The sequence below is a fragment of the Hakea prostrata genome, chromosome 2 (genome assembly GCF_041222555.1).
Source record: "Hakea prostrata isolate BN-2017 chromosome 2, UWA_Hpros_2, whole genome shotgun sequence".
NCBI lineage: Eukaryota > Viridiplantae > Streptophyta > Magnoliopsida > Proteales > Proteaceae > Hakea > Hakea prostrata.
In genome coordinates, this window is record NC_142601.1 from 17,210,814 (window position 1) to 17,282,902 (window position 72,089).

Consider the following 72,089-nt stretch of genomic DNA (forward strand, 5'->3'; position numbering starts at 1 on the left):
GAAACCGATGAAGAAATCTGAACAGATGCTTGAGGATCTTCCTTGGCTTCGAAGGAGAGGTTCTAGGGATCTTCCCACGTTCTCCAAGGCTTAGAAACAGATTGAGAGTGAAAAACATGGAGTTCCCCCTTTTAAATAGCACAAAGAGTTCAAGAATTACTAGGATTTCACCAAACTGACCAAACTGACCTTGTTGGTTGATTGGTCGCCAAAGAGGAAGTTCAAAGGTTGATCCCACGCCATCAAGAGGTTTAGAAACATAGTAGGATAGCTTACCGCAAAATTAAAAGAAATAAAACTTTTAAAAACCTTCAAAACAGAAAATTACCAAAATGCCACTGCCTGGACAACTTATTCAAAAATAGGGATTTAATGGGCTTAACTTCAATATTTTTGGATGGGCTTCTTTCAACACATCATACTACTTACCTAGTATGGAGGGATGTCTTCAAACCAGGTCCAACTAAGCTTTAGGTCCATCAACCAAGTTCTTCTTCACAAATGAGTAGTTCAACTCCAAATCAAAAAAGGTTTCCATAAAGAAACACCATCATCAATATCCATGGGTTTGGGGTCAAACACCATATCTTCTACTGAGATGGCCCACAAAGACATCTTCCTCATTTTGGAACATTGGATCAACTCTAAGGGAAAGGTCTGACATGGCTTCCTAAGATTTTAAAAGATAGTAAAACTGAAATCACGGTCAAACTTTAAAGTCAACATTAAAGAAACCCTACTTCACCCAAAACAAATCGGGTTTCCGGGCTAGATTTGGGCTGGGTGTCACACCTGCGGTTCGTGAGTCATTTGGACAGCACGACCCTTTGTTGGTATTTGAGTTTCAGAAAAGCCTTTGATGTAGGGCAGTCTGACAATGTGTTGCTTTCGATGCCAAAAGGCATCAGGAAATTCAGAACAGAGTTCCTTCTCAAAGATATTTTTGAAATGTTGGATTTGTTTTTGGATAAATGGTTCAAAAAAATGTTCTTCAGTACGTTTGTAGGTGATTTCATTTTGTAGAAATTGGAGCTGGTGTTCTTTGGCTTGGATATGATTAATTTGGCTTATTTCACGAGCTTGAGATTCTTGTAAGAAAGAAAAGAAAATTTGTTTTCCTTGGATTTTGGTTGAAATCCCCTTGTTAGACACAGTGAAGGGTTTGATCATTTCTAGGAATGGTTGTCCTAGGATAACATTGGTGATGATATCTTTGACAAGGATAAAGACTTGTCGAAGACATATTTGATTGGTGCAAATGTGGACATTTGAGAATTTATAATTGACTCCTAGACTTTGGCCATTGGCACCAGAACGTCTATGGGTGGTTTTCTCATAATATTGAGTAGGGACAATTCCCTCTTTGATACAATTGGAGGTTGCACCAGTATCCACTAAGGCAATGGTTCAAAGTTTAAATGATTTATTGATGATGAGATTAACCTCAACATGCCATTGTTGGGAATGGATGCTATTGATAAGTTGGTCCGGATAAGGGACACAAGGCAGGGGGTAATGGGTAGTATTGGTGGGATTGTTAGGAAGTTGATTTTTAAGGAGGACAAGCTCCCTTTTTAGCAGTTTAACTTCACTCTTGAGGTCATTAGTTGTTGTTTGCAAAGTTTGATCGTTTAAATCTTGGGTGTGTATAGTATGATGAGGATTATGAGTAGTAATGTCCTTATTTTTATCATATTGATGGTATTGTTTAATGGCTTGGTATGCTTATTGTTTAACGCCTTGGTATTGTTGTATCTATTGTAAGGTGTAAAGGGTTTGTGTCTTTTCCGATACTTATCTTTATACTTACAAAAGCTATTTGTTATTCGAGGGTAATGATGGGTATTGGTGTTATCAGTATTGATTTCATGGACGGACTCATTGATGGGCACACTTGAATCAGATCTAGAATCAAACTCATCTTGAATCGTTTTGATTCGATGAGTGGTATTGGAGGCAGATGCTTCTGCAGATTTTGCAGGAGTATCAAGAATAATGAGGTTGCTTAAACGGGATTCAATCTCATTAAGCATTTCAGATCTGCTTAATTGTCCAACATTTTTAGGACTTCCACCTTTAAGACCTTCGTTTTTAAAAGGGGCAGCTAAAACATCTATACCTTCAATTTTTAATTTGATTTGGTCCATTGGGGGATGGACAGAGGTTATTGTTTCTTTGGTTTCTTTGGTTTTGTTGACGAGCCATTTCTTGAAAGGGTAAATTGTTTGATTTATGGTTCCATTATTCCATGGATAATCTATCTGATGTTCCTCAGCATAAGAGGCAAACCAGACAAAGAATCTCATGTTAATTTTGTATTGTTCCATGTCATGATATCAAGCATCACGAATCTGAATTTTTTCAGGAAGATTAAATTTATTGTTAAACAAATTTTTCCTAAGGGCATTGTCAGGGCTGCTAAAGTCTTGCCGGAGCAATTCTTTATCGATCAAGAAAGGTCGATCGGACATAATCATCATTAATGAAGAATTCCTAGGGGGAACTTCCATAGCCGAAGGAGTCGGTGACCCTGGGTCAGCTTGGCTGTCCTCAGATTGTTCATATTGGTTCCTTTGGTGTAAACACCATGGGCAATTTGGTTGTTGGTGACTAGGTTGTTGAGCCTAATAGTAGGTTCAGACATTAGACTACTAGAGTCTGAGGGAATGCTTGAGCAAGAAGCTCTAGATGGTTGATGGTATTTGATAGACTGTGAGGACTCACCTCATAGCCTGCCGGAGAGGTTCATCCAGTCAAAGGACATTGTTACCAGACCAGATTGGTCCTGGGTTATTGATGCAATGGTAGAGGCAGGGTCGACCTGAGGCTGCACAGCCTGAAAGGTCCATTGTGCGGGAAAACTAACCTCTTCCCAACGAAAGTACTTGGGTTGAATCATTCTTGATTGGCAATCAAAGCCTTCAAAGAACTCCGTTCGTCCTTTGGTGGATTTCTTAAGAGCCTTAGGGGCTACAGATTTCATAACCTTGTATTGAATTCTGTAAACTAAGGAAATTGGTATGGATCCAGGCTTCATGTCGTAACCACTGGTTTGGAGGTTAACAACTAATGAATCCAAAATGTTTTTATCATCAAGGGATATTGTTAAATTTGGGAAATGGTTAAAGAAGATTGTCCTCGACAAAGACTTGTCTCGACCACTTCTAACAGGGAATCCTGAAATTGGGTAAATCTTTGGTCTCTAAGGGCCAAAATGAGGGAAGTGTTTAATCCTTCACTGTGGAGGGGCTTAATTGCTATTTGGACACACCCAAAATGGATGTAATTATACTGTTGTTTAAGGTTGAGAATTGTTTGCTTCTGTAGAAGAGGGATTTCTTCCAATTCAAAAGAAACACGAATTGTTTGTTCAACGGTCTTAATGGTTTCCCTAAACCGAAGATTGATTGTTGGTAAATTTCTTTTTTGGGTACTCTGGGCATACTCCATTCTACCAAGGATTGGTCAAAGTCATTGTTCAATTCTTCTTGGTTAAGGATATTAGTAGCCAAATTGGTCTCCTGTTGGCTCACAGTTGTTGAAGACATGCTTCGGGAAAACACACTCATATTTTCAAACTCTCTCTTTCCGTCCTAAAAGAAAGGGGTCCACTTGGAGAAGTCTTCACCCGTCACTAAGACCTAGCACAAAAGAGGACTTACACACCTTCTGCCTCACCTCTAGGAATCATACCATGACGGTCTTTTTTACTTCTCGGATACCCTAGACAAACTATTAGGAAGAAAATTAAAAGAAAGAAAATAAAAGTATGGATTTCAAAAGCATATAAACAAAACAGTAAGTTAACAGACGGTAAATCCAGCCATCAATATACCAAAACTAAAAAGAAATAAACAAAGTATGAACAATATTTTGCAGAAAGAAAAATATGCATAAAGAAAATTATAGGACAAAAGGTAAAGAATTTAAAGAAGTGATAAGAAGGAAATGCATAACAGAAATTAAAGAAAATCTTAGGTGGTATAACCGACCATAAGAAAATAATACAAGAAAAATAAAGAATTTAAAGCATTAATGAAATTAAATGCATAACAGAAAGAAATTTAGGCGATAATTTGACCATATGCAAATGATGCAAGAAAAATAAAAGAAAGGTCGGCAGAGCCATCCCTTTCATGCGTAGATGATAATGATAATGCATTGATGAAAAGATAAGGTTACAAGGAGAAGGGTAACCGGAGCATTGGTGAGGGTAACCGGACTTACACGGAGAAAGCTTGGGTTACACCGGAGTTGTTCTAATCATACACCACGCCTTCATGGCTCTAATACCAGGGATAGATTAGGATCTTTCATGGTGAACGACATTGTTACAAAGCATCGGAGATGCAAGACAGCATTGTTACAAGATGATACAGAGAGGGGAAGGGATGAAATCACCTAATCCTAGAGGAGCATTGCAAGACGTTGTTGTTGTTGTTGTTGTTGTTATTAGTAGAATATTCATCCAGAACAAAAATGCATTTTTCCCAATTTAAACCTAACTGAGTTAGGTTCATGGTCCTTAACTTTGTAATCAATTAAGTTCCAGGGGATTAAAGTATGCTATGTACAACAAATATGGAATACTTAATAAAATATGCTTATTTTCTGCACTTCACATAAACCAAATTCCATATACTCAAGAACACCCAAAAGAATTTAGGCTAACATTCCATATATTCACAGAAAAACATGTGGAAGGATAAGGTAAATCTTACCTATTAACTGAACAAAATATTCTGAACAACTGAGACAGAGAAGAAGCAAGAAGTAAGAACTGTAAGGAAAGATGGAAGAACCGAAGCTGGAAACTGTGTAGAGTGTTTATTCTTCTTCATAACCTTAACACCAGATACCTGGAACGTTTGGTCTCAAACTAGGGCTTCTTTCTCCTGATTCATCATTCTTCTTCTCCTTCGATATGGTAACTGGGAATATTTGAACTCCTTAACCTACTAGTTGCTGCTTCTAGGGCAGTAAGAATTCTGCAATTTTGGTGAGAGTTAGGCTACGATTCAAGTTGTAATTGAAATGGAGAAGGAAACATGAAATGAGCTTTTTATTTGTTGTAAATATGGGCTGGGCCCAGGCCCATCTGAATTCTGATTCAAGTTCAATAAGTCTCAACCCAGTGTGAACTCTATTGAGCCCAAATTTAGTCCAGGCCCGCTCTCATTTACCCTCATCAGACTGGGCTGGCCCAAGGTGATTCGATCCATTTGTTTTGGCTTTCACTAACCATGATTTATCTTGCATAAACCACTAATACAATGTTGTGAACCAAAAAATGGCGCGAAACTGGGGAGAGAAAACTTTTCACCTCTAAAGCATCACCTCTAAAGTAGAACCTGCAACTTTTGTCCTCATTTTCTAGGAATGAAATTTTCGTTCTCTCTCTGTATAAGCACATTAGTGATTTCTCTATCTCTCTTGAATCGATTTAAGCACTGGCTTTGGTTAGCTGACTAAATTTATCTTCGTTGAAGCAAAACAGTTCGTTGAAGCTATCTGGTTTTTCATGTCTCACTCTCAATTTGGAAGAAAGTTGTACCCAAAAAAATCTCTGAGAAATTGTCTGCTCTCACGTTTCTCCCTCACTATTCTTCAAGTACCCCTCAAATCGAATCTGAGTATTCCATTTCAGCTTCAGTTTCGAAGCAGCGCAAGACTGCAACAACTCTGTGCTGGCGTTTACCTCAACTGTTGTACTTGGTGAGTCCGATCATTTTGTTTTTGTTATTTCCTATAAGGAGTAGCTTCGTTGTGAAAACATTCATTATGGTTTGTTATTGCATAGATTTTATATATGTGTTGTCTATTTTCTTGATGTTGAAAACACATATACGTTTGCACCTACTTATACACTGTCCAGATTATCATTTTGTTATGTTATACTTCCCTGCGAATCTTGTTATGACCTACAATTTATATCTCTTCTGTGTGAACACATGAGATGTTTGGTTTTAGTTCTTTGTATGACTGTAAACACTATCAGTAGGAATGTTTAAACATCTATTCGACTAAGAATGTCCATTAGGACTTTATTTTATATTCCCAACTTGAAGAATGGTTATTCTCTTTTTCTTTTTATGTTATCAAATTCGTGGGAACGAGAATATTGTGTTCAACCTATTTGTACAATCTATTCTACTTGGTACATCTTAAAGACAGATTTTACTCTTTGTCCAACCCATTTTTGTCTACTACTACATCATGGTTGAATGGTTATATTGTAGCTGAGCTACCATTCTAAAGGAAATTTCTCATATTATATAATTTGATATTTTAAATTCTCATTCATTTCCATATGTATTGTAGACATTAGATATGAAAGCGAATGACTTATATAGTTTCCAGGTTTTGGGTCCATATGTACTGTGTAAGTTGTGGTTATTCAGTTTATTAAATCCATTTGTGATAGGATGTAATGTTGGGTCCGTTGTCTCATCGATTTGATTACTTATGAGTTTGATGCAACGGGAATTTTGTGTTCCCGGATGTTGTCATCTCATTTTGTACCTTAAGGCTTCATCTTTGTTGTTGATTAATCTTTAATCTTCGTGCCATTCCTAACTTTTATTAATGTGTCTTTGTGGTTAACTCTCAAAGTTTCATCAAACATGGATGACAATGTGACACCTCGATTAGGCATGGAATTTAAATCATTTGATGAAGCGTATGACTGTTATAATAAGTATGGGCATATGAGTGGGTTCAGCATTCGGAAGAGTTATTTACACAGGAGCACGACAGATAAGAGTGTCATCGTGCAACGGTGTTTCATGTGTAGTAAAGAAGGATACCGAATAGAAAGAGAGGTGGAAGTCAAACAACATCATCATGATACTAGAACAGGCTGTTTAGCAAGGATGATTGTAAAAACAGATCATGAAGCACGATTAGTAGTTGACCAATTTGTGGATGACCACAACCATGTTCTTCATATTGAAGAAGCTGCACATTTGTTGCGCTCCCAGCGTGCAATATTAACTAGCCAAGCCACGGAAATAGAAATGGCAGACAAAACTGGAATGGGAACAAGATTGACATATAATTTGATGGGTTTGCAAGCAGGGGGCAATGAAAATCTTGGCTTCATAAAGAAAGATTTGCAAAACTATTTGAATAACAAACGGAAACATGATTTGGCATATGGGGATGCCGGGAGCTTGATGTTTTATTTAGACAATCAACGAAATTTAAACCCTGCATTTGTGTATTCTGTACAGATGGACAGTGAGGATAAATTGACTAATATATTTTGGGCTGATCCACAGATGCAATGTGATTGTCAACTATTTGGTGATGTAGTTGTGTTTGATACTACGTTCTGCACAAACAAAGAAAATAGACCGTTGGGTGTGTTTGTGGGATTTAATCATCATAGGACTGTGGTCGTATTTGGAGCTGCCTTGCTCTATGATGAGACAACTGAGTCATTTGTATGGTTATTTCGAACTTTCTTTGGAGTTAATGGTGAAAAGAAGCCAATTACAATTTTCACTGACCAGGACGCTGCAATGGCGAGGGCACTAACTGAGGTTGCACCTAATACACGCCATGCATTGTGCACTTGGCATCTATTGCAAAATGCAAAGAAACACCATGGATATTTGATGAATGACAACTCACAGTTCTTCAAAATTTTGAACAAATGCATATACCATTATACAGAAGTTGACGAATTTGAATATGCATGGAGCAATTTAAGAGAAAATCATGGGGTTCTAAACACTGGTTGGCTAGATAGAACATATGAAATAAGGGAGAAATGGGCATGTTGTTACATGAAAAACTATTTCACACTAGGTGTGAGGAGCACATAGTTGGCTGAAAGTTTGAATGCTGATTTGAAACAATGTCTTGGACGCAAACTTGATCTTCTAAGGTTTATGAGACATTTCAAGGATGTTGTGGAGGCAAAACGTGCAAATGAATTGAAAATTTTATCTGTTAGTGACCAAACTTGTGAGAGTGAATTCTTGGACTTTGGAGAAAGGAACAAAGTAAAAGGTGAGGAATAACTAACTATGTTATACATAATTAATTGTCGCTATTTTAATTTCTATTGTTGATATAAATTGCTGTAAATTTCTATCTACCCATGATATGCATGTGTGTGAGTTTGCACTAATGGAATGTGAGATTTATTGCTTGAATATTTCTCTTTGCTGTTGAATCTTATGTTATTGATATGAATATGGTATGACTTTGTATGAGATGAAAGAGGAAGCACAATATTTTTATCCTTACCTTGTATTTTCTACTAGGGTTGTGGGTTCTCCTGTTGCCTTAGTAACCTTATGTGATTGCCTTGGTTATGAATGGGGAATGGGGAATGCCCTTTTGGCATTTCTGCCATAAGACACCAGAGGAGGCGGAATGGACGCATTCCTATGGTGCCCTTGGTACTTTCCCTGATTTCTGTTGACATACTTAGGGCATATCTAGAAGTGTTTGGCTAGGTAACCTCATAAGTACTACTACCCTTCCTGTAGGGGTATTGAAACCGGTTAACCCATGATGTTAGTGGTTAGGTCCTGTGAGCATCAAGCATGCCCACTGCCATCATGAGATTGTACGGTTGCATATGATAGATAAGGGCTCATGGGCTCTCAAGACTGGTAACCAACCCGTGAGAGGACATGGAGAGCATCCTATTGGTTTTTGCCATAGGATACGTTGATAGGTGGGAAAAGATATTGAACTGAGTTGGTTGGTGCCATAGGAGAAGTATCTGGACCATATGTAGTACGAGACCGTATGACTTTACATTGGTTTTAGAGTAATCCTTGACACACGCCAGATCTTATGCCAATGGTGATGTGAGAGAGTGGTGACTTATACCCCAGCCACGGATTGATGTGACTTGACCCAACAACCGCAGAGAACCCAACAGACGTGCTTTGGTGCCATGATGAAGAGTGATGAGACCACCCAAAGGAGACTGATGTATAACTTAATGCGTGTCTACTTTAGAGACTACATTATAGAGTTAGGAACCTTATATCATCACCATGCATCTGTTTGTTTACATTATTAATACATGATTGTCTTATGAATTATAACATGAAAATTGGATGAAAGTATTGATGTGAATGTTAGTTACCTCACTGAGTTCTATGAACTCATTCCTTTATTTTGTTTGTTCTTTAGACTGCTCTACAGGTTATGAGGACCCCTCCTTCATTGGGGATCCTTTGATGAATGACTACTAGGAGGGAGTAGTCAGGGAAGAAGTGGAAGCACATGACACTTCATGTTCATGCCAGGACTGCTCTTATAGAGCCGACTTTAGAGATAGAGACCTTGTTGTCCTTAAGAAATCTTTAGTTTCTTTCATGTTTCTTTCTACATATATACGTTGATTTCTTTTGGGAAAGGCGAGGGTATTTTCTATCTTGACTCTTGAGTTTTTTCGCTGCAGATATTCTCTCTTTTAGGACTCTGATGCTTCGTTTTTATTTGAAATAATGGATAATTGTAATCATTAGTTTAGATTTGACAATTTATTACTTGAACTTGATTTATTCTTGTCCATTTAATTATGCTATAACATGTTTTGTATCGATTTGTCACTGAACCTAGATCTTGCGGTGTATCACCCCCACGGGTATTCGAGTATGACCGGATCCGGTTGGGTGGGGTGTGATAGTACATCTGAGTCTATTGCTGATTACTTTAGTTGAGTTCAAACTATTAGTAATCAAATGGAGAGAAATGGAGAAATATTAGATGATGTCCGGATTATGGAAAAGATCCTTAGATCCCTTGTTCCTAAATTTGAACATATTGTAGTAGCGATTAAAGAATCTAAGGATCTATCCACACTATCTATCGATGAGCTTATGGGTTCTCTCCAAGTTCATGAGAAAAGGATAAATAGAAATAAAAATCCGGATGAAAGTTTGAATCAAGCTCTACAGAGTAAATTATCCATGAAAGATGAAAGACCAAGTAGCAGAAGTCGAGGACAAGGACGAGGAAATCGTGGACGAAGCAGTCATGGACAATAAACATTTAGAGGCAGCAACTATAGCAATTATGGTGGATGTGGAGGATGGAGAGAACAAAATAATTATGATCGAGAACGATCCAATATAAGAGGTCGAGGTTGGAGATGAAGAGGACGTGGTTCTTATTCTCAAAGAAATGAAAGATCCCAATATCAATGCTATAATTGCAAGAGGTATGGTCATCTCAGCTATGAGTGCCAAGAAAAGCTAGAACCAAAGATCGAAAAAAAGACTCACCTTGCTAAAGAAGAGGCGAGCGATCAATCCACAGTGTTGTTGACCTATAGAGGAGATGGCAAAGAACAAGAGCATACTTGGTTCCTTGACACCGGTGCATGTAATCACATACACGGCATCAAAGAATACTTTACATAATTGAACGAGACAATCCAAGGAGAAGTTCTGTTTGGTGATTCATCTAAGATTCCAGTCAAAGGAAAAGGTAAGATAATGATCTAGGCGAAGAATGGAGACCACAAGTTTATCACAGATGTCTATTATGTTCTAGGACTACAAAGCAACATAATAAGTCTTAGACAATTCCTAGAAAAAGGGTATGATATTCATCTCTAGAATTTCACACTCACTATTATGAAAAAGGTTGGAGATTTGATTGCAAAAGTAAATATGTCTAAGAATAGACTATTTACTTTGGACATCAAAGAAGAAAAGGTAAAGTGCCTAAACTCCATCATCAAGAATGACTCATGGTTATGGCATTTGTGGCTTGGGCATCTTGGCTTCAGCGGCTTAAAATTACTGTGGAAGTCAAACATGGTAAATGGTTTACCAAAGATTGATCATCCAGATCAAATTTGTGAAGGATGCATCCGAGGAAAGTTACACAGAAAAAGCTTTGAAGTTGGTAAGTCAAGAAGAGCAACAAAGTCATTGCAGCTGATTCACAGCGATATAATTGGACCACTTGAGGTTGCATCACTTGGAGGTCACAGGTACTTTATTACTTTTATTGATGATTTTAGCCATAGTATTTGGGTATATTTTATTAAAGAAAAATCAGATGCTTTACATAAATTTAAAGAGTTTAAAGCATTGATTGAGAAACAAAGTGGCTATCATATCAAGACTCACATGTCAGATAGAGGAGGCGAGTATACTTCAAGACTATTTGAAATTTTTTGCAAAGAGAATGGTATCTTGCACCCACCTACAGCTGCTTATACTTCACAACAAAACGGAACCGCAGAATGGAAGAATCGCACAATTCTCGACATGGTGAGAAGCATGTTGAAAGGTAAGAATCTACCAAAAGTTTTTTGGGCTAAAGCTGTAGCATGTGCTATTTATCTACTCAATAGATGTCCAGCTAAAAGTGTCAAGTTTTGAAGCATGGACTGGATACAAACCTAGTGTTAGTCATTTCAAAATCTTTGGATGCATTGCATGTGTACATATTCCAGAGCAAAAAAGGAGAAAGCTAGATGATAGAGGAGAAAAGCACATTTTCACAGGCTATGATGCAAGAACAAAAGCCTACAGACTCTACAACCCAATTAGAAATAAAGTTGTAATCTCAGAGATGTTGATTTCAATGAAGCAGATGATTGGAAGTGGACTGAAGAAGAAAAGAATGTCAAAGGAACATTTTTGGAAGATGAAGAAGATCTTCAAGAACAAGCACCGACACAGAATGAAGATCTAGGTCAAGCTTCTCCGCTAAGTCCAGTTCCAATAACTCCAGGCAATAACAACTCTTCAATAGAAGCTCCTACAAGAACACGAAGGCTTAGTGATATCTACGACCCTATTGAACCAATACAAATGGTAGATGATTTTACATTTATTTTTCCTTTAGCAGATGTGATCCAATCACATATGAAGAAGCTGCTCGTGAAAAGAAATGGAAAATTGCCATGGATGAAGAAATAGAAGCAATCAAGAAAAATGATAGGTGGAAGCTCACTAATTTGCCAAAAGGACACAAGACAACTGGAGTAAAGTGGGTGTATAGGATGAAGTTCAAATCAAGAAAGAAAAGTTAGAAATACAAGGCAAGACTTGTTGCAAAAGGCTACAAGCAACAACAAGGTATTGATTATGATGAAGTATTTGCACCAGTTGCTAGGATTGACACCATCAAACTTTTGATTGCTTTGGCAGCTCAGAACAAGTGGAGAATCTATCAGATGGATGTAAAGTCAATTTTTTCAATGGATACTTAGAAGAAGAAGTATACATTGAGCAACCCCAAGGATATGTGAAGAAAGGCCAAGAAGATAAGGTATAAAAGCTAAAGAAAGCTTTGTATGGCTTAAAGCAAGCACCAAGGGCTTGGAACATGAGGATTGATGCATATTTCCAGCAGAACGGCTTGATAAAGAGCTGATATGAACACACCTTATATCATGTTCATTTGTCTCTACATGGATGACATGATTTTCACAGGAAATAATCCAAGTATGATCGAAGACTTTAAGAAAGCCATGACACGAGAATTTCAGATGACAGATATTGGAAAGATGTCATATTTTCTTGGAATAGAGGTAACCCAAGCAGATGAAAGAATCTTCATTTCATAGAAGAAGTATGCAGAACAAGTACTCAAGAAGTTCAAGATGGATCGTTGCAAGGCAATAGAATCACTAGCATATACAAATGTGAAGCTGAGACGTGATTCAGAAGAAGAACTTGTCAATCTTACCTTTTATAGAAGCTTGATTGGAAGCCTAAGGTACATAACTTTCACAAGACCAGACATCATGTATATAGTAGGTGTCGTCAACGGATACATGGAAGAACCAAAGCAGTGTCACTTCATCGCAACAAAGAGGATTCTAAGGTACATAAGAGATACAACTTCTCAAGGTTTGCTCTATACTTAGTCAAATAATCCAAGACTAGTTGGCTACACTGACCGTGATTATGGGGGAGACCTAGATACAAGAAAAAGTACTTCAGGATATGTATTTCTTATTGGATCTGCAGTAGTTTCATGGTCATCAAAGAAGCAATCAACTATGGCGCTTTCATCATGTGAAGCAGAATATATTGCAGCAGCATCGTGTACGTGCCAAGCAATATGGTTAAGGAATCTTAGCAAGAGATGCATCATCCACAAGAGAATCCTACAACCATATACATTGACAATAAGTCAACGCTCTCTCTCGCAAAAAACCAGTGGCCCACAACAGAACCAAGCACATTGATACGAAGTACCACTTTATACGACAGCATGTGAAAGACAACAATGTGAAAGCTGACATATTGTCAAATTGAAGATCAAATTGCAGACATTTTTACAAAGCCACTTAAGATTGAAGTGTTCAAGAGATTAAAAGCACAACTCGGCATGACAAGTTGAGTTTGAGGGGGAGTGTCAAATTCAAACCCGACTTGGAAGGTCGGAAAATTCAAAGAAAGTATTAGAAACTTTATGAAGATATTAGAATAATATAGATTTTTCAAGAGAACTGTAGAAGCTTGAGGAAAATTCAGAAGCGGTTGAAGATAGAGTCAGTTAAGAATCTCTATAAATAGAGTAAGGCCTGGTATTATGAAATGTAATTAGAAGAAGAAAGAGAGTTAGTGGAAGGAGAGAAGGAAAGTAAGAGAAGAAAGCAGGTGTAGAAACACCTTGTTTGCTAATACACGTGAATAGAACGTGTATGATAGGAAGAGATTAAGAGAGAGAGTTAATGGAGAAAGAGAAGTGCTGTAACACTTCTTATATGTAAGCTTTTTTTTTTTTTTTTTCATCTTTATCATAAAGGTGTTTTCTGTAGTGTATTTAATCCTCCTTGTGAGAGTCATATATAATTGTTTTGTGAGTGGTTATACCATCACCTTGCTGCACCAACACTTTTATGTGAGTATTGTCTAGTCAGGGGCTAACGACACCCTGAGTTCTTGACTATTCCAACATAATAGTTTCATGACTCACTTGGAGGCTGATTTAGGGTAACCCTCTTCGCTCTCCCAGAGTTTCCTTGTACAGTCAAACTAGATGAATTCACACCTAAAACAACCCTAGCTGCTAGCTAGCACCCGAGAAGATAAAGAGGTTCTATGGGCTTGGGATTTCAATCAAAACAACTTAAACCCAAATCAGAAACAACAAGTTTATGCAGAAAAGCAACATGGATCCTCTTAATAGGTCAGAAAAAAGCAAGAAATTAAGTGGAACTAGATCTAGTTCATAATGAAATTGATATTTCAAGGAATGAGAGTCTAAGCAGAATGGTAAGAAAGAGATTGTAGGTTTCCAGGACAAGGACAAGATGAGTTCTCTTTTGGATCTTTCTATAATAGGAGAGGTTTACCTAGTGCTTGAAGGCTCTTTCGACGGAGCTATAATATGATTTCAGAGAAGAAGACAAGACCCGCAAGTATTGAGAAAACTAAAAACCGCATGTAACAGAGTCTGATTATCATTATTAGTCTAATGAATCATTTCAAAAAGATCAAAAGAAAGGAAAAAAAAAAGAGGGTCTAGATCCCCTTCTAGTAGGGGTGCAAGTTTGGCCTTTGTGGCCCTGATTCACCTCGAGTCCGAATAGGGCTTAGGCTCAAGACTTTGGCCTTGAGGGTGAGTCAAGGCCAAGGGGAGCTTGTAATTACTCTTTGGCCAGCTAGGCCCATCCCAACCCATCATTGATTTTTTACCCTTACCCTGACCCTAGCCCTAATTTTGGCCCTAATCCTGACCTTCATTTTAGCTTTATCCTGGCCCTAATTTCCCCCCTTAATTTTGGCGCTAATCCTCACGCTAATGTTGTCCTTAATATCAACCATAATCTTGTCCTTGATTTTTATCGTGATCTTCATATTAACCTTGATATAAGTCTTGATTTTGACTTTGAATCATTTTGATCATATTAGACTATGAGTTCACTTTTTGTATTATTTTTAGGGTAATTTTTATTTGGACCCCTTGAGGTTAGACCTAAGTCATTTTTAATTCTAAAAATACTGACATCTTTCATTTGCCTCCAATATGGCATCTCGAAGAAAAAAAAAACAAAAACAAAACCAAACCTGTCAAGAACTTGTTAACAAGGTTTTAAATAGGATTTTTTTTTTTTTTTTGAATAAAGATATTAATTTATTAAACAATTGTGAATGAAAACATACTTAAGTAACTTTGAAGATAAACTTTTCATTTTATCAAATCCTTTCTGATGTTTCTAACTCATGTGTGACCTTTACAATCAACTTGGATTTTCAAACCTGTCCAAATTTAATTTCAATTCTTCCCTCTATCTTCTCTTTTATGAATAAGCTCAATTGTTTTACACTGGGGAAAAACCATAGAAGGGAGAGAACATAAAAGAGAGAGGGAGGGATAAACTTGGGGAGAAAGACAAACCAGAGTGAAGTTTGACCACTGTCCTAGAACTTGAGAATCAAGCATGGAACAAAATTCCATCGAAAGTTGCGAAGTTTCTACCGCAATTTTCCATTTTGGAAAATGCGAAACGAAACTCATAAGGACCGGAAAAAAAATCCTCAGTTTTGATCGAAACTGTCGAAATTTCGTCAAAACTTGTCGAAACCTCGAAACTTTGTTCAACCCAGTTGGTTCATGAGGAAGAAAATTCTCAAATTTCTTAGAAAACTAAGGAAATTTCGTGGAAATTTGAGAAATTTCGTAGAAACTTGGGAAATTTCGTGGAAACTTGGAAATTTAGTGGAAACTTGGAAAATTTCGTAGAAACTTGGAAAATTTCGTAGAAACCTGGGAAATTTTCTGGAAACTTGGGACTTTTTCCTGTAAATTTTGTAGCATTCCCAAATTTTCAATTTTTTTGTTTATTTCATGTTTCCCCAAATACCCCCTCCATCAGGACTTCTCTATCCAAAGTGCATATTCTTTCAGGTTGGTTATCTTAATCATATTGATGATCAGACTCATAAAGTTACAGTTGTCGATTAACTTGACAACCATAGGCATAAAATGTTATGGGATGTCTATGTTCATTGGTTGGAGGAGAGGATGTTACAGGCATAGTAATACTCAGCTCACAGGATGAATCCATTCTTGGCACTCCTCTTAACACTAAGTTGTATTTTCCTTTTATTGTCAACTATTTTGAAGTTAGAAATTATATATTGAATGTTATAGGCTTAAGTAGTTAAGTTTATAATGTACTTTTTGGACAACTCTGCATTGATGTTATGTACATTGAATGACATATCTACATTGATTTTTTAGCAAAATACAACAAATGTATTCTTTATACTCTAATTAGCTTAAATACAAGATCTCACCCCAAAATACTCTCTAAAACCTGTCGAAACTTGTACAGAAAAGTTCTCGATTTCTTCGAAATTTTCCAAGTTTCCACCTAAGTTTCTCATTTTCACCCGATCGAAACTTGAGTTTCCCTCAAATTTTTTACCATGCGCACAATAACTTCAAACAGATTGAACAATGTGACTTCTTTTATATATATATATATATATATATATATATATATATATATATATATATATATATATATATATATATATATTATTTAACACCTTAATAACATATGGACAGCTTAGATTGAACACAAGATTCTAATAACATAAGATTATGTGTTGATTATGTACTAATGTAAGGTGATATATTTCATTGATACCTTAATACCATATAGACAACTCAGATTGAACCTAAGTCTCTAATAAACATAAGAGCACGTATTGTTGTAAAGTGATCCAACAATGTACACATCTACATGGGATCATCAAATTAACGGGTCAAGAAAAAAAAAATCCAAGAATTAAACATTTACGAAACAAAGATTGATTGGTAAGGGTCGATCAAGGCCAATCAGGGCAAGGGTTGATCAAGGCCTATCAGTGCCAGAGATAGAGCTAATTAGATTAGGGTCAGAGCCAAGGCCAACCAGAACCAATCAGAGCAGAATGGGCTTGGCTTTCGCCCTTTAGAGCTTAGGATTAGGGACAATAATCTTTGATCATAAATTAGGATAAGGGTAAGAATGAGCGTACTTTATAATATATAGGACTACTGGGCTTGGGATTGTGAGATTGCAAAAATCCAATCCTATTGTAGCCCCACCTTTTAGGGTTGGTTTAACAAAAAAAATTAATTTGTGGCTGCCGGGATTCGAGCCCAGGTCTCCACGGCCACAACGTGGAATTCTCACCACTAAACTACAGCCACTAGATATTTACATTGTTTTGGGATAATAATTATATATCATTTCACGCGAATGAATATGTTTTAAATTTTTTAAGGGGGCATTCCGAGAATTGAACTCGGGACCTCTCGCACCCTAAGCGAGAATCATACCACTAGACCAAATGCCCGATTTCTTAATAATTACCACGTTAACCTAGATATCAATATAAATACGGGCAGCTTTTGATACAGTGATCATGGTTGATTCAAACTAATTCAGTCGGACAAGGTTTGAAGCGGCTTAAAGAAGACCTGGTCAAACCATGGACTAACCAATATCCATAATGTGCGCAAAAGTAATAAACAGAGGTAGAGCACAATTAACTTCTTAACTCTTCATAACGGACTACTGGCCAAACAATGAGCCCAAGGACGCTGTTAGAAATCGATATGGACTCTATTACTTTTTATACACAGAACATTCAGATTTGATGATCATGAGAGATCTGTAAACCTTAACGAACGAACGAAGTATGACTCAGATTTTCTATTTAAACCTAGCACTCACCCACAATCAATTACGCATTCTTTTGGATTTCCTTCTAGCATTGAGAGGTCTTCAACCCATATTCTTCTTCTAAGGCTATGTGCATTCACAAACTTGCTCGTCGGAGGCATAACTTGACCAACCTGGTCGAGCATGTTTTTACAGGTCAGTTCACTTGCGTTGACGAACAGGATTTTAAAGCAATAGTTTTTTGCACCATATATGGGAAATAGATTAAGAAGCCATGGTGGTACTTAGATTCAGATTGCTAGAAGAAGCCAACTGAATAATCCTCAAGGACCCGGGATCCAACCCCATGATCTAGCCCTAGCTCTAGGGCAGAGTCTTATGTTTAATGATGCCCTTGCTGGTTCATCCAATCCAAACCATTTTGTGACCATTGGTCAGTTTAATGAGTTACAGAGACAAATTATGGAGTGAACGAGTTGATCAGGGCTAGTGTCCATCGACAAGTAATCCCACAACCTAGCGGCCAACAAGGAAATCAAATGCTTCAAGATGGAAGGCTGGAGGACAAGGGGTCAAAGTAAGGCGAGGGCTGAGCACCTTCGCTCAACCACTCCCAATGACCACCTAAAAGAAATCTCAACAAAGGAAAAGAAAAAGAAAGTGATCCAACTTGACTAGCACGTGGGGCAATGTCCATACATACTTAGGACCCTCCCCCTAGAGGAAGTCAAGATACTGATGAAGATGATGACAGATTTGAAATATGAGGTAACCGCTTATTGATCAACCATCGTAAAGGAATGGGTGACCATGATGTTCCGGGCAGAAAAGTTGCATATGTTGACAAGCTGTTCAAAGAGTTAGATGATAAACTAAGAGGGTTTAAATATGCAAGAAAAGAGGACCTATATTATGTATTGAGGGGTGATCCATTTGTTCGGGCTTTCTTAGAAGTAGGTATGCCAAAAGATTTCAAGTGCGCGGCCCTCACTTTGTTCGATAGGACTCAATGTCCAAGGCAACATATCATGCACTATAAATTGGTGATGTCCTCATACAAGCATAGTGAAGTAGCTTTATGCTGAATTTTTCCAGCTTCACTAAGGGGTGTAGCGTACCAATGGTTCTTAGGTTTAAAGGACAGATCAATTTCAAATTTCAAGCAGCTAGGTCAAGTATTTCTATCATGCTTCCAAAGTGCGGTAAGCACAAAGAAGAGAGAGGATATCCTATTTACAATACGATAAGGACATTGAGAGCTAATTAGAGACTTTCTTTAGAGATTCAACAATTTGACTATTCAAATTGAGAACTAGATTAGAAGATAGCCTTTCACGTAATCTATTAAGGAATCAATCATGATCGACCGCTCAAAAATTTTGCAAGACTTGTCTGAGACTTATGTAGACTTGCTCGACCGTTTCCGAGGCAGCAAGTGATATCCGAAACGAATGAATCTAGAAGGAAAGAGCTTGCTGTAGAGACAAAAAGCTAATAAAGACAAGCCTCAGCAAAATCGGAGTCGGTCATGACTACTAATAGAAGTGGTTGGCCAAAGCCCAAAAAGCAGTCTCCTGAAGGAACACTTATTCCACTATACACAAACAGATCAGAAATCTGATGTAGATCAAGAGTCAAAGCCTTTTAAAATGGCCAAGCAAGCTTCAATCTTGACCAAAAGATCGAGACAAAAGTAAGTATTGTGACTTTCATAATGATCATGGACATTGAACTAACAATTGTAGGAAGTTGAAGGCAGAGATCGAGAAACTCATCTCATAGGGCATCTAAAGAAGTATCTCTGAACAAAAAAAGATGTTGCTCGGTCATCTACCAGAGACAGAAAAAAAAAAAAAAAGCAAGGTGGACTAGTAGAGAAAGACGCCAAAGCCCTAGCAAAGGTTGACCAAGGTCTAGAGATGATAATCAGAAGAGAGGGCATACTCCAATTTACACAGTGCCCGGTGGTCCAAAAGAGGAGCCTGTCAAGTAGGCAAAGAGAAAAGCCTGATATGTGGGGAATGCTAAACTCAAGAGGTTGGAAGTTAGGGTTTCATCAAAACCTATAACATTCTCCGTGAAAGACATAAAGGATATTAGGACTCCCCATGATGATGCATTGGTGATTGAAGTAATCTTAGCAGGATGCGAAGTTCATCGGGTCGTAGTCGACACAAGTTCGTCTGTAGATATACTCTCCCTAAAGGCTTTTAGAAAGCTCAAACTAAGTGACAAGATGTCCATCCCATGCAAAGCCAAACCATATGGATTCATAGGAACTTCAACTCAGGCTGAGGGGACAATTCGGTTAGATCAAAGGATTGACAAGTACCCTCGTGACAAGGTCATCCAATCAACCTATATGGTTGTAAGGGACTTGTTAGCTTATAACGTCATCCTAGATCGACCAACCCTCAGCGCCCTGGGAGAAGTGGTGACTACTATGCACATGAAGATGAAGTTCCCGACTGAGAATGGCATTGGAAAATGCAATTCTGACCAGAGATGAAGTCGGTAATGCTATGTCAATTATATGAAGAAGAGAGCCAAGACGAGCTCCACAATGACTATAGAAATCAAGGACGATCAGGATGAAGAAGCTATGTAGAGAGCAGAATCGGTTAAGAAATTGGAGAGGATTCAACTTAGCTTAAAAGATCCAGCTAGAGGCACAATGATTGGTGCCAAACAAGAGGCATATTTCAAAGCAAGATTGACCAAGTTTCTAGAAGAAAACTTTGACGTCTTTGCCTAGTCAGCATATGATATGCCACGTATTGACAGAAGAGTTGTCAAGCACCGACTATGTATTGACTCTCAAGCAATTCCTCTTGTCCAAAAAAGAAGAAACTTCTCTGTTGAGAAGCATGAGGAAATCCGAACAGAGGTTCAAATGTTGAAACAATTAGGGTTATCAAACCAATTGACTGCCCCTGACTTGGCTAGTCAACATGGTGATGGTTAAAAGGCCAATGGCATGTGGCGAATGTGTACTGACTACATCAACCTCCACAAGGCTTGTCCGAAAGACTGCTACCCTCTTCAAAGGATCGACCTTCTCATAGATGTAACAACTGACCATGAGATGCTCAATTTTATAGTCACCTACTCTGGGTTCAATCAAATTCTGATGCAAGAAGATGAAAAGTACACTGCCTTAATGACTTAAAAGGGAGGTTACTATTACAACTTAATGACGTTTGGGTTAAAGAATACTGGAGCAACCACAAAGAGTAGTGAACAAAATTTTTGCCGACTAGATTGGCAAAAATATGGAGGTCTATGTAGATGATATGTGGGTGAAGAGCATCTTTAAGACCAACCCGTAGCCAACCTGGCAGAGGTATTTGATGTACTCCGAACATACAAAATGAAGCTCAATCCAGATAAATGTGCATTCAGAGTTTCATTAGGAAAATTCCTAGGTTTCATGGTATCCCAAAGAAGAATCGAAGCCAATCTAGAAAAATCAAGGCAATCCAAGATACGGAGCCACCTAGAAACATAAAAGATATTCAATGCCTCACTGGTCCGTTAGCATCACTAAATAGATTCATTGCTTGGTCTAGAGAAAAATGTCTACCTTTCTTCAAAGCTCTAAAGATTGTATCCAATCAGAAAGCAGAAATTTGGAATGAGGAATGTCAAAGGGATTTCGATGAGTTAAAGGCAAAGCTAACCAGTCCTCCACTACTCATACGGCCGACCCCAACGAAGGAACTACTCCTCTTCCTAGCAACAACATCCATTGCTATCAGTGTCGTGCTGGTACAAGAAGAATATACTGTTCAAAATCATGTGTACTGTGTGAGTCATGTATCAATAAATACTAAGACCAGGTACCTAGGGGTGGACAACCAGGCCTTAGCTTTAGCAACTACTGCTCAAAATATCCAACCATACTTCTAGTCACATCCTATTGCTATGTTAACCAATTTTCCTTTAAAGAAAATATTACACTAACTAGACTTGGCTGGTCGATTAGTCACCTGGGCAATTGAGCTCGATGAGCATTAGATTGAGTTTTGACCCTGCCCGGCCATTAAAGGTTAAGCCCTAGCGAACTTTATAGTTGAAACTCAACATCCACAGGATGAACAAGTAGAAGAAGAATTGGATCCCAAGTAGATAAAAAGATGGGTCCTATTTGTAGATGGATCCAGCAATACGCAAGGCAGTGGAGCATAATTACTTCTCCAGAGTCCAGGAGGATTTGAAATAAAATATGCACTCTAATTCAAGTTTAAAGTTTCTAACAATGAATCTAAGTATGAAGCATTGTTGGCCAAACTAAAACAAGCTATAACACTTGGAATCTAGAATCTGGAGATAAAAAACGACTCACAGCTGATCGTGAATCAAGGAAAAGGAGTGTATGAAGAAAAAGAAAAAAGGATGGGCAAACACCTCTCTTTGGTCGACTAATACAGGAAACAATTTGCAAATTTACTAATTAGGCAAGTACACAGAACATAGAATGACCAGGAAAACTCATCATCTCGCATGGCTACAGATGAACTAGACATTACAAAGTCGGTGGTCTATCTGGAATAATTGAAGAGTTTGAGCATATATGTGGTCGACTAGATGCAAATAGTGGTCAAACAAGGATGGACGGACCCGATCATTTGCTTTCAAGAGAATGGTCAACTTCCGGAGGACAAAAAGAAGCTCGAGCTATTTAGTAGAAAGCTACTCGATATATAGTCAGGGATGGGTTACTTTATAAGAAGTCGCTCACCCAACCACTTCTCCGATGTTTGGGTTCCCCAGAAGCCAATAAGGTCTTATGGGAGATACATAAAGGAATATGCGAAACACATATAGGTGCATGAGCACTTGTAGACAAAGCACTAAGACAAGTGCTACCTCTGGCTGACCATGTAAGAAGACGCTAAAGCATATGTTTGGAAGTGTGACAAGTGCCAAGCTCATGCCATTGTACCTTGCAGCCTGACAATACCACTAACATCAATCTTATCCACAATTGCTTTTGCAAGATGGGGATAGACGTAGTAGAAAAACTACCAAAAGCTTTAGGAGGAAGAGAATACCTAGTGATCCGGTCGATTATTTCACAAAGTAGGTGGAAGTAGAACCTCTGGCGTCAATAAATATTGCCCAGCTAGAACACTTCATCACATATAACATTATCTATAGATATAGAGTTCCAAAAATTATTGTGACCAACCACGGAAAGCAATTTTAGAACCTTGCTTTAGAAAGATTCTGCAAAGATCAAGGCATTGAGCACCATCTATATTCAATAGCCTACCCCCAGAGTAATAGACAGGTTGAAGTCACCAACCGTATCATGCTCAAAGGATTGAAGAAGAGGCTCGACCAGCTAAAATGAAGATGAGTCGAAGAACTTCCAAGAGTACTCTGGTCATACCGAACAACACCTACGACAACCATTGGAGAGTCTCCTTTCAGAATTGCATACGAAGTTGAGGCCCGAGTGCCAGTTGAAGCGTAGGTCGGCTCTGTCACACCCCACCCTCCTGTATAGGTCCCGCTAGACAACCCGTGGATGCGATCCACAGTCACAAGATCCAAGGTTTAGCCATCAATGATAATAAATGCACATAATAGTAAATCAAGAGAAAGAACAATTTAATAATTAAATAAAAAGGATATACAAGTGTCTAGAATCCCATGAGGAAAGAATATAATCAAAGGAAATGAATAAAATAAACGTGTCCAAAGATGGTATCTCAACGGAAGCAAAAGAAATCAAAGTTTAATTATTATTCTATTCTTTCTCAAGGATGGCACTCTTCTCTTCTAATCTCTCGATGAATGGAGTCATAAATCCTTCCTTCATTGACTTATCAAAATGGCAAACCATCTGGATCCTTTTGTCATCAATAGAAGTGATGAGTACATTTATGTGTGAAATCTTAGGGCATAAATCATGCATTTACACACTTAGAGTGGAGCTACCTTGGGTTTTATGTTGTTTTTGCAGATTTTAGGACTTTTCAAGATTTAAGCAAATATTTGGAGTTTTTGGTATGAAACATGCAATTTTACAAGTCAAGAGGTCCGTTCAACTTCTCAAGTGCGAAATGGGTCTGATCTGGAGCATGATGGGCTAGAGATGTGATTATGGGTCAACTCCAAAATATTTTAGAAATAAAGAAGTAAATTTTGATATACAACTGAGATTAGAAAGTATCAATCAAATCTACAGAGGTATTATTGAGAGAGTCCTAATGGAGAAAAGAGTCCTTGCATACTTCAATATCTTATTTTCTATTTAGGACTTGATCAAAGAAAGAAAAAGAGGAAAAAGAATTATATTTAGAGAAGGAAGAGGGGGAAATCTCGTTTTTGAATGTCTCTATCCAACTTCGATCAAGCCCTTCATCGAATGGTCATCCGGTGTCCGATCAAGCTGATATTTTAAAGAGAGCTTCATGACTTCTTGATCCTCAAATCCAATGGTGGAATTGTGCATTTTATCTCTCTACGTCATTCCGATTAGTACGCTAAAACCCTAATCGGTTGAGTCAAATAGAAACTTTGAGTTTGATTCAAACTCTGTCAAGATTCATATCCCATGTAAACTCTATAAAAAGAGAGTATACTCCATCAAGGGAAAACGTGTTCTAGAGCTTAGGAGAAGCACTCTTTCTTTTCTCTTTTGTTTATTTAGGCTTTCTCTTGTTTTCTTTGATTGCTTTTGTGAGATTCTAATTTTTAGATTGAATGTTTAGGTTTAATTTTTCTATGTAATGCAATTTCAAGTTCAATTTCAAGTTCAAGTTCAAGTTTCAAATTTGAGGATTTGTTTTTCTCTGGGTCTAGCAATTGCAGATCTAGATCATTGGTTGTTACGGTAGGCTAAGATTCGAATCATTCGTTCAATTCTTTTCTATTATTTGAAGTTCAAAGATGCAAGTAAGTAACCTTCTCAATAATCTTCTCTCCCCCCTCCATTCCAGCTTCTATCTACCTCTCCATATTCTTAATTTAAAATTTACTTTCAACATTTATTTATTGTTCTCTCTTCCCCTAGGTCATTGATCAAAGATGCCTACAGTCGTGCCTCTCTTTGGTTAAGGTTTCCTTTTTCTTTTTATTGTTCTGTTATTTACTTTCTGCAATTTACTTTCAACATTTATTTATTGTTCTCCCTTCCCCTGGGTCCTTGATCAAAGATGCCTATAGTCATGCCTCTCTTTGGTTAAGGTTTCTCTTTTCCTTTTATTGTTTTGATTAATTATTTTCTACAAATTTTTTTCTCTAATATCCGTTCCCCCGATCAGTGGACTGTAAGCTACGGCAAAGTGTCCACGGTCAAAGTCATTATAATTATACTCTCCTTCCCTAGATCCAGAGCTAACACTCGGATCACTTCCCTTTTTATTTTTATTTATTTATTGTTTGCATTTTTTTCTGCCTTTTATTTATTATGCATTGGTTATGTTTGTTTTATTTTTTGTCTCAATTTGATTGCATTTGATGTATGGATTAGGACCGCTCGTTTAATTTAATTAATTAGTTAAAATCTTTGAATTGTTGCATTTTCGCATTACCATTAAGAGATTAAATTCTAAGTGGCATATCTCCTTAAGATCGACCCATTAGCTACACGATATCGTACGCTTGCGGTTATTTTTATTTCACAAACAAGGAGCTATAAGTGCACTCCATGCACCCACAGGTGGCTTTGTGTTGTGCATTGCTACCTCCCACTGACGCCTCTAGAGTCTATTCAAGGGAGTTCTCCCAGTCATACGGAACTTCTCCCGTTTCAATATTGCCATCTGAAAAATATGAAATAATCCACAAAAGGATAAGTTCTGACGAACACAATAAGGCAACAAATCTCATAAACATGTCAACATTATATATGGTAAATAACATAAAGGAAAAATGAAATGCATAATTATGGACGCATCTAGTAGCTAACCATGCAAGTCTCTAGTATGGCAGACATGCTTTAAGATACAACACCAACCCTCCTTTGGGTAGGTCTAGTCACTCTGATCCCTCACGGACTGGTTACCTCTATTGGGATCCCAAGCAAGGGATTCGGTCCCCATCAATCAACCATGGCTGGGGTTTAGGTCCACACTCTGTCACCACAACCATTAGCATGAGTGTTAAGGATTCTAACACAATGCAAGGTCCTACAGAAACATACTATATGTGATTCAGATACTTCCCCTATGGCACCAACCAACTCAATTCAGTATCCTTCTCCACCTAGGAATGAGAATCCTCACGGACTGACTACCTCTATTGGACTCCATTCCCTAACCCTATGGTCATCCACATATTGTTGGCGTGGATGCTATCATGTCCCTACACGAATCCCAAGCTGCTTATTGGACGCCCATGAGCCCAACCCTAACATATGCAACCCTACCAATGCATGATGAACATGGAACATTAAGTCTCCGTACAAACTGGCTACCGCTGTAGGATAAAATAAAGTCACGTCATCGTTCAAACGGATCATTCGACTTTAATACCCCTGTCAAAAGGGTAGTAGGATGTATGAGTATCTAACCATGCAATCTAAACCTCCTAGGTATGTAATCCAGCAACCATGATAGTGCTGGGGGCATTAGAGAAAAGTGTCATATACCATAGTCCCTGATATCCCAAGCTAAGGATACCCAATAAGGATACCCTCAATCATAGTTACAATACTTCATCTTTCAATATCACATTATAATTCAAGTCCATCAAATCATCATTCACAGCATATCATTATCAATGAATCATTTAAACTACTGTAATAGCAAGTTATATGATCACTTATGCATTCAAGTTATAAATAGCTTGTTACATTACATGCCAATTCATATATATAGAAATGTAACCTTACCTGTCAAAGTGAAAAAGCTACTGAAGTACAATCAAACTTCATAAGTAACATGTCTAGTAAACCTCAGAGATCACCTAGATTACAGAAGTCAAAACAGAGCAACAATCAAGATGATAAGGCTTCTGTGACCCAACCGGTTGCTCATGGCGGTTGGTTGGGTCAATCAACCGCCATGACCAACCACCCCTCTATCTGACAGAATCTCAAGTCTGAAATTTCAACTTTTGATCACCCATCCTCGATCTGATTTTGGGATGATCCAAATCAGAATTTCGTCCTTAACATTCTAGAGAGTTCATCTCCTTCTAGAGATACAAAATAAGAACATTTAGAACCACTTCATCTCCTTCAACTAAACCAACCCTTGATTCGGATATAAGAATCCATCTTCGGGTGTGATCTAGTCGCGATCATCGATGGAAGGATCCTAACCACCTCAGCTCACTATCTACATGATCATAGAGGGAAGAAAAACAAACTACTAATAAAGAGAGACAAATAGGGGGAGTGTGTGATTAACTAACCTCCAACCGATTCATAAAATCGAGCATGAATCAAACCTTCTTCGTGATTCAAGCGTTCTTCACCACCAAACACGTGTATTCTACCTCCTAACTATCCACAGTAGCCTCCACAAATAAAATAATATGAAATTAGGTCGTGGATGGCTATTTATATAATGTCGGGGTAAAACAGGGTTAAAAACCCATAAGTAGACTTGACCAATCACTTGTGGAGTTTGGATGGTCAATCAACCGCTTTAAGCAATTGCCCCTAGTACTTTTCAGTAGTTGGGTGCTTTGCTGAATTGGTTGTTCCCCGACACCAATCTAACTTAAACCAACATGTGGGGATCCTTGCCTTGATCTCAAACATCTTCAAGCTAGACTTGCCTTAGACTAGAGATCCACCTTCCCAGTCCATTAAGGTTTCTACTGGATCTCCTTCGGGTTCCCAGTATGGTAGGTTCTTCATCAGTAGAATCCAGATCCATGGGCTCAAGGTATGGATCATGAGCTTCAATCGGATATCCACAGCTTATTCCTACTGGAACTTCGGGTACTCAGACCTAAAATATGGATCTCGGGTTAGAATTATGGGGGTTGTTATAGGCTCACTTAGAGAAGAAGAGTTTGATGAAGATGCCAATATTAAATGAATAAATGCCAAAATAGATTGGATTGATGAAGTTAGAGATAGAGCGCAATACCACTTAGAAGAATATCAAAGGCGGATTGCCACCTACTATAATGCCAGAGTAAAAATGAGGTAATATTTTCTAGGAGATCTAGTTTTTCATTGAACAACAGCTTTAAATCTGACCAACCAAGGAAAATTGCAACCGAACTAGGAAGGCCCATACATAGTCATCCAATAGGCCAATCTTGGAGCATATCACCTGCGTGATCCAAAAATTGGACAAAACATTCATCGATCATGGAATTCGAGCAATCTAAAAAAGTACTATCAGTAATGTACTTCAAATTTCGACTTCAGTTTTTTCTTTCCTAAAGCAATTTTGATTCATTATCTGTAAAGGATTTAGCCCTAATTTTGTTTTGATGATTAGAAAAATGTTGTTCTAAATTAGGGAATCAATTAAGGGAATGATAAACAATAGATTAGAATCAATTACTAACATGAAATCAGACTTAGCATACTATAAAAATCAGTTTAGGAGATGAAATCATGTTGCTATGAAGAAAATCATGAGAATGCAATGTTAAGAATCAATATAGGAGCATAGCATTGATAGAATGAGAGGGGTTTATACAAATGCAAGGAGGAACAAAAAAAGAGGTGGTTGCAAGGTTGCAGCACCATCTTCATAGTCTCAACATCAAGAAAGAGATGAGGTGAGAGTAGATTAGAGAGAGAATGAGAGATTACATACCTTGGAGATGGTCTTGGGAAAGGGAGACAAAGAATATTGTAAGAATACTTCACCACTACCAAGGATAGGTCTTAGGAGGCTCTTCCCATGTTCTTAGGAGGTCTTAGCAATAGAATAGGGTTCTAACTACGTGGTTCACCTAAGTAGGGCATAAAATAATCCAAAAATCAGAATTTTCATATTTAATATCCAGCTGGTTGACTGGCTCAGTCGTCCAAGCAAGAACAACAACTTCAGACAGGGAAATGGAAGGCCAGATCAACTCAAATTCAAATGAGATTTTTACTACATCTCCATCAACAAGTCTAGGTCAGAGAATTACCTTCGAATTAAGTCCGGAAGTGCGTTAGGTACATCAACTAAACTCCCCCTCTTTAAGGTGCAGCTTCTTATCAAATACTGACAATGCATCTAAGTATGGAGCACCATCATCAATGTCCATGGGTTCGGAATCAAACACCATGTCTTCTACTGAGAGGGCCCACAATTGTCTTCTTCCTCCACTTCGGGTCTTCAGACCTACAAACATCAAGGATTCCGGGTCAAGGTTAGGGTTAGGCTAGGGCTGGATTTCACAGCTATTCCTCGGTTGCTTATCCACAAAGCATCGGGCAAGTTGATGTCACAAATAGAACACTACTAAACGGGATGAAGAAAAGACTAGAGGATAGTTGGGCTCTTTGGGTCAAGGAGCTCCCGAGCATCATGTGGTAGTACCATACTACAACTGGAGCCCCTACAAGGGAGACACCATTTTGCCTAGCATATGGCACTGAAGCTTTGGCTCCAGTAGAGGTTCTGGCCAGGTCAATCCATTACAACACTTTTGATGGGAAAAAAAATGACCAGGGCCTAAGAACAAACTTAGACTTTCTGCCAGAAGCTCAGGAGAAGGCCCACCATAGGAATCAATTGTACCAGAAAAGGGTAGCTCGATACTACAATTCCCGAGTAAAAGGCCGAAGATACTGAGCGGGAGATTTGGTGTTACGAAGGATGGGAGCTTTAGACCCCAGGAATCAAGGAAAATTAACTCCAACTTGGGAAGGACCATACATCATTGACTAAGAAACAAAACTGAGAACATACTGGTTAAAGGAGCCAATAACAGGAAAGTCGATTGATCGATCGTGGAACTCGACTAACCTGAGAAGGTTTTATCAATAGTTTTATATCTTTATCAAAACAAATAATGTTCTTTCAATGTTCTCAGAGTACAGTAACACGAGAACCAACCCGATCGAATATTTCACACCTTTCTTAAGGACAACGAAAAGTGACACGGGAAATAACCCGGTCACGAGTTTCTGCACCTTTCTTAAGGACTACAAAAAGTGACACGGGAACTAACCTAGTCATACATTTTTGCACATTTTTCTAAGGACTTAGCACCTTTTTAAGGCCATAAAGGATTCGGGAACTAACCCAATCAAGCATTTTTCGCACCTTTCTTAAGGACTACGAAAAGTGACCCAAGAACTAACCCAGTCAAGTGTTTTTGCACCTTTCTTAAGGACTACAAAAAGTGACACGAGTATTAACCCAGTCATACATTTTTAGCACCTTTTTTAAGGACAACACTTTTTAAGGCCATAATGCAAGGACTCGAGAATTAATCCCGATCAAGCATTTTTCGCACCTTTTCCTGAGGACTTAGCACCTTTTTTTAAGGACTTAACACTTTTATCTCAGTGCCTTTTTTGAGGAATAAAGCATGGAACTTAACTCGACCATATTTCTAAGGGAGGAAACTCGATCATATCCTTGACATTTCTTTTGGAACAGTTTCCCCGAGTAAGTTGTAGTAACTCAAAAGGTAGACAAAAGTTGTGAAACACTTAGCCAAATTTCATTCATCAGAGGGTTCAAAATACATTCTTCGAAACATAACATTCATTACTCGGGATACAAGAAGTTACATGGCTCGGGATACAAGAAATTACATGGCTCGGGATACAAGAAGTTACATGCCTCAGGATACAAAAAATTCAACAAGATCACACCAGCAGAGTTTGATACCTAGTGGTTGATATATTGAAGCATTTTCGAACTCTTATCAGTCGCCGAGAGCAAGATTCATGAGCTGATTGAAAGCCATGAACTTACCAACAAGCTGACGACCGTTTTGGATTGTCACTCGCATCCTGCCCCGAATGCTTCAGTCGATCTTCAAGGATGGACTCGGGGTGGATCCTACCTCTACAGGCTGCTCAGCTAACTCGATGATCTCCATATAAGGCCTAGGATCATCATCAAGAGAGGCATCACTCTAGGATCTACCGAACATTTCATCCAAGGACTGCTCATGCAAGTCCCTCAAACAATCCCCGGTGAGGTTAACAGCCCTCATCTGACCACTGTCACCCTCACTTGCATAACCCTCATCTGGACAACGTTTTTTCTCACAATGTATTGGGACGGGAGCATTGTTTTGAAACCTAAAACCCTCTTTGGCATCGTGATCGGGAAAAAGAACTTTACTAGTGAAAGATCAAATTGAACTCGAAAAGCAAGTCAGGAACAAGTCTTGGTCGAGAGCGATGAAAGCGATAGATCAAAACAAAGATGGAAAGGGGGTATTTATACTACCGGAAGAGGTGTTATTGATCTTGATCGAACGGTTGCAACATAACGGAATCAACGGTTGAAAGGAAGAGACGTTTGGCCTTCCCGAGGCTATCATAATGACCATTAACTCTGCCATTTGACGTGGCAACGCAAGACTGGGCGTGACCTTTGAGGAAACCCAGTCATCGTAACGAATAATCTCTTCAAACAAGAATAATTAATGAACCCGTCAAACATGTCCCGAACGCTACCCCACACGATGCACCCATCGTACGGGATAGGGGGCTAGTGATTCGGAAGGTTTTGTACCCGACCGGCTTCGAACCTGGGTGGGGCTAAACTAGATGCTTAGTCGGGACCTTTACCGACTGATTAAGGAAGAGCGTCACTTACGCTGGACCTGTATGGCAACAACGCCCCAAATAGAAGGTCAACTACAAGGATGATAAATCGGGATAGACGACAAGGAAGCATAGTCAAGGGAGATACCACGTCTCTTCCCAGGGGAACCAACCCGATCCGGAAAAGATAACACATACACTATTTAAACGAGGACTCACCCGTCCGGTAAGCATCCAATACATTCTGAACATAATCTTGTGTAACTTTTGCACCAGATCTTAAGCTGATCACTGTCTAACTTAGGCATTGGAGGCAGCTGCCCGGCAAACGAGCCAGCCCGCATCTAACCTTTCTTACAGGACTCATCGTCTTTGGAACCTGAAGGGGCTTAGTCGGCATCTGAATCATAACTGAGTCGCATCAGAACCACAAACTAATCAAAATCCATGAAGTGTGTACTAAGTAACAAACATAGGAAGAGTTCAATTAACTCCCTAACTTTTCTTAATGGACTCTTGGCCGAACAATGAGCTCAAGGATGGTGTAGAAATCAATAAGGACTCAATTACTTCCTATATACAGAATGTCAAGATTTGACAATCATGAGAGATCTGTAAACCTTAATCAAACTACCAAGGTATGACTCACATTTTCTATATAAACCTAGCACTCGGCCAAAATTAGGCATACATTCTTTTGGTATTCCTTCTAACATTGAGAGTTATGCAACCTATGTTCTTCTTCTAAGGGTGTGTGCATCCACCAACTTGCTCATCGAAGGTGTAACTCGACCAACCCAGTCGAGTACATTTTTGCAGGTAGGGGTGTGATGCGTCCAAAATCTAATCAGCCTTTAGATCCTTGATGAATGACCTGCAAAATAGTGTTAGATGTGGCCCAACCAGGGGTCGGGGGGCCACCTCCAAAGGCTAAGTCAGTAATGGAGCTGATCACAATGCTCTAACCAGTTGCAGAGCTTGAATTGAGTAAAATAATTGGGGGGGGGGGGGGGGAAGATTCATATACTTTCACCATGCGTAGGTGCTTCGGTTATATAGACTTTACCTTTTATTTCCGACCATTGGATTCATTTGCATCTTCTCTTGGTGGCCGTTCAATCTTAGGGTTTTACTCCTCCTTTCGAAGTTAAGGGTAGCTACCAATCTTTGCATGATTCCCATTCTGAATGAGTGGAAGTTACCTGTTATAACTTGACCGTGTACCTCGAAAGCTTCGGGATCACATTTGTATCTACAACTGTAGAATCGTTCATCCTTACGTAAATGATGGGTTCAAGTCCCAAACCGGGCCTGACTACACTTGGACAGTTACTGACCGGGTTCTACAACCAGACCATGGTTAAACTAGGTTCGGGTTATCTTTTCCATATTAGGGTGTAAACGGACCGGATTTGGATCAGATAGTGGTAATACCATATCCGCATTCTATTATATTCGAACATATTCAGATAATATCTTATAGATTTTCGGATGGATTTAGTTAGATTCAGATGATAATCGAGAAAATTATTTTCTTCAGTAGATTATTTTAAATGGGTATCAATACATATTGAATACAATTTTTCGACTACTTGTTTACATCTTTACCATTTTATTTGTGAAGGCTAAGTTTGAAATTTTAGAATTTAGCAATTTGGTAGCTATTTTAATAGAAAATCTAGAAAAAAATAGTCACATATCACAGGTAAACAATTTATAAAAATAAGAAAATAAATCTAAATAAGTAACTTAATTGGATAATTTTATCGGAAGGATAATAATCAATAAAAAAGGGGTATACCATATCTGCATCCTATTAGTAATCAGACAGATTCAGATATCCCTAAACAGATGCTGATGCAAATTCGAACAAACAAGATTTTGGAGCAACAGGAGGCAAAGTTCAAAGTATCTCATAATACAATGCGATACTAGCCAATACGTGTGTTGGATGCAACCAATAAAATACATGTTGGTAGGTCTCTCTATTGGATTGTACAAAAAATATTGACCAATACGACACAGTACTTGATACAAGTCTACATGTCTCTTAAAATACAAAAACTTTAAATCTTGATGGGAGGAATCTTACCTTCTACGGAATCAAATGTGAAATTGAGATCTTGTAAGTGCGTCGAACGACCAAATTCTTAAGAGGAATTTCACTACGGAAGGAACTAAACTTAGCGATTGAAAAAGCCAGATGAAGATTCATATATTTAAAAAAGATTAACACATCTTTCTCACACAAAGCGCCTGTAGCTCAGTGGATAGAGCGTCTGTTTCCTAAGCAGAAAGTCGTAGGTTCGACCCCTACCTGGCGCGTTTTAAGTTAACTGACATTTTTAATAATTTAATTTTTCAACCTGGAAAAAAAAAGGGGAAAAGCAGACAGCTTGATGACTCCACAGAAATCAGCACAACTAGCGGTAGCCTCAAATTATTTGGGTAAAGAGTTTCATTAAAATTGGGCAAAGACCGACGTTGTAGAGCTCAACCAAGGAAAGGAAACAGTTCAAACTGTCGAGCCCACAATTAACAGGGCCTTCCGAGTCACGACATGAGCAATTACATTGCAAGACCTAGGAATTACATCAAACTTACAATCCAAAAAATAGGATTTTAGCTTCCTTATATCCACTATTATAGGGTCCAGATCTAGATTAATGGCTACCACCGGTTGCTGGATGATTTGAATCAATTCCGCACAGTCGGATTGAAATATGGCTTTATCAGTACATTCTCCTAGGGAGTCCAACATGGCTAAACGTAGAGCTAAGGCTTCACCGACAATAGCATACTCGAAGTTCTTTTCTTTTTTTTTTGAAAGAGCCTTGATGAGAAGCCCATTTGCATGGTATATGGCATAACCCAAGCCTATCTGTTTATTTGCATAATGAAAAGAGGCATCACATTTAACTAAGTGCCAACTTCGTTGGATATAGCCCGTTCTTTTCATCATATTTAACTAAGTGCCAACTTGATTGGATATAGACCGTTCGATTCACCTTTGATTTGAGTGCCTCGATTTTTGCATTTTTCGTTATCTCAAAACAATTCACCTTCCAAAACCCTTCATGGTGATCAGCTGCTCTGTTTGCGACCTCCGTTGGAGATCTTTTTCCCATATTAAAAAAAACATCATTTCTTGCAAGCTAGATTTCCCAGATGATAAAGAAACATACGCTGATGAACTTCCTGGCTTCCCATTTTTCTTTTGGCATAACCTTGCGGAGACCTTCAAGGCAGTCCGCAATTTGAAGGTGCTAGTGCTCCAACGATTGGTATGAAAGAGGGCAGAGAAACCAAACCATCCTAGCAAAATCACAGTCCAGGAACAGAGGGCCTGCATTTTCTTCCATGTTATAGCCTCTTGGACATGTATAATCTCCTTTTATGTTTCGTCTTTTGAGGCTTTCTCCGGTTGGGATACCTTCTGCACAAGTTCTCCACAGTAAGTGATGGATTTTTGGCCATGTATAAGCTTTCCAGATCATGTTCCAAGTTTCACTTCTTATACTTTTCCACCGTGGGTTATGAGAGATAGTTGATTGTTGTTGATCATCAGCCAGATCTTTGTTTGTCAGTGCATGATATGTGGATTTAACTAAAAATTTTCTTTTTTTGTCAACGCCCATACCAGTGCATCCTTTGTGCGAAAGATTCCTAATTGAATTTTTTGGATCTCCGCTACATCAATGGGATGGAAGAAGTCATTTAACAGATCTACCCTCCATTGTCTGCTAGGGCTGCAACTAGGCCGGGCTGCAACTAGGCCGGGCTTTTGCAATCCCGAGCTTAGCCCTATATGTTATAATCTGAGCCCATTCCCGCTGACCCTAATTTAAGGCTAAGGATTATTGTCCCTGGCCCTAATTGACCATATCTTGGCCCTAGCCTTAATTGGTCATATCCTTGGACTTAAAATATCAAACGTAAATTCTTTAAAAAAAAAAAAAAAAAGTATCACAAGTAAACAAAAAAAAAACTCATAAACATGTAAGATGATTCAAGTTCATACAAAATGATAAATAGTCAATAAGTTGATAATGTTGTTTTAAACATAAATAAATTCATACTCTATAATTCTATTTTGAGCTCTGAAAGTCTCCCATTGTTTTAGTGATGGAAATTGAAAACCTTTCCTATTACTTCGGTGATGGAAATTGAAAATCTCTCCCATTTATCTCTTTATTCAACAAAAAAAAAAAGAAATTCATATTCAAAACTTTGTTAACAAGTAAATCAACGATAATTTTGACAAAAAAAAAAAAATCAACGATAATTTAGTATTGATATTTTTTTCGTAGTTAAAGAAAATGATACTTTAGTTACAAACATAACTAGATGTCCTTAGTAAGTTTTTTTTTTTTTTTTTTTTTTTCCTGAAATATTACATTGGAGGCAAAACAAAGATGTCAATATTCATGATGAGAAGTTGGGGTGTAGATTTGATAATATTAACTATCTATATACTAGCTTTTATTATTTATAATATATTATCTCGCCTTAGTCAAAAAAAAAAAAGAAATCAATGATTTTTGGGAACTAAAAATGACTTAGTTTGAAAAATAAAAATTATCTTAAAAATAATATAAAAAGTGAACTCGTAGTCTAATATTATCAAAATGACTGAATGTCAAAGTCGAGACTTATAGTTATATCAATGTTAATATGAAGATTAACATAAAAATCTAGTACATGATTAGGGTCAAATTAACATTAAGACTAGAGCCAAAATTAGGCTCAGGATCGAGCTAAAATCAAATGGATGCTTACTACATTGGTAATAAGGATATAATTTAATTTTATTAATTTTTTACAAAACATGATCATGCTTTTAAAATTTGACACGTGTCAAGTATTCACTCATATGGATTAGAATTAATTCCTCTCCATATGGGTGGAGGGTCCAGACTCAAATCAATGCCAAAATCATGAGCCTAAATCAAGGCCAAGATTATGGCCAAGATCAGGGCTAGAATTAGGGTCAAGATCACGGTCAGAATCAGGGCCAAAATCAGGGCCAAGATCAGGGTTAGAATTAGGGCCAAGATCAGGGTCAAGATCATGGTCAAAATTAGAGCCAGAATCAGGGCCAAGATCAGGGCCAAAATCAGGGACGAGCCGAGATGGGCTAGGCGGGCTAGAGAGTAATCACAGGCCCGCCCTTGGCCTTATTTCAGGGCCATAATAGTTTGGCCCTAACCCGCCTTTAGGGCCAAAATCTTTAGCCCAGGCCCTATTCAGGCTTAGAGCAAGCTTAGGGCGGGTCAGGGCCGCCATGGCCAAACTTGCACCCCTATCGTCTGTTATCTGTGTCGATGATATCTCCGACCCACATGATGTTGCAACTAGCCGGTCTTGGGAATTTCACTTTTCCTCCAATTGTATTCGGCAACCAATAGTCCTCCCAAATTTTAACTTTGTTGCCTAGTCCAATCTTCCACCTGAGATTTTCTTCTAGAATTCTTTTACCCTCCAGAATACTTCTCCAAGCCCAGCCCGAATTTTGCCCAAATCTTGCATCCAAAAATTTTTATCTTGGGAAGTAAATGGCTTTGATGAAGTGGCCCACAACATATTTGATTCACTCTAGAGTTTGTAAGCTATTTTTGTAAGCAATACTAGATTTTGCCTCTTTGTATCGCGAAGACCTAAACCTCCTTTCTCTCTTGAAACACATATCCTTTTCAAGCTAACCCAATGTGTTTTAAATTTTCCTCCATACTCACCCAAGTAAAATTTTGCAGATCTTTTCTTCAGGTCTTCGTGGATGCTCTTTGGTATTTTGAAATGGGCACTAGCAAATTGGGGAAGAGCCATCACCACTGATTTTAGGAGCACTTCTTTTCTTGCATGTGACAATAATCTCAATTTCCAACTTTCAAACTTCCTATGTACCTTTTCTATGAGGAAACCGAATGTAGCTGTTTTTGAAACTCCAATCTCAGGTGGTAATCCGAGGTACTTTGTTGGTTCTTTTGTGTATGATATTTTCAGGATTCTTGAGAACCAACGTTTGAAACGAATAGGTGTATTTGGGCTGAATACCAGGCTTGATTTGTCCATATTGATTTATTGACCATTGCCTCTACAATAGCTTTGAAGTGTTGATTTAAAATTTTGTACTGCTCCAAGATTTAATTCAAAAAATAGCAGAGTATCATCTGCAAAGAGCAGATGAGATATGAAGGGTGCTTTGTTTTTAACTGAAATTCCTTTAATGCAACCAGCTTGCTCCTCTTTGTTGATAAGGGCACTGAACCCCTGTGCACACAATATGAATAAAGCTGGGGACATAGGATCACCTTGCCTTATACCCCTCGTTGGGGTAATAAGACTACTAACATTTCGTTGATGAGCAGCTTATATGAAACAGAGGTTACACAGCTCATAATCAAGGAGATCCAGGAGGGGTTAAAATCCCAATCTTACCAGCATTGCTTCCAGGTATGACCACTCCACTCTATCGTAGGCCTTTTTCATGTCTAGTTTAAGCCCCAAAATTTTTTTTCTTGCCTTTTTTTCTCTTCTTGATGTAATAAAACAGCTTATGTGTCATGAATATGTTATCTGATATTTTCTTGGAAGGCATAAATGCTGATTGGAAAGGACTTTATGAGTGCTAGAAGGAATTCTTGTAATCTTTGAGCAATAATTTTTTATATAACTTTTGAGGCCACTTCTCCAAGGCTGATTGGGCAAAACTTATCAGTTGAATTTGGGCATGGCACCTTGGGGATAAGACATATGTATGAGACATTCAGTTTTGGCTCCATCTTACCTATAGAAAAACACTCAAGAACAAAGTTAGTTAAAGGTTGGCTTGTGGATTCCCTGAGTTATTGGAAGAAGATGAGAGGTAAGCCATCAGGTCCAGGGGTTTTTAAAGGGATCATGGCAAACAAGGCTGACTTTATTTCTTTAGGAGATGGGGGGACACATAGTTTGAGATTCATATCAGGTGTGACAATCGATTGAGTAGCTGAGATGATTTTTGCATTTCCACAGGGTTAACAGGCTCAGAGGTAAATGTGGTGGAAAAATGGGAAGTGAGAATGTTTTTGATTTTTGACTGATCAGTTGTCCATTTGCCATTTGAATCTTTGATTTTGAGGATCTTATTGACTTGCCTTCTTTGTAGTATTGTTGCATAAAAAAAAGGAGGTATTACTATCACCTTCTTTAAGCCATGATATCCTGGATTTCTGCAGCTACAGTTGCTCCTCTTTAGTTAATTCTTTCATCAACAGGTTAGCTAGTAAATTAACTTATTCTTGTGAAAACATAGCCTCCGGTAATCTCTGAGCTTTTTCTAATTCAGCAGTAATCTTTTTAATGTTGTCTTGAATATTCCCCAAAAGTGCGTTTGTTCCACTTGCTGAATGTAACTTGAGTTTCTTTCATTTTTTTTTTTTTTTTTTTTTTTTTGTCATTTGTGAAGCAACAGATCCTTGATGATATTTTCCCCATATAGCTGATGTCATGTTTTTGCTTTTAGGATGACTTAGCCAAGCATACTCAAAGCGAAATGGATGTTTTCCTTTTGTAATACCTCCAGCAAAATCCAATACCAATGGTGTATGATCAGAATCAAGGAGAGGTTGAACAAATAAGGTAGCTTTTGGATATAAGTGCCTCCACTGCAAATTACATAGCCCTCTGTCAAGCCTGATACGAATTGCATCCTTGCTTGCACGCTTGTTTGACCAGGTATAGTTTGCACCTTTGTATCCCAAATCTAAGAAGCCACAATTATTTATCAGCATTTTAAATCGAGCACAATCATGGGAAAATTTTCTGGACCCTCCCACTTTTTCTCTCCATCCCAGATGTGCGTTAAAGTCCCCTATACACATCCATGGCTGTGATCTAGATTCAACAATTTTTCTAATCTTTCTTAGGTATGTTGTCTGTTTCTTCTGAGAGGATCTCCACAAATAAATGAAGCATAGAAAGGGGGCTCATCCAAGATGGAGATGGATGTATCCAGAATTCTAGCATCTGTTGATATAATTGTAACCTCTAGATGTGATTTCCATATGGAAAGACCGCTAGCAGTATCTACAGGTGGAATATGGAATGACTCAGGAAAATTTAGTACGTTTTCCATTTCTTAACAAAGGCAAGTGGCTTTTGAGTTTCCACAATAAAAATAAGGTTAGGCTTCTCATTGATGTTTAGCTTTTTGAGAAACCTCCTAGTTGCAGGGCTGCCGAGACCTTGCACATTCCAACTCAATATTTTTGCAGGTGCTTGTGGATTATCTGGTGCAATTCCACGGGCGAATCCATTAAAAAATGTTGATTCAGAGCATCATGATCCATCGGTGTATTTGGGGTAAAACACATGTCATCAATGGGGAATTTTAGAGAGTGTGTGCAAAATAATCAAGATCAAGTTACTTTGAAGTTGGTCTTTTCAACTCAATTAATTCTATTGTAGCAAAAGCAACTCTTTTATTTTAATTTTGCATTTCTTGCTAAGATCAATACTTGGACCAATTTAGTCTGTGCGAGCATAGAATGAATCACTATTAAATACAATTATGCTCCTAAATTGATTCTAGGAAAGGGAACAAAAAAAATCAATAGAATCACTCCCATGGAGTATAACTAAACGTAGCCTACCAAAAAGCCAAACAGCTCATTGGGATCTTTATAAAAGACAACTATCCTAATATTTTTTAGAAAGATGTTTGATTCAATCATTACGGTGATAGTTGTTGTAACAAAGACTGATTTCAATGCTTAAATATTCAATTTTCTCGAAGGTAATGTGAGAGTGTCGAGCTTATCTATTTCCATTGAGATTGTCTCTGCTTTACAAATATATTAATCCACCCAAACAATTGGTCTTAGAATCTTTTCCTTCTTTTTTTAAAAAATAAATTGTTGGTGTGAAAAATATGATCTTAGCTCCATGATTTGTGCTTGATCAAGACCTAGTTCTTGTGACCAAAATAAGGTGAAAGTAGGCCGCCTCTGAGGACAGGAAGCCATCTCCGACGATCGAGTTAGTGCAGGCCAGCAAACCAAAGACTCCATTGAGGAGTGAAAACCCCAAGAGATAATGAAGATCAAGCTCTTGAAGGGTTAGAAAGCAAGAGAGTGGTAGCTGGAGAGTTCAGGTCTTACCCAATTCGGGCTTGATGGAGAATTATATAGCGGATTCATACCTCCCAAGATCGCATGCTTTACAGTCTTTGGATGCTGATTTGCTGATATGGAGGGTGGAGATGGCTTCTGCATGTTAAGGACCCAAGGCACGACCAAAGAGTCTTCTTAACCGTCAAGGAGTCTCATCAGTAAGAAACAAGCATGTCACACTCTTTTGCTGATGTGACAGAGGCTCAAGAAAAGAGGGCAAGCAAGCCGCCAACCCAGGGCTCGAGAAGATCCTTGAGTGTACGAAGCTCCTGCTACCTGCAGAGGACGACTGGAATTCTAGGCCCATTTAATATGGCCTTGCCACGTAGAGCCTTTTCGCCAAGTTACAGATCAGTGATAGGCTTGGGCCTTCAAGCCACTTCCCCGCCGGTGGGTCCTTGGCAAGGCTTTAATCAGAGAAATGCCCATGCCCAACATGTTGTCTAGGGCCGGCCCAAAAACCAGTTCTTTGGATCATGAATAACATACGAAGATGTTGATAACATAAATAAAAATTATTACCTATTTAAGTTAGAGTGATTAGTAAATAGTTTGTTGGTCACTTAAGGTGCATTCACTTGTCTGGTGGCTTCACTTAGATAAGGTTTGCACCTTATTAGTGATATTGTATAAAATAAAAGTGTTGTAATATACTTTAGTGCAAGACTGATTCGGCTAATTTATAGGGAAAGCAGGCCCAACATTAAATTGAGGCATGGGTGAGTCCGATTCAGTTTCCGAGTGATGACTTAATTGTCATGAGGTTTTGTCTAGAAGGCTATCTTCTGTGGTAGGCATTCCATGATTTTTTGGAATTAAAATTGTCCGATCTTGTCTTAAGATAAATCACCTCTTCTTTGTTGATAATTGCATGTTGTTCTCTATAGCCCAAGCTAGGAATGCTATGATCATTGGCCAAATTCTTCAAGAATATATGGAGGCCTTTGGTCAACACATAAATCATCCTAAGTCAGTTGTACTCTTTAGTAAAGGTGTTTCCTTGTCTGCTCGAAATTACATAGCTCAACTACTCCAGATTCTTGAGGTCACATCACATGGGATTTACCTAGGGTTGCCCTCCTCTTTTGGCCGTTCCAGGAGTCAGATGTTTTCTTATATTTCCGACAAGCTAGATAGGAAATTAGCTTGGTGGATGGAGAAGCTCCTCTCTTTTGCAGGGAAAGAGGTTCTAATCAAAGTTGTTGTAACAATGCTCCCCACGTATGCTATGTCCACCTTCCTTCTTCCAAAGACGATGAACTCAAAGTTAACTAAACATATTCGATCTATCTATTGGAAAAATAGTAGCAATTCTTGAATTAATTGGGTCAACTAGGATATTGTCTGTCTCCCTAAATGTAAAGGAGGTATGGGTTTTAAGATCTTTACCAGTTCAATAAAGCCCTACTAGCTTGACAGGGGTAGAGACTGATTACCAAATCTGATTCTCTTTGAGCTTGCACCATGAAGGCTAGTTATTTCCCTCACACATCCTTTTTGCTGGCCTTACAGCCTAAAGATGCATCATGGGGATGATATAGTCTCATGGTTGGTAGGGAAGTTCTTAAATTGGGGATCCAACAAAGAGTTGGCAATGTCTAGACACTCACATTTATTAAGACCCCTAGATTCTTGGGTGTCCTCTTCTTTATAGGAATACTTCTCTTGGCCCTCAAGTTGTATCTGAACTGGTACATTGACCTTTTAAAACCTGGAACATCAGTTTGTTGAGGACTTTGTTTAGTTATGATAAGAGGACTACCATTTTAACTCTCCCCGTTCTCTCCTTTGGCACATAGGATGAATGGATTTGGAAGGTGAATTCAAATGGCAAATTTAGTGTTAAATTGACATATTATCTTCAATTGTCTTTCTCTTCTTCCGATACTTCTTCTTCCCAACAATCTGATTCTCCTTTTTGGGAAAAATCTGGTCTATTAACACTCTTCCAAAAATAAAGAATAAAAAAATTCTTTGGAGGATGGCCCATGATGTGTTACCATCAAATAAGAACCTATTTTTGAGGAATTCTTCCCTTTCCTTATGTGTTTCTCTACATGAAACATGTTGAATCTATTTCATGTATATTTTTTCATTGTGATCATGCTTTGGCTTGTTGGAGAACATCAATCTTGAGACTTGATAGTACGGATCTTCAAGGGAAAACTCTACAAGATTGTTTGCAATTTGTAAATATCAGGTTTGGTAATTCCGACCAATTAGTTGAATTCACTCCATTTGGAGTCCTTTACTTTGGACTATTTGGAATGATAGGAATCATTTCTTATATAGAGGGATGTATCCTTCATTGAATAATTCAATGTTCAAATTTTCTAAACTGTTGAATGATACTTATAATCTTTACCAAAAAAAAATGATACTTATAATATGTCTTATGTGTCTATGCAAGAACAACCAACGAGGATGCAATCAATTTTTATGTCACCTCCTCATTCACTAGAAATGCGTTACAAAGTTTTATGTGATGGAGCATGGGACGCTAGCAAAGATCAGTGGTCGAGGGTGTTTGATGTGGGATCCTATGGCAACATTGTAATGGCAAAGTCTGTTGTAAGTTTTTTTTTTCAGCTTTAGCCGTAGAGTGTGAGGCCATAATAGACTCTATTTATTTAGCTATTTCCCTTCAACTCTCCCATGTGGTGATCCTTTCAGATTGTTTGGTTTCTATTTCTTCCCTTAATGGGTTGCTCAATCATTAGATTGGGTTAGTGTTGGTATTTTAGGAGATGTAATAAGTTTAAAATCTCATTTTCGTGATCTTCAGTTTTGTCATGTAAATAGGTTAAACAATAGTCATGCTCATTTTCTATCTAGAGGGGCTAAAAAATTTATGTTGAGTCAAGTTTGGTGGCTAAATGACTCTTTGATGTGATTTATAAATGGATTTCAACCATTTGATGTAATGTTGGGACACATGTCACACATCTACAAGGAAATGGATGGTCCATTTTTGTCTCAGATAAATTTCCCTAATTTATATGGCTTACACTTGACTCCATCTTCTGAGTTCCCTCATGGCTTTCACTGACGCCAATTGGGCGGGCTGCTGTCCAGATAATTGCAAGTTCACTAAAGGATATTCTCATTTTTCTTGGAGACAACTTGATTTCTTAACAATCTCATAAACAAACAATGGTGGCTAGATCTACTACTAAGAGTGAGTACTGAGCCTTGGCAATTTCTACTATTGAACTAACTTGGGTTTAGTCACTTTTATCAGAGTTGGGTGCCATCCAGTCATCTCCTCCCATTTTTTTGTGTGATAACATTAGTGCAACATATCTATTTGCAAACCCCGACTTTCATTTCCGTACCAAGCATATCGAGGTGGACTTTCATTTCATTCAAGATAATGTCTCTAAGAAAGATCTCTGTGTTCGTTACATATCCACTTCATATCAACTTGCGAATATTCTCACAAAAAGCCTCTTTGTTGCATGATTTACATGTCTTCGCTCCAAACTCACGTTTTACTTTGCAGAGGGTCTTAGACTCTTAGTTACATTGTATAAAATACGTGTGTTGTAATCTTTTATTATACACTAGTGTAACTTTTTGTATCACTTTTATATTCTTATATATAGTTGTCATAGTTCTCACATCGAGCCTATGCGGTTTAACAAACCCTAACCTCCATTGGTAAAGAAGGAAGGTCTTTTAGCTGTCTGGAGACATTAGTACAAGTGCTGGTGAAGGCAAAAATAAGAAAATTTGGAAATAGAATTAAATAGTATGTGTGCTTACACGAAGACATCCAAGTATACAATGGTGAAAACAAAAAAATCCAGGAAGAAAATTAGAAAAAAAAGAAAGAAAAAAAAAAGTGCTTGCTCTGTTTTTATTGAACTCTTCTTCAGCACCTTTCTCTGATATCTTCAAAACCTCAATTGCTTATTAAATTTGCAATGACTTCTTCTTCTTCTTTTTCTTCTAGTTCATTGTGGTTTGTTCTTCATTCCAAGAACAACCAACTCAAAATTAACTGAACATGAACAGCCTCTGGCTCAGCTTTAACAAGTTGGAAGGTCACTTGGAGGTGGTAGAAGTGATTCTTTCGGGCCTTTGCCATTGTCGACAAGGAATGCCATTTTAAGTCCCCATGTAGTGTGCACTTCTAGATGACAATGCATGAACCAGACACCTACATAGTATAAGAAGGAATGTCATCAATCTTATTAGTCTTGAAATTGAAATAAAAAGTTCCGATCAGAGATGAGAAATCTGAGTTTATTTACCTGGATTGTCAGCTCTGAATCTGATAGCAGTCCAACCACCTGATGGTACTCCAATTGTATTTCTCTCAACTGGGTCAACAAGATTAAAATTTTTGGGATCTTTTTTAGGATTGAAATTCCCGAGTCCTTTTCCAACTTGGAAGAAATTGAAGCCATGAAGATGGATAGGATGGTTCTCTGGAGCTATAATCCCTGTGTCTTGTAAAACAAGCTGTACAGTTGCATTGTAAGGCAACCTATAAAGTCTTGTTCCGTTTTGGGTTTGCATGTTTGCAGGTGCAGTACCAGGTGGATTACCTGAGTAATTGAAAGCAATGGGTGGGTTTCCAGGGAAATCAGTAGTAAAGACTCCACTTTTGTTGAAGTAATGTGCTTGAAGCAGAGCATAGGTTGGCATGACAAAGCTAACATTGTTAATGGCTGCCACTACTCTGCTTCCATTAACACAAGATGAACAAGGGTTAACACCCAAACCAACAGTGAAGAAAAGACTGTGATCCACCTTCAATGGTACCTTAGCTGGGTATTTTTTGGAGTTTAAGCTAAGAAGAGAATTGATGAATTTGTTGGCAACAGGGGTTGCATTTTGTGGTGGAGGGTTGGTGAGGATGGTGGTTGTAGTGGATAGAGTGCCGGAGTAGTGTACGGTAGCGGTCGCAGTCACGTTGTCGACCGCGATTGGTGAGTCCATGAAAGGAGAGACGGTGATGAGATACTTGCCGGCTCGTCGATTGGTGCTTAGAAGAACATTTGTGGTCTGGCCAGGGGCAATGAGTATAGTGTCTATGGTGAAGGGCTTGGTGTATGTGGCATCAACTTCGACCACCGTGAGATTATGTCCGGCCACTTTGAAGAAGAGTTCTTCGTTGAGTGCAGCGTTAATGATGCGAAGCATGTATGTCTTGCCACTATCTACTTGTAGCTTCATTCCTCCTCCTATTCATGGTCGTGGTACGTTAGATTCAAAATAAAAAATGTATACTTAAATAATAAAAAAAAAATTCGCTTTTCATGAAGGAGAACAACATTCTATTTGATAATACCTTGTGAAGGGCAAGGTGATAATAGTCCTGGGTGGCCATTAATTGTATGTGCATCTGAGACATTTGGTGCTAAACCGGCTTGCATTGCCTGATTGATCACTGCTTCAGTGTCCGATTTCCACCATTCGCCTGAAAAACCGACCCAACCCGGTAACGGAAAGAAACCAACAAATATGAGGCAAAACCCATGGATATCGGGCAAAAAACATGAAAGAAACTGAGAGCTCACCTAGTACGATAACCTTTTCCTTGTCGGGTTTCGGGTATGGGTAAGGAACACCAAGCTTGGGCAAGATGACAATGCCACCATGGAGCGTTGCTCTTAGCCAAAGGATGTGTGCATGATATAGAAGTGTTCCTCTTTGGCCTGTGATTGTGAAGTTGTAGGTGTAGCTTTGACCCGGCTGGATCGGGCACTGTGTTATGTATGCCGGTCCATCGGCCCAACCCGTCCGAAGCTGTCGGATCCCATGCCTGCCGTTAAAGTAGATTTGAGTGATATACTTTAGTGAATTGATTGGGGCAAAATGGTCATTTGAGAGGTTCTTACCAGTGAATTGTAACGTTATATTTGACGTGGTTGACGACCTTGACGAGGACGGTATCATCTTCCCTAGCATAAAGTGTGGGCCCTGGGAAACGGCCGTTAACGGAGACAATAGGCTTGCTCGAACAGAGCTTAGTAGTGTTCCTCATCACCACCTGTGTAAAATAGCCACAATTCACAGGCTAAGCATTATTTCGTTTCTTTTTATTTTTTCTCCAAATTTTTTTTTATTTACATATTTAATTTTTGGCTGTTTGGTGTCTCTACCAAGCACTTTTTACATTACTATTTTCCTTCTTGGTTTGGTGCATGCTATGTACGATTAGATAAAAGGTCTACACAAAAATGATGAAAAGACAAACTGAGCTTCAAGGTTGCTTCAAATGGCGATTATTAAAAAATTATATTACTTCTTCTGTGTAGGGAAGATTTTTAACATGGCTGATATGGGATTTAAATATAGAAAATAAAGCAAGTATAAAAGTATTTCTAGCACATACGGTCGTAGCTAGTAATTTCCTATGTAAAGGTAGTAAGTTCGAGAAAATCTTATATGATAAAATAGTTAAAACACCAACGAGTGAGTGAGAGTGAAGGTATTATATAGAAGCGTATGAGAGTCATTTTCAGTGGGTTGGTGTTCGGGGCAAAGAAAGACAATCACCAAGACAAAAACGTTTAAAAAGGTTTAGTTCTAAGAAATGATGCAACTTAAAAAAATAGTCGTTACGACATGAAAGCTTCGCATACAATTAGTTTTTTTTTTTTTGGTAGAATCTCATACAATTAGTGGACAAAACCAAACTGAGATCCTCTACCCGTCATTTGTACCGTTTGACTACACTTCCAAGAGGACTCACATTTAAACACGGATAAAGTGAATTCCCCATAAATATATGGTGATGAGGGATCAAAATGGGAAGGGTTCAAGGGTAGAAAAACCGGACTTTAGGAAAACCTCTCTAAATTTAATAGATAACATTCACTATCCAAGAATGTTGCTTACACTAGCACTTCTCTATGTGCGTGTATGTCTTCCTTGTTCTTTACATAATAATTCCATTTTTTTTTTTTTTTTGGGTAATCATACTTATTCCTATGTTGGGTTGGCCACAAAATTTAACCTCCAAACACAGAAAGAAGATGAAGTGCAGCTTCAGAGACTCTTTAACAGACAAAATGCTTTAACTCAACAGCATTCACTAGCTAAACCTACAAGTTAAAACAGAAGCGAAGACATTCTTTACTTACATTGAACTTGTAATGCCGAACCATACCCTCAACCATTGCAGGAAACAAGCAAGCCACCAGCAGCAAGACCCGAACCCATGTTGTCATCTCTCACTTTCTTCTCTCTATTCTTTTGTTTGCTTCTCTGTGAATTTCTCCTGCTGCTGTATTCAGGAATGACTGGCCAACGCAAGCTTATAAAGAGATAGGATTCTTGCTAACATGTCATTTTTCCTAGTTAGGTGAGTGAGTGATCCTTTAATAACAAGATTGGTTGCAGAAGGAAGTAGGAATCTGGTCTTTGCCTTCCTTGTTTTCTTGCATATTACATAAAGTAGTTCCATTTTCTTTTAAATATTATTCATTTCAGGTAAGCTATTAATCTCTTGTTCTCAGTTTTCAAATCTATGTTCATTAGAGTCTTAAAATAATCCATCTTGGGAATGCTTGATTATCAGAGAAAATGCCCACAATATATACATCCATACTGAATTTTTACCAAAAAAAAAAAATTCTTCTATTTTATTTTGTTTTTTAAATTCTTTCCTTTTCATGAAAATGAACCATGGTTAAGAGAAAACTTAAGCAATCAAATACGCATGGTCCATAATCTACTAAAATAGTGAATGTGTCTCATTTTTGCATGTCTGAATATAAAAAATTCCCAGCCCAAAAAAGTATATTCCCACTAATGTGGGTATTTTAAGGTCTAAACTTCACATAGGTTGTTTATTATTTTCTTTCTTTTATTATGACTCCAAAGTTTTATATCGGTCAAGTGCATAATAAGATCTTTCTGAATTTTCTTCATCATCCATGTCAATATTTAGTACCAATACTACTTGGGCCTAGATCACGAATAAAAGATTGTGCTCTCCTTACATTTCTTCACCACATATTAAGAAGGAGATTCACCTTTCGTCCACTTTGTTAGTAGTTAGTGATGCGGATCAATTATGCTTCTGGATCCGACTGAGCCTCCTCTCGTATCCGGGACGATGAATCCTGCAAGAAAGGTTAGATGCGGGCCGGCTTGTATGCCGCGTGATACGGAAAGATGAGAACCAAACGGGTATAACCCGAATATAACACCTTGTCATATTAGCCGGGTCACACCCGGTTCTAACAGGACGAAATGTGTTCGGGTCCAGACCGAATGGGGCTCCACATAACAGTTGATCGGGAAGGATTCCGACCATCCATGACCAAAAGCGTAACACACGCCACGTATATAGCAATCATCCTTGTTATGGAAGGTCGACTCAGTAGCTGATTGAATGGGACCAACGACAAGGGAGCATGATCTGAGGAGAGACATCAGCCCTTGTCTGGCTAACTTACCAAATACATAAAAGGTAACACCCACACTATAAAGGCACAGATCTACTCCTCCGGTAAGCAACCAATACACTTTGAGCATAATCTTGTGTAGCTTTTGCACGAGACCTCATTCGGTTCATCATCTAACTTTGCCATCGGAGGCGGCTGCCCGGCATACAAGCCGGCCCGCATCTAACCTTTCTTGCAGGACTCATCGTCCCGGATACGAGAGGAGGCTCAGTCGGATCCAGAAGCATAATTGATCCGCATCAGTTTGGCGCCGTCTGTGGGAACCGACAAAATCTTCAAGTCATGGTGAGACGAACTAATGGACGCTCCCGACAAGAAAGTACGGGGGATGATCGAGTAATTCCAGAAGAAACGATTAATCCGTCGGTTCATGGAGAACAAGAGGTACTTCCGGACAACATGGTTCTGGACGATCCAAATGAAGAAGGGACATCACGAGGACCCCGGGACCAGGCCATTATGGCAGATATGGACGAACTACGTAAAGGCATGCTCGAGATGCAAGGGGTATTACGTGGTTTAGTGCATCAAATTGGGGTCGAACAAGGACGAAGGCGTAATACCCAGTCTGGAAGGCTAATGAAAGCCTTCAGGACGGTGCGAGGAGCCCGACATCCAAGGCGCATCCCGAGAACAAAAATTACTCGGGAACAAAGGGAAATACAACCTGATCGTAGCAAACGCCAAACCACGCCTAATGGGACAAGGATCAGTGCTTTAGAACGCATTTCGTTGCCGCCTAAAACAGGGTCCTTGCCCCCCAGGTATAGTCGGGAACAGGTCGATGAGATCGTGGAGAAGGAGGAAGAAGGGGAGAGCCAACCCCAACCTTCAAGGTCGAGAATTTCGACCTCTCGGGCACCATCCCAAAGGAAGGAGACTACAAACCCTCGTTCAAAAAAGGAACGTGTCGAATCCGATGAGGAGGGTACAAGGCAGAACCGGCTGCGAAGGCGAGTGGCCGAGGTCGAGCGAAAACTGGAAGATCGGGATCATGACGAGGATCTTGACGTAGTAGATCGGGAGCCGTTCTCAGACGAAATCATGAACATGCCTCTCCCAAGGAACTTTATCATGCCGACCTTCACCCCTTTTGAAGGGAAAACAAATCCAAAGGAGCATATCAGCTACTTTAAATCGGTAATGACGGTGCTAGGTCGGGAGGATGAATTGCTCTGCAGAACTTTTCCAGCGTCACTTAAGGGCCCGGCTATTAAATGGTTTAGTAGTCTACGACCGGCATCAATAAATAATTTCCGGGAGTTGGCCCAAAAATTCATAGCTCGGTTCCGAAGCGCGATCGGGAGTAAAAAGACGTCCGACAGTCTCTTTGGCATACGACAAGGCCGGAATGAGTCCATTCGGGATTATCTGAAAAGGTTTGATGAAGTTGCCATCGAGATCGAGGAGCTTGATGATCAAGTAGCATACAGTGCGCTTTGGAGTGGCATTACTCACCAAAGGCTTCTGGAAGTCTTGCTGACGGACAAGCCAAGAACGTACGGCATGCTGTTACGCAGGTGTCAAAAGCAAGCCAGTGTCTATGAAGTGATAGACGCTCGGGTTAAGGCAGATCGGGACAGAAGATCAGATCGTGAGGAAAAACCGTCCCCGAGTGACAAGCATCAGAGGCCAAAAAGTAACTGGAAGCGTGAACAAGTAAACTATACTCCTTTAAACTCGAAGCCGTCAGAGATTCTGATGAATATTCGGGATAAAAAGGAGTTAAAATGGCCCGGGAAGATACGTGCACCTCCAGAGGATCGGGATATGACAAAATATTGCCGATTCCACCAAGATTACGGCCACCATACGGATGCTTGTCGGAATCTGAAGTTTGAAATAGAGAAATTGATTCAACAAGGAAAGTTGGGTCAATATGTAAGGCAGTCGGGGAAGAGCCAAGCATATTCACCGGCGCCAAAGAAAAGAGGTCGATCCTCAAGTCCAAAAGAGCTTGACAAAAAAGCGGACAAAGGAAAAGAGAAGGTTGATCGGGAAGAAACACCTGTGTACGTCATTATGGGGGGACCAACTGTGGAGTCAATCAGAAAGGCAAAACAAAAGGCTCGGTTCGTGGGGGCTGTTCATTTGCCTAAGAAAAGGCAAAATCTAGTATGTCCCGAGCCTATAACCTTTACGGACGCTGACTTGGATGGTGTCACGTCACCACATGATGACGCGATTATCATCAAAGTCAAAATAGCAAACCGGGAAGTTCACCGAGTTCTGGTGGACACAGGATCCTCTGTCGATCTCATCTCGTATGATGCCTTCAGAAGATTAAAGTTGGCTGATGATTTGTTAACACCATCATCAACGCCACTGTATGGTTTCGCAGGATCATCCACAGTAGCAGAAGGAACGATCCATCTGGATCTCAAAGTTGGAATGTCACCCCGAGATACTTTGGTTCGGGTGAACTTCATGGTGGTCCGGGAGCTGTCGGCATATAACGTCATTCTGGGACGACCAACATTGAACGCACTTGAAGCAGTGGTGTCCCCCAGACATATGAAGTTAAAGTTCCCGACCGAATCAGGAGTCGGGGAGTGTTGCTCAGATCAATCGGCCTCCCGACAATGTTATACGAACTACTTGAAGGAAAAGCGTAAGCCAGAAAGTTCGGGAACAGCCATGAACGTCGAGGTTCGGGATGATCGTGATGAGGAAAGCATGCAAAGGGCGGAACCCGTGGAAAAGCTGGAAAGGATCCAACTTAGTCAATCCTTTCCCGACCGAGGAACGTTTATTGGCTCAGAGCAGCCAGACGATTTCAAGGAGGAACTTACCCGGTTTTTGTGTGATAATGCGGATATCTTCGCATGGTCAGCAAATGATATGCCCGGGATAGACAGACGGGTTGTAGAGCACAAACTCTGGATACAAAAGGATGCAATTCCGATCATCCAAAGACGAAGAAATTTTGCGATTGAAAAGCATGAGGCAATCAGGGTCGAGGTTGAAAAATTGGAGAAGTCGGGTTTCATAGAACCAATCGAATGCCCGACCTGGCTTGCTAATGTAGTTATGGTTAAGAAAGCAAACGGGAAATGGAGAATGTGTACCGACTACACTGACTTAAACAAAGCCTGCCCCAAAGATTGCTACCCTCTCCCGAGGATTGATCTTCGATCGATGCCACCGCTGGTCACGAAGTCCTTAGTTTCATGGACGCATACTCGGGATATAACCAGATCTTGATGAGCCGGGAGGATGAGAAACACACTTCCTTTATGACTGATCGGGAGAGTTATTACTACCGGGTAATGCCGTTCGGGTTGAAAAATGCAGGAGCAACTTATCAGAGAGCTGTCAATAGAATTTTCCAAAGGCAAATCGGGCGGAACATGGAGGTATATGTAGACGACATGCTTGTAAAAAGCTTGGTTCGGGCAGGACATTTGGCTGACTTGGAAGAAACATTTGATGTTCTCAGGACATACCGAATGCGCCTGAACCCGGAAAAATGTGCCTTCGGGGTTTCCTCGGGAAAGTTTCTTGGGTTCATGGTTTCCCAAAGAGGAATCGAGGCCAATCCAGAAAAGATTCAAGCACTGATCGGGATGACACCACCAGTTACAATAAAAGAAATCCAGTGTTTAACCGGGAGGGTGGCCGCTTTGAACCGATTCATATCCCGAGCTGGGGAAAAGTGCAACACATTCTTCAAAGCCTTGAAGAATACATCAAGCCCGGGAACAGTCACTTGGACACCGGAATGCCAACAGGCCTTCGATCAACTTGTAACGTATCTCGGGACAACACCTGTTTTGGCCCGACCTCTGTCTGGGGAGGCCCTTACGATCTATCTGGCAATTTCGCCTACTGCGGTCAGTGCAGTTTTGGTTCGGGGTGATACCGTTCAGAACCCAATCTACTATGTGAGCCATGTGCTTATAGATGCTGAAAAGCGGTACCCGGACATCGATAAACAGGCGTTGGCGCTTCTCGTGGCATCACGAAAACTAAGGCCTTACTTCCAATCACACCCGATTATAGTCCCGACTAATTTTCCATTAAAGAAAATACTACACAGACCTGATGTAGCCGGGAGGATGGTCGGGTGGTCCGTGGAACTTAGTGAGTACCAAATTGAGTTTAGACCAAGGACAGCAATAAAAGCCCAGGTATTGGCCGACTTTGTTGTCGAAAGCACTATACCACAGAGGAATGACCAAATGCCAACGGATGGAATACCTGAGTTGTGGATTCTACATGTTGATGGATCGAGCAATGTTTCCGGATCGGGGGCAGGCTTGACCCTCTGTAGTCCCGAAAACTTCACTATTAGCTATGCTATAAGGTTTAAATTCCCAGCCTCAAACAATGAAGCAGAGTATGAGGCTGTCATAGCAGGCTTGCGAGTGGCCCGAGCCCTCAGGGTTCGGGAGCTGGAGGTAAGAAGCGATTCCCAACTGGTTGTCAACCAAATCAAGGGGGAGTATGAAGCAAAGGATGAAAGAATGGCTAAGTATTTAGTCAAGGTTGGACAGTTTCAGACATTCTTTGAACGGGTAACATACCGACAGATACCAAGAAGGGAGAACGAAAATGCAGATGAGCTCTCCCGACTGTCGATGGCAAGTTACAAAAACTTGGACTCGGCTGTTTATATTGAAGAATTAAGTAGCCCGAGTATCCAGGAAATAGAAACCTTTGAGATCAGTAACGAACCAGACTGGACCACGCCTCTGATTGCGTATATTCGGGATGACATTCTCCCGACTGATCCAAAGGAAGCAAAAAGAGTCCGGAATCAAGCCGCCCGGTTCACCATGGTTGGAGATCAGCTGTATAGGAGGTCCTTCACAAATCCTCTCTTGAGATGTGTTGGGCCATCCCGAGCAAGTTATGCCTTAGCTGAAATCCACGAAGGCATATGTGGGGCACACATGGGCGGGAAGGCATTGGCACAAAAGGTATTAAGGTCGGGAATATTCTGGCCTACAAGACAGAAGGATGCGATTGACTATGTCCGTAAGTGCGAACGATGCCAGAAACACGCTAATGTTCCAAAGTTACCAGCGGTCCCCATGATATCCGTCTCCAACCCGACGCCATTTGCGATGTGGGGAATGGATCTAGTCGGGAAATTACCAAAAGCTCCTAAGAATCGGGAATATATGGTGGTTGCAATAGATTACTTCACAAAGTGGGTCGAGGCTGAACCATTATCTTCCATCACGGAGAAACAGATGGAAAATTTTTTCGAAGAGAAGATAATATATAGGTTCGGGATACCCCGGATCTTAGTGACGGATAATGGCAAACAATTTGAAGGCGTCGGGTTCAAATCCTTTTGTACAAGGTACCATATAGAACATCGATTTGCTTCGGTTGCCTACCCCCAGAGCAATGGACAAGTGGAGGTTACCAACAGGACACTTCTCGACGGGATCAAGAAAAGGTTGGAAGATAATCGGGCAATGTGGGTCGAGGAACTCCCGAGTGTACTCTGGTCATACAGAACTACGGTGCGAACCCCAACTGGCGAAACCCCTTTTTGTTTAGCTTATGGGACTGAAGCCCTAGCTCCCGTGGAAGTATTGGCTGGATCATTACGTTATGATACGTTTAACGAACAACAAAATGATCAAGGGCTCAGGGAGAATTTAGATCTTTTGCAAGAATCCCGGACAAAGGCACAACAGAAGAATCTATTGTATCAAAGGAGAGCGGCACAACACTACAACTCTCGGGTTAACAACCGAAGATATAGATCGGGAGATCTGGTTTTAAGACGAACAGGGGCTTCAGACCCAAGAAATCAAGGAAAGCTAGCTCCAACATGGGAAGGGCCTTACCTGGTGGAAAAAGAAACAAGGCCGGGATCATATCGACTAAAGAGAATAGAAGACGGAAGCCCGATTGATCGTTCATGGCATTCCACAAATTTGAAGAAGTTCTACCAATAACCATTATAGGCATCGGGTCAATTCCGTTTGTGACTTCGCCTTTTACCAGATCAAATCTTTCTAAGGAAGATACAATAAATTCGGGTTCATTCCCGCTTGATCAACTCTGGTTGAGGAAAATTGCATCTTTTCTTAAAGATACCATTCACTCGGGTTATTCCCGTTTGATTAATCACTCCTTTTTTAAAGGGACTTGCATCTTTTCTTAAAGATACCATTCACTCGGGTTATTCCCGTTTGATTAATCACTCCTTTTTTAAAGGGACTTGCATCTTTTCTTAAAGATACCATTCACTCGGGTTATTCCCGTTTGATTAATCACTCCTTTTTTAAAGGGACTTGCATCTTTTCTTAAAGATACCATTCACTCGGGTTATTCCCGTTTGATTAATCACTCCTTTTTTAAAGGGACTTGCATCTTTTCTTAAAGATACCATTCACTCGGGTTATTCCCGTTTGATTAATCACTCCTTTTTTAAAGGGACTTGCATCTTTCCTTAAAGATACCATTCACTCGGGTTAACTCTCGTTTGATTAATAATTCAATTTTTGAGGAAAAATTGCATCTTTTCTTAAAGATACCATTCAATCGGGTTATTCCCGTTTGATTAATCACTCCTTTTTTAAAGGGACTTGCATCTTTCCTTAAAGATACCATTCACTCGGGTTAACTCTCGTTTGATTAATAATTCCTTTTTTAAAGGAACTTATCTTTTCTTTAAAAAAAAAAAAAAAAAAAAAAACAACAAATCACTCGGGCTTATCTCGATAATCCCCAGGGGGAAATTGTTTGGTAGCTTATGCAAAAATGGAGAAAAAACTTGATTCATTCATAAAAAGATTACAATATTCAGCATCAAGACTTAATCAATTTTCACTGAAGGACTCCCGGGAAGGTCTTCTCCAGCAGCTGGTTCAGCCGCGCCCTCTAGGGACTCCAGCATGCCTACAGTATTGGCAGGGGAACCCTGGATCTCTTCCTCGCCCCGATCATGCTCCTCCAGCAGCTCACTATCTTCTTCCCGAGCTGTTGTTTCTTCATCTTCACCTTCCTCTCTTACCTCGTCTTCAGGAGAGGGTTGGGGAAGAGGATCAATATAATCCACAGCATCGGGAAAAGGGAAATCCTCAAGCTCGGGAAGGCCTTCGGGACGAGGGCGTTTGAGCTCATCGTAAATCAGAGGGTCCAGCAGCTTCTCCAGCTCTCGGGGACGAGGAAGATCAGTTTGCTCCAGAGCCTTTTTAAAGGCAACTCGCATACCTCTCCTAAAGGAGGGAGTAGCAACAGCCAGAACGAGACTCTTGAACTCTGGAGTCGTGAAGTATTCCTCCAGCACACCTCGCCTTGAAGCTCCTGTACCCGAGGACTCCAGCTCTTTCAACTTGTCTCTCAGCTGGGCATTCTCATTCTTCTCCGCCAATAAGAGGGCTTCAGACGCCCTCAGATCTTCAGACACCTTCCCGACTTTCTCTTCCAGGTCACTGACCTTCCCTTTGTACTTGCTTTTGCTTTTGGAAAGGACATCCCTTTCCTTCTTCAGCTTGGCCGCTTTCCCTTCGGCGTCCTTCAGTTTCTTCTCCGCCTCTTCCTTTTCGGTAATAGCAGTGCGGGCCCAAACGTTCGACTCCCCGTGGAGCTGTTCGGCCAGCGCTAACTGCTTTGCTTGGTCCCGAGCCCTACGAAGAGACTCAGAAAAAATGTGCACGGCACCAGCAACGTATCTGAAGAAAGATTACCCGGGTAAGAAGATTGATAATAGTGATTCGGGAGAAAAAGGAAGAAAGACAGGTACCTGAATCCTTCATTAAAAAACTCCCTATTCGGGAGGTTGCGCAAATATGTTGCATCAGCATCATTAGTGGCCTCATTTAGCCACTGTTCAGCATACTCCGAGTCACTGAAAACGGAGTTAAAACCAAGGTCACCAGCCGAAGAAGAAGGGGCAACCTCCCGAGCTGGTTCGTCGATACGAACCCTTTTCGAGAGACGAGGAACGCCGTCTCCTTTACGCTTCTCAGCTCCCGAGGAAGGAGCCTTCTTCTTTAGACTCTTGTCCGGAGATGGCCTGGGAGGAGGGGCTATCGCCTTGGCAGCCGCAGGAACTTGAGTGGGGGCTTTTTTGAGTACTCCCGAAGGAGGCTTGCTTGTAGGGACAGGCTTCCGTCTCCTTGCCTCGTCCATGTTCCCGAGCGCCATTGCCAGAAGATCATCTTCAGAGATATTTTGACTCACTGAAAAACGAAGAGTACGTATCAGGTCAGCACAACATAGATGACACAAAAACAATAAAAAGAGACTTACTCGGGGAGAAACCCCATAGCTGAAGAACTGACTCGTACTCCATGGAATACCCATGGACTGCGAGCTCGTCATCGTCAACCGAGTTTATTATATCAATATAGTTTTCCTCCTCGGGATGAAGGGCGACAGGAATATTCAGATGGTCGATCTTCCCCTTGGGGACTTCTTGGAACTGAGTACGGAAAGGCTCGGGAGAAGGTGGTTTAAAGAAAAGGTAAAACTCCCGCCATTTCTTGGTGGTAGACGGGAGGGAATCCTTTAAGATAAAGTTCCCTTGAGACGGGGAAATTCTCTTGGATAGGAAAAACCAACCGCGTTGGCTGTGAGGATGAAGGGAGTAGTAATGGTGGAATAAGCCGAAAGTCGGGAAGACCCCTATTGACTTACAAAAACCGACGAACCCGATCATAATCCTCCAACTGTTTGGGCTCAAGTTAGAAGGGCTGAGCTTATAATGGTCAAGCACGTCTATGAAAAGATCATGCAACGGGAGACGTAACCCCCCGATAAAGGCATCATAATACAAGGGATAGAACCCCTCGGGAGGTCTGTTCACTCTTTGGCTATCGGTCGGGAGGATAACCTGATATCCCTCAGGAATACCAAAACTACCCAAGAATCTATCCAGATCCTCGGGAAACAAGGAGCAGAGATAGAATTCGGGTCCCGAGGAGTTCTGGACGAAATTAATGTGCCAGGGAGTTAAGGGTTCGGCTCGAAGCATTTCTAAGGCTGCGGAGTCGAGTTTCCTACAATCGGGTTTACGGGGAATGGCCCCCCGGAAACCGCTAGGACGTTGGAAGGGTGGTCGAGGGGGAGCTTTCGATCTAGATACCCGGGAAGTAGACGGGACATCCGTCCGAAGGAAAGCTTGGGAAGACACAGCAGGGGGATCTCGGGAAGTGGCCGTAGACTCAGGCCTTAGGGCACTCTGGGCAGAAGGAGTAGCAGAATCGGAAGCAGGGGCAGGGTTCGAATTTGAGCTAGGAATGACTTCTACTTCAGCCTCAACTTCGGCCTCAACTTCAGCCTCAACCTCGGCCTCTTCGTCGGCCTCTACCCCGGCTTCTACCTCCCCATCTACTTCGTCGGGTACAGGGGACGTAGTCAGGGCTTGCATCGCTTGTTTCTCTTTGTCCCTGCGGAACATCTCCTGGATCTCACTATAAAGTCGAAGATCGTCGTCCGGGATAGAACAACTGTTAGATTTAGATCCCTCCTCATCAGAGGATTGCTCGTGGAGTTCTTTCAGGCGATCCCCGGTCAGATTATACCTCTTGGTTTGATCGCTATCACCCTCACTCGTATAACCCTCGGCCCGACGACGCCTATCACGATAGATGGGAACGGGGACCTTATTTTGGTGCCTAAATCCTCTCAAACTTACTTTCGGCTTCTTCGGAGCCTTATATCTCCTCGGGGCCATAAGGAAAGAAAACTTACTGATTAAAGGCAAGAAAGGCTTGAGGAACTTCAGAAGTCGGTCGGGAGCGATTGCTTAGTCGAGAGCAAAGAAAGCAGTAGGAAGAAAACGAAGAGGAAGGTTCCTATTTATATTGCCGGAAGAGGCGTTACACTTCTTGATCAGACGGTTACGACTCTTGATGATCGACGGTTACAAAATGGAGACGGTTCGCCTCCCCCGAGGCTCTCATTATGAGCCTATGACTAGCCATTCGACGTGTCAATCTCAGGTTGGGCGAAGTCCTGAGGATAGTCGTTACAAAAAACGGCTAATCATTTTAGCGCGCAGGCATTTAATGCGTCCATTAAAGAGTATTCTTGGAATCTCCCGAGGAAAAGGGACTCCAGGAATACTCCCGAGGAACAACTCACTCCAAACCACTTAGCTATCCCGAACATCGCAAGCAATGATCGGGACAGGGGGCTTATGATACGGAAAGATGAGAACCAAACGGGTATAACCCGAATATAACACCTTGTCATATTAGCCGGGTCACACCCGGTTCTAACAGGACGAAATGTGTTCGGGTTCAGACCGAATGGGGCTCCACATAACAGTTGATCGGGAAGGATTCCGACCATCCATGACCAAAAGCGTAACACACGCCACATATGTAGCAATCATCCTTGTTATGGAAGGTCGACTCAGTAGCTGATTGAATGGGACCAACGACAAGGGAGCATGATCCGAGGAGAGACATCAGCCCTTGTCTGGCTAACTTACCAAATATATAAAAGGTAACACCCACACTATAAAGGCACAGATCTACTCCTCCGGTAAGCAACCAATACACTTTGAGCATAATCTTGTGTAGCTTTTGCACGAGACCTCATTCGGTTCATCATCTAACTTTCCGTACTCAGTTCCAAGAAGTCCCCAAGGGGAAGATCGACCATCTGAATATTCCTGTCGCCCTTCATCCCGAGGAGGAAAACTATATTGATATAATAAACTCGGTTGACGATGACGAGCTCGCAGTCCATGGGTATTCCATGGAGTACGAGTCAGTTCTTCAGCTATGGGGTTTCTCCCCGAGTAAGTCTCTTTTTATTGTTTTTGTGTCATCTATGTTGTGCTGACCTGATACGTACTCTTCGTTTTTCAGTGAGTCAAAATATCTCTGAAGATGATCTTCTGGCAATGGCGCTCGGGAACATGGACGAGGCAAGGAGACGGAAGCCTGTCCCTACAAGCAAGCCTCCTTCGGGAGTACTCAAAAAAGCCCCCACTCAAGTTCCTGCGGCTGCCAAGGCGATAGCCCCTCCTCCCAGGCCATCTCCGGACAAGAGTCTAAAGAAGAAGGCTCCTTCCTCGGGAGCTGAGAAGCGTAAAGGAGACGGCGTTCCTCGTCTCTCGAAAAGGGTTCGTATCGACGAACCAGCTCGGGAGGTTGCCCCTTCTTCTTCGGCTGGTGACCTTGGTTTTAACTCCGTTTTCAGTGACTCGGAGTATGCTGAACAGTGGCTAAATGAGGCCACTAATGATGCTGATGCAACATATCTGCGCAACCTCCCGAATAAGGAGTTTTTTAATGAAGGATTTAGGTACCTGTCTTTCTTCCTTTTTCTCCCGAATCACTATTATCAATCTTCTTACCCGGGTAATCTTTCTTCAGATACGTTGCTGGTGCCGTGCACATTTTTTCTGAGTCTCTTCGTAGGGCTCGGGACCAAGCAAAGCAGTTAGCGCTGGCCGAACAGCTCCACGGGGAGTCGAACGTTCGGGCCCGCACTGCTATTACCGAAAAGGAAGAGGCGGAGAAGAAACTGAAGGACGCCGAAGAGAAAGCGGCCAAGCTGAAGAAGGAAAGGGATGTCCTTTCCAAAAGCAAAAGCAAGTACAAAGGGAAGGTCAGTGACCTGGAAGAGAAAGTCGGGAAGGTGTCTGAAGATCTGAGGGCGTCTGAAGCCCTCTTATTGGCGGAGAAGAATGAGAATGCCCAGCTGAGAGACAAGTTGAAAGAGCTGGAGTCCTCGGGTACAGGAGCTTCAAGGCGAGGTGTGCTGGAGGAATACTTCACGACTCCAGAGTTCAAGAGTCTCGTTCTGGCTGTTGCTACTCCCTCCTTTAGGAGAGGTATGCGAGTTGCCTTTAAAAAGGCTCTGGAGCAAACTGATCTTCCTCGTCCCCGAGAGCTGGAGAAGCTGCTGGACCCTCTGATTTACGATGAGCTCAAACGCCCTCGTCCCGAAGGCCTTCCCGAGCTTGAGGATTTCCCTTTTCCCGATGCTGTGGATTATATTGATCCTCTTCCCCAACCCTCTCCTGAAGACGAGGTAAGAGAGGAAGGTGAAGATGAAGAAACAACAGCTCGGGAAGAAGATAGTGAGCTGCCGGAGGAGCATGATCGGGGCGAGGAAGAGATCCAGGGTTCCCCTGCCAATACTGTAGGCATGCTGGAGTCCCTAGAGGGCGCGACTGAACCAGCTGCTGGAGAAGACCTTCCCGGGAGTCCTTCAGTGAAAATTGATTAAGTCTTGATGCTGAATATTGTAATCTTTTTATGAATGAATCAAGTTTTTTCTCCATTTTTGCATAAGCTACCAAACAATTTCCCCCTGGGGATTATCGAGATAAGCCCGAGTGATTTGTATTTTTTTTTTTTTAAGAAAAGATAAGTTCCTTTAAAAAAGGAATTATTAATCAAACGAGAGTTAACCCGAGTGAATGGTATTTTTAAGGAAAGATGCAATTTCCCTTAAAAAAGGAATTATTAATCAAACGAGAGTTAACCCGAGTGAATGGTATCTTTAAGAAAAGATGCAAGTCCCCTTAAAAAAGGAGTGATTAATCAAACGGGAATAACCCGAGTGAATGGTATCTTTAAGAAAAGATGCAAGTCCCTTTAAAAAAGGAGTGATTAATCAAACGGGAATAACCCGAGTGATTGGTATCTTTAAGAAAAGATGCAATTTTTCCTCAAAAAAGGAATTATTAATCAAACGGGAGTTAACCCGAGTGAATGGTATCTTTAAGGAAAGATGCAAGTCCCTTTAAAAAAGGAGTGATTAATCAAACGGGAATAACCCGAGTGAATGGTATCTTTAAGAAAAGATGCAATTTTCCTCAACCAGAGTTGATCAAGCGGGAATGAACCCGAATTTATTGTATCTTCCTTAGAGAGATTTGATCTGGTAAAAGGCGAAGTCACAAACGGAATTGACCCGATGCCTATAATGGTTATTGGTAGAACTTCTTCAAATTTGTGGAATGCCATGAACGATCAATCGGGCTTCCGTCTTCTATTCTCTTCAGTCGATATGATCCCGGCCTTGTTTCTTTTTCCACCAGGTAAGGCCCTTCCCATGTTGGAGCTAGCTTTCCTTGATTTCTTGGGTCTGAAGCCCCTGTTCGTCTTAAAACCAGATCTCCCGATCTATATCTTCGGTTGTTAACCCGAGAGTTGTAGTGTTGTGCCGCTCTCCTTTGATACAATAGATTCTTCTGTTGTGCCTTTGTCCGGGATTCTTGCAAAAGATCTAAATTCTCCCTGAGCCCTTGATCATTTTGCTGTTCGTTAAACGTATCATAACGTAATGATCCAGCCAATACTTCCACGGGAGCTAGGGCTTCAGTCCCATAAGCTAAACAAAAAGGGGTTTCGCCAGTTGGGGTTCGCACCGTAGTTCTGTATGACCAGAGTACACTCGGGAGTTCCTCGACCCACATTGCCCGATTATCTTCCAACCTTTTCTTGATCCCGTCGAGAAGTGTCCTGTTGGTAACCTCCACTTGTCCATTGCTCTGGGGGTAGGCAACCGAAGCAAATCGATGTTCTATATGGTACCTTGTACAAAAGGATTTGAACCCGACGCCTTCAAATTGTTTGCCATTATCCGTCACTAAGATCCGGGGTATCCCGAACCTATATATTATCTTCTCTTGAAAAAATTTTCCATCTGTTTCTCCGTGATGGAAGATAATGGTTCAGCCTCGACCCACTTTGTGAAGTAATCTATTGCAACCACCATATATTCCCGATTCTTAGGAGCTTTTGGTAATTTCCCGACTAGATCCATTCCCCACATCGCAAATGGCGTCGGGTTGGAGACGGATATCATGGGGACCGCTGGTAACTTTGGAACATTAGCGTGTTTCTGGCATCGTTCGCACTTACGGACATAGTCAATCGCATCCTTCTGTACTGTAGGCCAGAATATTCCCGACCTTAATACCTTTTGTGCCAATGCCTTCCCGCCCATGTGTGCCCCACATATGCCTTCGTGGATTTCAGCTAAGGCATAACTTGCTCGGGATGGCCCAACACATCTCAAGAGAGGATTTGTGAAGGACCTCCTATACAGCTGATCTCCAACCATGGTGAACCGGGCGGCTTGATTCCGGACTCTTTTTGCTTCCTTTGGATCAGTCGGGAGAATGTCATCCCGAATATACGCAATCAGAGGCGTGGTCCAGTCTGTTCGTTCATCGATCTCAAAGGTTTCTATTTCCGGATACTCGGGCTACTTAATTCTTCAATATAAACAGCCGAGTCCAAGTTTTTGTAACTTGCCATCGACATCGGGAGAGCTCATCCGCATTTTCGTTCTCCCTTCTTGGTATCTCGTCGGTATGTTACCCGTTCAAAGAATGTCTGAAACTGTCCAACCTTGACTAAATACTTAGCCATTCTTTCATCCTTTGCTTCATACTCCCCCTTGATTTGGTTGACAACCAGTTGGGAATCGCTTCTTACCTCCAGCTCCCGAACCCTGAGGGCTCGGGCCACTCGCAAGCCTGCTATGACAGCCTCATACTCTGCTTCATTGTTTGAGGCTGGGAATTTAAACCTTATAGCATAGCTAATAGTGAAGTTTTCGGGACTACAGAGGGTCAAGCCTGCCCCCGATCCGGAAACATTGCTCGATCCATCAACATGTAGAATCCACAACTCAGGTATTCCATCCGTTGGCATTTGGTCATTCCTCCGTGGTATAGTGCTTTCGACAACAAAGTCGGCCAATACCGGGCTTTTATTGCTGTCCTTGGTCTAAACTCAATTTGGTACTCACTAAGTTCCACGGACCACCCGACCATCCTCCCGGCTACATCAGGTGTGTAGTATTTTCTTTAATGGAAAATTAGTCGGGACTATAATCGGGTGTGATTGGAAGTAAGGCCTTAGTTTTCGTGATGCCACGAGAAGCGCCAACGCCTGTTTATCGATGTCCGGGTACCGCTTTTCAGCATCTATAAGCACATGGCTCACATAGTAGATTGGGTTCTCCGAACGGTATCACCCCGAACCAAAACCGCACCGACCGCAGAGGAGGCGAAATTGCCGAGATAGATCGTAAGGGCCTCCCCAGACAGAGGTCGGGCCAAAACAGGTGTTGTCCCGAGATACGTTACAAGTTGATCGAAGGCCTGTTGGCATTCCGGTGTCCAAGTGACTGTTCCCGGGCTTGATGTATTCTTCAAGGCTTTGAAGAATGTGTTGCACTTTTCCCCAGCTCGGGATATGAATCGGTTCAAAGCGGCCACCCTCCCGGTTAAACACTGGATTTCTTTTATTGTAACTGGTGGTGTCATCCCGATCAGTGCTTGAATCTTTTCTGGATTGGCCTCGATTCCTCTTTGGGAAACCATGAACCCAAGAAACTTTCCCGAGGAAACCCCGAAGGCACATTTTTCCGGGTTCAGGCGCATTCGGTATGTCCTGAGAACATCAAATGTTTCTTCCAAGTCAGCCAAATGTCCTGCCCGAACCAAGCTTTTTACAAGCATGTCGTCTACATATACCTCCATGTTCCGCCCGATTTGCCTTTGGAAAATTCTATTGACAGCTCTCTGATAAGTTGCTCCTGCATTTTTCAACCCGAACGGCATTACCCGGTAGTAATAACTCTCCCGATCAGTCATAAAGGAAGTGTGTTTCTCATCCTCCCGGCTCATCAAGATCTGGTTATATCCCGAGTATGCGTCCATGAAACTAAGGACTTCGTGACCAGCAGTGGCATCGATCAGAAGATCAATCCTCGGGAGAGGGTAGCAATCTTTGGGGCAGGCTTTGTTTAAGTCAGTGTAGTCGGTACACATTCTCCATTTCCTGTTTGCTTTCTTAACCATAACTACATTAGCAAGCCAGGTCGGGCATTCGATTGGTTCTATGAAACCCGACTTCTCCAATTTTTCAACCTCGACCCTGATTGCCTCATGCTTTTCAATCGCAAAATTTCTTCGTCTTTGGATGATCGGAATTGCATCCTTTTGTATCCAGAGTTTGTGCTCTACAACCCGTCTGTCTATCCCGGGCATATCATTTGCTGACCATGCGAAGATATCCGCATTATCACACAAAAACCGGGTAAGTTCCTCCTTGAAATCGTCTGGCTGCTCTGAGCCAATAAACGTTCCTCGGTCGGGAAAGGATTGACTAAGTTGGATCCTTTCCAGCTTTTCCACGGGTTCCGCCCTTTGCATGCTTTCCTCATCACGATCATCCCGAACCTCGACGTTCATGGCTGTTCCCGAACTTTCTGGCTTACGCTTTTCCTTCAAGTAGTTCGTATAACATTGTCGGGAGGCCGATTGATCTGAGCAACACTCCCCGACTCCTGATTCGGTCGGGAACTTTAACTTCATATGTCTGGGGGACACCACTGCTTCAAGTGCGTTCAATGTTGGTCGTCCCGAATGACGTTATATGCCGACAGCCTCCCGGACCACCATGAAGTTCACCCGAACCAAAGTATCTCGGGGTGACATTCCAACTTTGAGATCCGGATGGATCGTTCCTTCGCCTCTGTGGATGATCCTGCGAAACCATACAGTGGCGTTGATGATGGTGTTAACAAATCATCAGCCAACTTTAATCTTCTGAAGGCATCATAGGAGATGAGATCGACAGAGGATCCTGTGTCCACCAGAACTCGGTGAACTTCCCGGTTTGCTATTTTGACTTTGATGATAATCGCGTCATCATGTGGTGACGTGACACCATCCAAGTCAGCGTCCGTAAAGGTTATAGGCTCGGGACATACTGGATTTTGCCTTTTCTTAGGCAAATGAACAGCCCCCACGAACCGAGCCTTTTGTTTTGCCTTTCTGATTGACTCCACAGTTGGTCCCCCCATAATGACGTACACAGGTGTTTCTTCCCGATCAACCTTCTCTTTTCCTTTGTCCGCTTTTTTGTCAAGCTCTTTTGGACTTGAGGATCGACCTCTTTTCTTTGGCGCCGGTGAATATGCTTGGCTCTTCCCCGACTGCCTTACATATTGACCCAACTTTCCTTGTTGAATCAATTTCTCTATTTCAAACTTCAGATTCCGACAAGCATCCGTATGGTGGCCGTAATCTTGGTGGAATCGGCAATATTTTGTCATATCCCGATCCTCTGGAGGTGCACGTATCTTCCCGGGCCATTTTAACTCCTTTTTATCCCAAATATTCATCAGAATCTCTGACGGCTTCGAGTTTAAAGGAGTATAGTTTACTTGTTCACGCTTCCAGTTACTTTTTGGCCTCTGATGCTTGTCACTCGGGGACGGTTTTTCCTCACGATCTGATCTTCTGTCCCGATCTGCCTTAACCCGAGCGTCTATCACTTCATAGACACTGGCTTGCTTTTGACACCTGCGCGTAAAGGATGCCGTACGTTCTTGGCTTGTCCGTCGGCAAGACTTCCGAAGCCTTTGGTGAGTAATGCCACTCCAAAGCGCACTGTATGCTACTTGATCATCAAGCTCCTCGATCTCGATGGCAACTTCATCAAACCTTTTCAGATAATCCCGAATGGACTCATTCCGGCCTTGTCGTATGCCAAAGAGACTGTCGGACGTCTTTTTACTCCCGATCGCGCTTCGGAACCGTGCTATGAATTTTTGGGCCAACTCCCAGAAATTATTTATTGATGCCGGTCGTAGACTACTAAACCATTTAATAGCCGGGCCCTTAAGTGACGCTGGAAAAGTTCTGCAGAGCAATTCATCCTCCCGACCTAGCACCGTCATTACCGATTTAAAGTAGCTGATATGCTCCTTTGGATTTGTTTTCCCTTCAAAAGGGGTGAAGGTCGGCATGATAAAGTTCCTTGGGAGAGGCATGTTCATGATTTCGTGCGAGAACGGCTCCCGATCTACTACGTCAAGATCCTCGTCGTGATCCCGATCTTCCGGTTTCGCTCGACCTCGGCCACTCGCCTTCGCAGCCGGTTCTGCCTTGTACCCTCCTCATCGGATTCGACACGTTCCTTTTTTGAACGAGGGTTGTAGTCTCCTTCCTTTGGGATGGTGCCCGAGAGGTCGAAATTCTCGACCTTGAAGGTTGGGGTTGGCTTTCCCCTTCTTCCTCCTTCTCTACGATCTCATCGACCTGTTCCCGACTATACCTGGGGGGCAAGGACCCTGTTTTAGGCGGCAACGAAATGCGTTCTAAAGCACTGATCCTTGTCCCATTAGGCGTGGTTTGGCGTTTGCTACGATCAGGTTGTATTTCCCTTTGTTCCCGAGTAATTTTTGTTCTCGGGATGCGCCTTGGATGTCGGGCTCCTCGCACCGTCCTGAAGGCTTTCATTAGCCTTCCAGACTGGGTATTACGCCTTGGTCCTTGTTCGACCCCAATTTGATGCACTAAACCACGTAATACCCCTTGCATTTCGAGCATGCCTTTACGTAGTTCGTCCATATCTGCCATAATGGCCTGGTCCCGAGGTCCTCGTGATGTCCCTTCTTCATTTGGATCGTCCAGAACCATGTTGTCCGGAAGTACCTCTTGTTCTTCGTGAACCGACGGATTAATCGTTTCTTCGGGAATTACTCGATCATCCCCCGTACTTTCTTGTCGGGAACGTCCATTAGTTCATCTCACCATGACTTGAAGATTTTGTCGGTTCCCACAGACGGCGCCAAACTGATGGATCCGACTGAGCCTCCTCTCGTATTCGGGACAATGAGTCCTGCAAGAAAGGTTAGATGCGGGCCGGCTTGTATGCCGGGCAGCCGCCTCCGATGGCAAAGTTAGATGATGAACCGAATGCGGTCTCATGCAAAAGCTACACAAGATTATGCTCAAAGTGTATTGGTTGCTTACCGGAGGGGTAGATCTGTGCCTTTATAGTGTGGGTGTTACCTTTTATGTATTTGGTAAGTTAGCCAGACAAGGGCTGATGTCTCTCCTCGGATCATGCTTCCTTGTCGTTGGTCCCATTCAATCAGCTACTGAGTCGACCTTCCATAACAAGGATGATTGCTATATATGTGGCGTGTGTTACGCTTTTGGTCATGGATGATCGGAATCCTTCCCGATCAACTGTTATGTGGAGCCCCATTCGGTCTGGACCCGAACACATTTCGTCCTGTTAGAACCGGGTGTGACCCGGCTAATATGACAAGGTGTTAAATTCGGGTTATACCCGTTTGGTTCTCATCTTTCCGTATCAGTTAGAAATGGATCATTTTCGTAAATATGCAGGGACGTACAATCTTCTATGCTACGAATAGAGGATATAGTCTGTTACCACAATGGTTATTTACAAAGAACCAATAAACACAGAAAGAAAACAACAAACATTATTTACCGAACCTAATGAGAATTGTCCAAGAAGAGCCACCCATGAATTTCACAATGATCATTCATTTTGGTTGAAGCCTGATAGATTGACTAGCCGACCATACATACCAGCAGAAGAAAGGAAAGGAAACTGGTAGGTGATTGAACAACCTACAAGACATCAGATGTTAACTACCATTAAGAATTCAATTTTTGTGGTTGAGAAATAGTTTTCATGGAGATTGGATTATAGATGACAAGGATATTTATATTGTGTGGAAGCTAAGAATATAAAGCATGTGCTTAACAGCTCCTGTTTAACATCTTTCAACAGCTTATTGTCAAGAAAAAAGAAATTCTGTTAAGTCTTGCCAATTTGTGTCTTCAAACCAAGTCTAAACCGGGCCCACATTTCACTTTGAATTAGCTTCCTTTCTTTTCATATAGTCCCTCTTTTAAGACCCACCATAAAAGTTTACTATGATCATGATCATCTCACTGTAGTTTGAGGCACTGACATAAATAGATGTGATAACTAACATATTTAGTTCATGCATGGTTCATCATGGATCCATATAAACCTTAGAGCCTACCCACCTTATATAAAATGCATGCATACAAAATTATAATTTTGTATTATTTTTTTAATGATGAAACGTGTTACCTCCAGGTAGATGTGCTTCTAGCTCAAAGGTAATAGTTTCTCATACAGAGACAGTAAGATCAAGTAGGTATTGGATTCGAGTCTCAATCTTTCGCTCCACACATTTGCCCCTCTCTCCCTCCCATCTCTCACCTCTTTCACAATGTGTAAAACTATGGAAAACCCTGATTTTTTTGTGGAATAAGTATATATGTTAAACTCTACTTGGTATGACATGCTTTTAAATTTTGAGATTATGTATCAAAGTGGACAATATTGTGCCAACAACATAATCAATTCATGTATAACACTTCGTTTATATTAGGGTTAGGAATTTTTAGCAAACCTTAAGCAACAAAAATGTTAGAACAATAAAAACCAGACACAAGACAACATGGTTAAAGGCTATATCAATTGCTACGTAGAGATGGTATGTATCACTGTGAAAAGAAGAATAGAATAGTGTTGTGACTAAAATATTCCAGTACCGGTTTAAGACGGTTCTACTCCAGTTCAATGATGGTTTAAATAGGTTTGATTGTTTAAACAAAGAAATCTATGGGTCCGCCCAAGATATAAAGGAAAGGTTGATCATCACCATCCAATCAGAAGCTACGATCTGGCGGTCATGGTTGAAAACATTATAGGTGGGAAAATCTATATAAAATGAAGGAAGGATTCGTTGAAGGTAAGTATCTCAGATCAGTTCAAACACTGGATTCAATCCTAATTTTACTCCATTAGAACAGTTCAGAAGCTCCTGCGAGCTCTAAAGAATTATCTTCACATACCTAACTAGACCGTCGGAGACGCGACGCCGATCAAGACGATCAGCTCTGTTTCTAACCGGGGTGTTTCATTTTCCAGTGAACGAAAGACTGATAGAGGAATCAGATCAATCCAGATCTGAGGAGTTCGATGTGAAGGTTGCAGTTCAAAACTATTGGCAAAATTAGCACCAACAAATAAGAACCTAATTGTTTTTTCATCTCACTCAATCAATTGAATTGGGAGGCTTTATGTATACAGAGAAACCCTACTTCAATGGAAAAACAAAAATTTCTGGTGCTAAAAAACGCCCAAAACAACAAAAACGACCTCCAAACAATTTGGGCCCACAACAAATCAACTCGTAAAGTTTGAACTTTTAAGCATGACCCATTGCCTACAGATGCTACCCGACAAGAACAACAATCTGGGCATGTTTTTGTCCGGAAATTGGTTCTAGAACATTTTACATGGTAAAAATTTTTCTTCACCACAATAGGAATGAGCTTGGATGTTGATATAGAATCTTTGAAAATTTCACATCATCTAAGGATATACCCCAGCCATATACATATACATTACAGTTTTTTCATTTCGCCCACTTTGGGCCCAAAGGCTACTTAAGTGGCAAATACTTCCCCTTGGCCCAATTTGGTGAACTATAAATATTACCAAAAATCCAATATTAGTTTACTATCAACTTTTACTTTGAAATTATCATTTAACCCATGAGGTGAAGGAAAATATAATTTTTTTCTTTCAAATTTACAAAAGAACTCCTTGTTCGCTATTCTCCGTCTCTCTACCAACAACCCCACTGCCAGTAATCACTACCTCCCCCTCTCTCTGCCGGCAACCACCACCCATCTTCCCCCTATTGGAAATCACCACCGCCCACCACGCTTCTTCCATCATATGGTTTTATCCTGTTGTTTCTCGTTCTAATCCTGCTAAACTTTTTTTTTCATTTTTGAATCTTAATCAGTTACTTGATCGATGAATTAATCTAATGTTATTGCACTTAAACAGACATTGAAACTAAACCACCAAGATTGTTAATGACTGAAATGGTCATTCTATATAATCCGGCCTGACAGCAAGTTTGTAGGGTCCGACCAAGTTGTTTTGTAAAGTTTGGTCCGACCATATAACTAATGGTTAATCAACCTTTCGATCAATATTGATATTTGATCATTTGTTATAGTTGGATTTTCTTTCTGATTTCTTGACATCTGTTGAGCTACGTCAGGTATCAGCTAATTTTCTTTTTTTAGCAGGTGATCTCACAAGCATTCGGTCTCCTTCTTCCACCACTGTCACCAATATGTCCACCATAGGTGAAGTAGGACCAAAGCTGACATGTTCATTCCTTTTTTTGACCGCCTCAATATGTGGAGCTTGTGGAACTCGGGTGTTTTTTTTTCCTTCTCCGGTGGTGTTTTCTTGAGTTTAAAGAATAGTGACTTCAACCAATGGGGGTTGGTCCAACTGATAAATAGCTTGATCCTCTTAATCAAGGTTCCGGTATCAAATCCTTGTGGATGCAAAAAATTTTCGCTGGGAGACTCACTCACTACAGCCAGGTATGCGACACGTGTCGAACACCGGTTTATAAAACCGGGGTTGGCAACCAAAAAAAGAATAGTGAGTTCTTTTATAAATTTGAAAAAATTAAAAGAAATTGGGATAATTACTATTGCCCCCTTATACTTTGGTTTTATTACTAATCAAACCCCCTTCTTTGTGAAATTACTATTGCCCCCCTCACTTCTAAAGGTGTTAAGTGGTTGTTAACATCAAATATGAAATGTCTATTTTGCCCTTAAAATTAAGAAGTACAAAATATGGCATTACCCTCATTTATAGAAACTATATTGCATATCAATTATATCCTTAAAATCTTATATTTTAGAATTAGTTTTGAATTTGGTGAGACTACATACTTATAATTGTTGAAACTTTTACATTCCACTTAAATTTTTCATAATCACCATGATGGAAGTTTTACAAACAAATTAATATATAATATCTAATTGATAGAAAATTTGGTAACATACATAATGGTCAGCATATATTAGGTGATTTTTAATTTTTAGCTTTGAATTAAATTTGATATTTCTTAATATTTTAGTTTCTATTTAATTACATCTTTCCTTTATTTGGTGATTTATTTTTAGAAAAAAGCAAAATCACATCTTTCCTTTATTTGGTGGTTTCTTTTTAAAAAAGAAAAGTGAAATTAAAGTTAATTTTTTCCTATTAAGGGTAGTATTATAACTTGAAAAAAGAGCAAATAAGTAAAAAGATAATTGAAGGGTTATTTTTGGGATTTTGAAACAATATATAGATGCCACATCATCAGTAAACTGACGGAGCTTAACGGTAGGGGGGCATTAGTAATTGTTGACAAAGTTAAAGGTTGGAATAGTAATTTTAAAAAGTACAGGGGATAAAGTAGTAATAAAATCAAAGTATAAGGGGGCAACAGTAATTATCCCAAAGAAATTTCGTAAAAATTTTCATTTCACTTCATAGGTAAAATGGTAATTTCAAATTCAAAGTAAACAGAAAATTAATGTTGAGATTTTTTTGTAAGGGAAGGTGGTGGCTGGACACCAATGTAAATTGCTTGGCTGAACAGTTCTAGAA

The 72,089-nt window shown here is 40.5% G+C and overlaps 1 protein-coding gene and 3 non-coding genes across 4 annotated transcripts; 1 reads left to right on the forward strand and 3 right to left on the reverse strand.

The window, feature by feature from the left end:
- Positions 1–17,079: 17,079 nt before the first annotated feature.
- On the reverse strand, positions 17,080–17,151 carry TRNAH-GUG (transfer RNA histidin (anticodon GUG)). Its single transcript has one exon. It is a non-coding gene; the product is annotated as a tRNA-His (tRNA).
- Positions 17,152–17,225: 74 nt separating this feature from the next.
- Positions 17,226–17,297, reverse strand: TRNAP-AGG (transfer RNA proline (anticodon AGG)). The gene has a single exon. It is a non-coding gene; the product is annotated as a tRNA-Pro (tRNA).
- A 16,229-nt stretch (positions 17,298–33,526) lies between these two features.
- Positions 33,527–33,599, forward strand: TRNAR-CCU (transfer RNA arginine (anticodon CCU)). Its single transcript has one exon. It is a non-coding gene; the product is annotated as a tRNA-Arg (tRNA).
- Positions 33,600–44,149: 10,550 nt separating this feature from the next.
- On the reverse strand, positions 44,150–47,685 carry LOC149023906 (laccase-4-like). Its single transcript, XM_089144354.1, has 6 exons — positions 47,524–47,685; positions 46,276–46,427; positions 45,955–46,199; positions 45,726–45,854; positions 44,683–45,618; positions 44,150–44,588 (listed from the first exon to the last, which is right to left on the reverse strand). Exons 1-6 carry the CDS (start codon positions 47,608–47,610, stop codon positions 44,458–44,460), a joined length of 1,680 nt encoding a protein of 559 aa, XP_089000480.1. The 5' UTR covers positions 47,611–47,685; the 3' UTR covers positions 44,150–44,457.
- Positions 47,686–72,089: the final 24,404 nt, after the last annotated feature.

Coding starts and splice junctions, on each gene's coding strand:
- LOC149023906 (XM_089144354.1), bottom strand. CDS start 47,610: ATGACAACATGGGTTCGGGTCTTGCTGCTGGTGGCTTGCTTGTTTCCT. Junction 45,855..45,954: donor GGAAAAGGTTATCGTACTAG/GTGAGCTCTCAG, acceptor TCGGTTTTTCAG/GCGAATGGTGGAAATCGGAC. Junction 45,619..45,725: donor ATCACCTTGCCCTTCACAAG/GTATTATCAAAT, acceptor GACCATGAATAG/GAGGAGGAATGAAGCTACAA.